A 72,089-nucleotide genomic window follows, 5' to 3' on the forward strand; every position below is an offset into this window, starting at 1 on the left:
CATTATTGGACTTCATAGCATTAGAAAAATCTATTCCAGCTTCATTTTTAGCTGCTTCAACATTATTTGACTTCTTAGCATTAGAAAAATCTGTCCCAGCTTCATTTTTAGCTGCTTCAACATTATTGGACTTCTTAGCATTAGAAAAATCTGTTCCAGCTTCATTTTTAGCTGCTTCAACATTATTCGACTTCTTAGCATTAGAAAAATCTGTCCCAGCTTCATTTTTGGCTGCTTCAACATTATTGGACTTCTTAGCATTAGAAAAATCTGTCCCAGCTTCATTTTTGGCTGCTTCAACATTATTCGACTTTTTAACATTAGAAAAATCTGTCCCTTTCTCTTCATCAGCATCAGGGGCTTCTCCACCATCACCAGCACTTTTGTGTGCATACCCATGAAGAAGTAAGAGAGAGAGAACAAAGAGAAGAATGGGGACCCTGTATAAGACCGCCATTAAAGATTAATCTTTTATTGAAGGCTTGATTAATCTTTTATTGGAGGCTATTGTCAAAACCACTCTTTTTTTTTTTGTCTCCTACCTCTTTCTCTAGCTATTTATACTTGCAATAAGGTGCTTACTGGGCCTGCCAACAATGCCTAAATAAAGAAAATGCTCCTAAATTAATGTATGTTCTCCACAAGACAGGCCAAAAGAATAGTATGTTAATGACGAGTATGGATGGTTGAGTTCTTACCGGGTGACAGCAATGCCTAAATAAAGAAAATATGCCTAAATATATGTACTCTTGAATACATTCCAAATTAACTATGTTACTACTAGTATGGTCGAAATTGCTACGTATTGCAAAGTCATTTGTCTCATGCATACTATGCTAATACAAATATGGTTGGATAATTATCTAATCATATTATGTAATTGGATTTGAATTCTTTCTCAGCTTTCCCTATTGAATTTCTACTAGGTGATGGATTATCTGGCATTGGAAAATGATTTGTAAATAGAAAAAAGCGAGAAAAAAAAAAAAAAAAAAAAAAAAAAAAAAAAAAAAAGAAGAAGAAGAAGAAATACATAACCAAATGTTAGTTGTTTGATGCATAAATGTGGGATGTGTGGTGAATTGTTGAAACTATCTAGACAAAGATCAGGTCAACTTACTGTTCGATTGCCAACCATCTCCATAGAAATTTTTTCAATTCTAATTTTAAAACAAGTTGGGCATAATTCCTTAATCGAATGTTTTTAATTGATCAATGTATACATCAAAAGAAAAAGAAGAAATTTTTTTTTGATCAATGTATAATAAGTTCAAGAAAATGGGACATTCCACTTCTTTATCTCTTGCATTAATGGCCAATTAGGTCAAAGAATTTTACCTAATTCTTTCGTCCGAATATCAATATTCAATTTTATTAACAATGCAGAATAACTCAAGTCATTGACTTCACTAACTTAAGTCTCAACCCTGGTTAACTTTAACCCCAAGTCTCATCCCTCTCTCGATAGACTCTCTTGTAGGAGTATTAATATTGTATTGTCTAACCTTTACTGACATTAACTAGGGTTTCTAGCTAATTGGTTGGTTAGCTACATTGATTTAGTGGTGAACTCAACTTCACCTACCTAATTGGTTGGTTAGCTACATTGATTTAGTGGTGAACTCAACTTCACCTACCCCTTCCCGAGCTCCCCCCCCCCCCCCCCCCCCCCGCAGTCTCTGTCTGAAACACTCTCTCTTTCGGGCCAATTCCACTGAACCCTCTCGTCTCATATGTTTGTGTTGAAACTAGGGTTGACAATTTGTGTTCGCATGCTATAATCATGTCGTGTCAACTTAAGACTATTCTACTGAAGATGTCAACACTAACCCGACCCATTCAATAATCGTGTCAGGAACCCTTAATACTAACCCAATCTTTTTATTAAACGTGTTAGACGTATTAACATGTTTAATGACCTATTTACCAAAACCGAACAATATATTATTTAGATTATTTATAATATTCAATCAAATAATAAATACTATAAAAAAATATACATTAATTAAAGAGCTAATGTATATTTTTGTTTGGGCTTATGTTAAAATGACCTAATTATTTGTAGTAATTGGGTCTAAACAGGTAATGAGTTACATGAGTGATATTAATACCATTATGAAACTCTTAGTTAAACGGGTCTAAACAGGTTACACATGTTGAACCCCTCAACCATAACACGACACTATTAATTAAACGGGTTAATCGTGTCGACTCGTTTATGATCCAAACCCATTTAAGGTAAACCCAAACTCGTTTATTTCGTGTCATGTTCGAGTTATGTTGACAAATCGTGTCAAATTTTGTCACTCTTATTTGAAACTCACATTTTTTAGTAGATGGCAATACTATCACAACAAGGACATGAACCATTGAACATGACTTTAACATGACACAAATAGAATTAAATTTGATTTAATAGTGTTAGGACTAGTCGTGCTTTATTTGCTAATTCGATTAGGGTATATTTAACTAAATGTGTTAGAACAAATAACATATTACTACAGAGTGTATGTATATCTATATATATATATATATATATATATATATGTATATTATATTTTATTAATTTGATCTGGCTCATCATCGATCATCCAAATTGATAATTTATAGTAGTTATAGTGAGATACCGAATTAGATCGAGAAGAAGTGTAAAGTTCTTACAAAATTCCTCACATGAAGTATTTGATCTCCAAAGGCTTCAGAGTAGGCGGGAATCAGAGGGAGTCCCAACTCCTAAGAGTTCAGCTACGTTTACATGCACAAATTAAGATGTTAAATTTTTTAGTATATATTACCACTCTTTTAGTTCACTTCAATTTTGTAAACGCGAGGGACATACTTTAATTAAAGTATTGGTCTCTCCAAATATTTGGATGAGTAGAGAATGAAACTAAAAGAATCTTACTTGGAAAAAAATAATAGTGAAGTGTAAAAAAAAATATTTCTCTATTTTGTAAGTGTTAATGATTAAAATATTACCAAATAAATTAATTTTGGTAGTGTTAAATGTTACAGCAAAAGAATAGGGAATAAATTGAGTAATCATCAACTTCTCTTTATTATTTAAAAATAAAATTCAATCTATTGCTTTATAGATGTTTGGTGATATATGATAACAATGAAAAACTATCCGATTAAGAACTTTGTGCAATTAATGAAATAGAGATAAGTAATTAGTAATGCACAAATGACACGGTACTCTTAAAATATTAGTGCAACAATAAAATTGTGAAAATATAATCAATGCACAAATAAAAAGAAAGGGATAGAAAAAATTAAATGTGAGATATAAAATTGTAATTTGACAAATCTCGTGATCAAAATGAGTCCGATCGAGTTATAAATTTTTAGTTTAATTTTCAAGATTCAAGATTAGAAGCAGAATTGAAGATTGATTGTGTTCATACTTTGATATACTCTGTGATGATAAGAACAATGCATTAGTAAGGTAAGTGAGTGTGTGAGGACACTCGCATGTTTTCGAGAGTAGGCATTTAGGAATTTTTTTCTAAGTATAGATTAATGTTTTCCAAATAGCCTCAGTGGAACCGGTTCTACCCCATGGAATCGGTTCCACTCTACATACCAAAAAGGAAATTTTCAATTTTAGTCTATTTTGACTTTCTCTTTTTAGATAGACTTTAGCCATAATGATCATGCACGAAATTGAATTGTTTTTCAAGCACAATTAAGTTTTCAAAAATCTATAAATATATGTTTTCCCATGGACCAAATGGTTTCAATGCATGCTTTTTTCAAACAACTTGGCCAATCATTGGTAGAACTGTTACCAAGGCAATCAAGAAATTCTTCATGAATGGAAAACTACTTAAACAAGTGAATGCATCAGACCTAGCTCTTGTACCTAAATGTCCTGACCCCCCTTCCATGAATGATTATAGACCCATCTCTTGCTGCAATCTTATATACAAGTGCATCTCTAAGCTACTCTCTAGCAAACTACAGTAAGTACTAAAACAACCTTTGTGAAGGGTAGGAAAATTGCATATAGTGTTATTCTAGCCCAAGAATTGCTTACAGGATATCACTCCCAGGTTACATCTCCAAAATGCACTATAATGGTTGACATCAAGAAAGCATTTGACACGGTGGGATGGGACTTCATCTTGGACTCACTTGTCTGCTATTTGGGTTTCCTAGTATCTATATACTATGGATTAAAACATGAATAACTTCACCATCTTTTTTTGTTTTTATCAGTATAGTGAGTTGCAGGGATTCTTTAGAGGAGCCAAAGGGTTAAAGCAGGGTGACCCTCTATCTCCATTCCTATTTGTGATTGCTATTGAAGTGTTCACCTTTATACTCAACTCTTCCATCTCCATACCCTAAAGCTTCAAATTTCTTGTCCTTGTAATTCCTTGATTTAGACTTAGAGCTATTTGAATTTGAGCAACAATTTTCTGTCCTCCCCCTTGCAGCTAAGACCATGGTCTCTCCGTCTCCGTTAATCTTTGACACTCTCCTCCAATTCTCATGAGAGATAAGTGTTGATTTGACCTCATCCAGGACTACAGTCTTCTTCCCATATAACTCACCAAGTGATCATATCTCGTGGGAAGAGACGCCAAGATAACCGAGACTTTGTCTTCGTCATCTATTTTTACCTCCATGTTTAATAGTTCCAAGAGAAGCCTATTAAACTCGTTAAGGTGGTCTTGCATTGAAGAACCCTCCTTCATACTAAAACGCAAAATAACTCTTTCTTGAGATTGATCCGATTTGTAAGCGACTTTTCCAAATATAGTTTTCAAGCTTATCTCAAATCTCCTTTGTTGATGTCTCTGTCATCACGTTATGCTTAATCTCCTTTAACAAACACAATCGGATCATAGATCAAGTTTCCATAGAAAGCTTTTCCCATTCGTCTTTCTTCATTGGATCAGGATTATCATCCAAGGTTTTTATCAAACCTTCCTTAAAAAGAATATCCTTCACCTCAACTTGCCACATCCAAAGTTATTCTTTCCATCAAATTTCTCAACTTCATATCTCATAGATTTGGAAGCCATCCCAAAAGACCCTAGTTTGCAACCTAGGCTCTGATACCACTTGTTGGGTACAACGGATTTGGAAGCCATCCCAAAAGACCCTAGTTTGCAACCTAGGCTCTGATACCACTTATTGGGTACAACGGAAGTTCTGATATCAATTTGTTGGGCAACAACGAAAACCTCTAACACCAATCTGTTGTGCAGAAGTGACCCAAACAATTATATACACAATGATGAAAAATCATAATAATAGCAAGATATGAATAAAGATGAAAAGAAACACACTATAAGACAAGATTTATATGTAGTTCACCCTCACAAATAGGGTTACGTCCACAAGAGATGATGATCATTTGTATCACTGTATAGAAGAAGATTATAAATTGCAGAATCCAGGCAATAATCACTCTTCTAACAACAAAACGTCATCCAATAAAAGAAAAAAAGCTCACCGAACGCTCTAAAGAAAAATCACCAATAATAATATAGTTTAAATAAAGGAGAAAACCCACCAAAAGACAAACTTCAAATATCTCTCTTGAAGGTTGTACACACAAAAGGACTTCTTCACACAAAAAAACTAATATAACTCATTCCGACTCTACCCTCTCTTGATCAGAATATCTCACTAGGATCTCTGAAGGATCTTACCGGGATCTCTATCTTTTGCTGCGTGTTATGCCTAATTTATAGGCCAAAGTTGCCACCTTTGGATACCTTACTTGTCGCTTTCACAAAGCAATTCATTCCTTTTCAATTAATTTCCTTAAAGTTTGTTTATTGCTTTATCAAACCCTTAGCTTGTGCATTAAGCCATCCACATGGCCAAACAATTGACCACCACAATTGTATCATTCAACCAATAAAATTTTACCAAAATCCCAACACATGTATACCGGATGAAAATAGGTAGTAGAAGTCCATTGGTTAAAAGAATTATTCTGGAACTTTAGTAGGGGGTAGGCGGTCCAACGGAGAATGACCATGAATCCGCTAGTGGGTATGGTATACATGTCAGGAATTTTTTTTTTTTTATTGACTTTGGATGTTAAGATTCTATGTTATCATTTGATAATTGTTAATTATTGCTACATAGTTCAAATTTAATTTATTATTAGTCCCTTGTACGTGGATATAATAAATATACTTGAAATGCCCTCAAAATTCTAATAATGTACTTAAATATTCTATCTTATTGCATGTATATTGAATTTAGAGCATTTTTCTTATTAGGCGCGCTCACCCCAATATTTTTTAGGTCCGATAAAATTGGGTAATGAAGAATTCATGAAAGTCACATGATGGTGTTCTTGTTGCATGATCGACGGTCGAAATCAATTATAAATCAACCCTCTTTGCAATAGCACGAATCATTATAAAATAGGGCTATTGGTCGGGTAAGTCGAACCACTGGGACTGCGCTAGTCTTACGGCAACCTTAGTGTCTAGAATCTTTCTAGAATGATGAAGGGTTTATAAAGGTTTTGTTGTTTGTCACTTAAGCTAAGAATATTGAAATTGCATAAGTTAAAAACTTGCAAGAATTAAAAAGAGATGAAATACAAGTAGAGAAAAACTAGGGAAATGAATCCGCTCCAACCCTATACACATTCTAGATTGAGATTAAATTGGGAAAATCAACATAAATGATGGTCATGACACATAACAACCCTTGGTTGCTATACTATCCTCAAGAGGTTCATTAAATCAAAAACAAGAATAATCCATCAAAGATTCACATGCTTGAACTACCTAAACTAGGGTGTAGTCTTCAACATGCTCCCTAAGCCAAAGATTATCAAGCCCTTAATTAAATGATGAGAGCACACAAAGTTAAGAATCAAGTATAAACCATCAAAGGGCATCCTAAGCAATGATTTATCAAAGTTCTCAAACTCCATGCCATTAAAACCATTCCATGATCTAACTTCCATTGTCACTATGGAAATGCAAGCAATATGATTAGGAAGAGAAACCATCTAAGACAAGATGAATAGCTCAAAATAATCATGTATAGACATTAGAATTCATTACAACACATATGATGCTCTAGATCATAAAATCACCAACAATAATACATTGAAATCCCAAAAGTAAAATCTACACTAGGACATGCTTACAAGGGAGGGGCTTCATCATTTCCCTAGAGAAGATTTAGTTACCCATAGGAGCAATGGAAGAAGGAAGAAGCTTGAAGACCTCCTCTATTTTCGTGATCCCTTCTTCAAGCTTGAAGAACTCTATCTCCTTGCTCTCTTCTCTCCTCAAAATCTGATATAAACTAGCTTAGGAGATGTGTGGCTCTTATCCCTCTTATCTACCACCAAACTAGGCTCTCTCTCCTCCCCCTAGGAACATCTCCAACCACCTCATAAAGAAGGAAATCTGAAAAATGAAGGAACCAAGAAACAAGTGGCTGAAATAGTGATTTTTCGGAGACAAACTGCCCTAAATTCGAGTGCTTGAATTTGGGCCTCGAGCACTCAAAAATTGGGCAGAATGCCTATTCTCCATTTGCTCCGCCCAGACCTACTTTGATGAAATGGCCATAACTTTGTGCTCCGAACTCCGAATGATGAACTGTTTGAAGATTTGGAGAGCTAATTCAGAGCTTTAAATACTTCATGTCTTGGTGGAGATCCAATTCTCAAGGATGGTTGGTATAAAATGAAGATCAAGGCAGAATTTCATTGCTGCCAGGCAGTTCTGCGCACCTCTGGTAACAAGACCATAACTCTCTGCTACGAGCTCCGAATGACAAACCGTTTGAAGATTTAGAAAGCTAATTCAGAGCTCTAAATATTTCATGTTATGATGGAAGTCCAGTTCTTGAGTTTACTAGGTCGAAAATGCTGACAAAAGTCAGGTTCCACTGCTGCCAAGCTTCAGTATTGTGCCTTTGCATTCAAAATTTCAACAAAACATCATTCTTGCTTCTTTTAAGCCAATGAACGTGAAAATAAACAAAAATGCACAAATGAAGATAATCTACATAATAAAATCAAATAATGGACTTAACTAATGCAATTTAGGGCGCTTGAATATGAAATATTCGGCGCTTATCACACCCCCAAACTTACATTTTGCTAGTCCCTTAGCAAAACTACAATGAAAAACTTAATGAAAAGACAACCATGGGCATGCTACTACAAAAATATCATCCATGGTAAAATGAGATAGATACATAGCTCAAAAATAACTTGAAACAGAAAAAGAGCTGGAGATGGGGTCATTGGGAATACTACCTTGCATATATAAAGCATTGATACTAAACACATTTCAACATGCATGTATCAACATCATAGTCCATATAAATAACTCAATTGTCATCTCTTAAATGGAAATCAACTCTAACTTCAGTGAAAGTGGATTGGATTCTCAACATGCGGCTTTTACTTTATTTTCCAATTTCCAAGCACAAGTTTTCAAATCATTGAATTCCCCTTTAAATGAGGTCCCTAAGGCATGATTTTACTTACAAGACAACTTTTGTTGCTTGTTGACAATTTATTGTAACTCATAAGCGAAACATAGAATGGTTGTGCAATGCTGAAGTCCCTTAAGCTTTCTAACCAACCTATGTAGCAAGCGTTAGGCCCCAACAGCTCCCAAACTAGATGGCTTTAGGTTGTTAAGTGTAGAGACACTCCAAAGGGCTTAATAGCTCAAGTTGGAAAGGCTACGAACTCCAGCAAACCATGCTTATTACAAGTTTTTTTTGAATGACCGTGCAATGTTTAAGTCCTTTAAGCTTTCTAGCCAACCCTTGTAGTAAGCGTTAGGCCAACAACTCCCAAACCAGACAGCTTTAGGGTGCTAAGTGTAGAGACACTCCTAGGGCTTAATAGCTCGAGTTGGAAAGGCTACGAACGTCAACTGGTCATTTTTTTCTTTCTTTCTCAGTTTTTTTTTTTTAGACAACTTAAATCATGCCAAAGATATTCATCTATTAGGTTCATCAAATCAGATTAACTAGGCCAAGGTCAAGGTTGATTAAGTTGCATGCATCACAGTTAAGTTCCCATTGTGCATCTGTGCATTGTGAAGCTTAAAAGAGTGTCAAATCCAGCGAGAATTTAATTAAGACATTTATACAGACTAATTTGAATCTACATGATCATTTCAACTCAAATTTTTCTTTATTTTCAAAAATTTCAATTGCTTCTATACACAAGGTATTAAACATATGTTTCATCTCCGACAAATGTCAAGTTATACTATCATTGCTTAGCAAAAATTATGAAACCAAAAATGCATAAATGCACCCCCAAACTTGAATGACACATTGTCCTCAAGGTGTAAAGACAAGCATACCAAAATAAGAGCAAAAAAGGAAAAAAAGGGGGGAAAAGAACAATAATACCAAGTGGAGTGACGACAACGTAGATGTTCAGCTATGTAAGTGTGCAAAAGCGTCCCCCAAACTTGGACAGGAAGACTTGTCAAAACACAACTACTATACACAAGTAAAAACATAGGGTTTTCTTTTTTTTTTTTTTTTTTTTTTTTTTGGTTGGCATGGAAGCATGGCTCGGGTGGAGAGAGAGAAGGTTTGTGGGTGATGGGGGTGTGGGTTTGGGGGTGGTTTGATGATGGTGGTGAGGTGGGGGAGGTAGGAGGAGTTTGGGTTATTACATGGCTGGGGTGTGGTGTGCATGGGGTGGGTTGGGTTAGTTGGGAGCCGAGGTGGTGGGTGAGTGAGGAGTTGGCTCCGAGAGTGGGGATGAAGTGAAGGAAGAGATGAAATGAAGTGGGTTTAAAAGAGAGGAGGTAGAGCTTGGTTCGAGCACTCGAAGTGGGTCTTCGAGTGCTCGAAAATCCGGTACTGGGCTCGGCTGTTGTGGTTGGGGTTTGCATGGTTGTGCATGGGCTGCGTGGTGGGTTGAGAGAGAGAGGAAGGTTGGTTTGGTGGAGGGGTTGTGAGGTTGATGAGTTATGGAGAGGTTGAGCCGAGTGAGAAAAGGTGAGGTCTGGGTTGATGGTGGTGGTGAGGTTAGCATGCATGCTTGATGGGAACCGAGAGGTTGGAAGGGTGCTTGGTCGAGCATTGGGCATGCAGGTCGTGGAGTTGGTTGTGGGTTTTTGGTTAATTATTGGAAGTGCCAAGAGGGTGGAGATTGCATGGTGCTGTGCAGGAGTGGTGCCCGAGCATGGTGGTGTTGGGTTGTGGGTTTGGAATGTTGGGGTGGTGTGGTTTAAGAGAGAGAGGAAGATGAAGCTGGAAGTGGGTTGATGAGATAGACAAGGTGAGTTTGAGCACTCTAAATTTAGCTTCAAGTGCTCCAAAAACAAGCAGAGCCTCGGAATTGTTTTTGTAGAAGTTTCGAGCACTCTGGATTGGCCTTCAAGTGCTCGAATGTGAGGCAGTGTGCTTGGGATGTTTGGGATGGAGGTTCGAGCACTCGAAATTGGAATTCAAGTGCTCGAAATGGAGACAGTAGCTGCACATGAAGGGCTGAATTTGAAAGGCATCAACGAGCACTCCAAAGGGAGCTGAGATTGCTCGAAATTGAGGCAGAAGGTGCTTGGGGCTGAAAGGTTGGATGAAATTTTCATGGCTGAATGCATGGATGAATACATGAAGGAATGCATGGATTGTTGATAATTGCAACATGGGAACATGCAATATTAGAAGCAAAGCAGCTAGCACTCGAACTAAAAGGCATGGATGAATGAATGCAAATTGAATGCATGGCTACATGAAACATGAAGGCAAAGGCTGCAAAATTTGAAACTTAAAAGCTTGCATGAGGTTTTCTAGCAGATTGAATGGATGAAAGAATGCATGAACTCAAATTGCATGAAGGAAGTTGACTACATAGTTGATGATGCATGAATGCAATGCATGCATGCATTCATGGATGAATGAGCTCATGGTTTTTATTTTTTATTTTTTATTTTTTATTTATTTATATATTCTTTTTATTTTTTATTTTTTATTTTTTTAAGGATGGAAGAAAAATTGCAAGCCAATGCATGGGAAAATATTTAAACTTTGCACTTCATCTCAAATGCATGGATGGAATTTAGTCTCTTCAAATGCATGGATGAATGTAGGAAAAAATTTTGAACCTTTGCAACATCATATAATGCATGAATTAAATTTCTGAAATTTTTTCTAAAACTTTGCAAATTCATTCCAATGTAATGCACGGATGGAAAATTTTGAAAACTTTTCAACTTCGTTCTAATGCATGGACAATTTTCAAACTTTTGAACTTCAATCCATTCTAATGCAAAAAGGGAAAATTGTCAAACTCTACACTTCATTGCAATGCATAGAAAATTTAGAAAAATTTTCAAACTGTGCAATTTTCCGCCAAAGAATGGATGAATGAAATTTGGGAAAACTTTGAGACCTTGCAACTACTCTCTTCTGCAAGAATGCATTTAAGAAACTTTTCAACTTTTTGCAACTTCAATGCAATGTATGGATGATTTTGAGGAATCATGATCCAACAATGTAGGAAGAGAAGAGGCTATGCATGTGAGTGCCATGTCGAAAGTCCGAGAAAATTGCCTGATAGAGCCTGAAACTTCCGGGAATGAAAACAAGAGTTGAGAAGGTCTAAGAAGCCGGTCTAAAATTGCAGAACACAACTGAAGACCATTTCAGAAAAATCAAATTTTTGGTTTTTCAAAACCATTTCCCAGAAAATTTCAAGGCACAAGCAATTTGAGAAGGTAGGGAAGCTTGGAAATTGAAAGAATTGCTTCCTATGAGTGCTAAATTTAGCGTCGATGGCTAGACGCACCGAGATCAAGTTGGTCCTCCTTACCCTATACCATGTCTCTCTAGAGAGTCATATTTCCCTAGATAGGATAATTCTTTTAAAAGCAGAGGAAGACTTTGAAGACAAAAGTGGAAAAGAGGTAACGGAAAGACCTCAACCCACTCTTCATCCTCAATGAAGAACTTTGGATTATGGTGCTTATTTGGATTATAGGAAGATGGAATAGGTGAGGGTGCACCTAGCAAAGGCTTTTGAAGGGTCATATTGAGCACGGGAATGCTCGATAACTTATCCTTCAAAATTTCAACATCCTCCTCACACTTATTCGGCGGTTTGGGCTCAACAACTTGAGACAACTCAAGTAAGGGAATGGGATGAGATGCAAGCTCCCAAGAGAGTGATACATTTGATGTTGCCCAAGGAAGAGAGTGAATAGGTGGAGGAATATCAAGCAAAGAATTCACCTCCCAAATGGAATTGGCAACATCAAAATCCGCATAATTAAAATGAGCTAAGCATGTTTTTAGAGGATCCTCCATTAAAGGAGGTGCATCAAGCAAGGGATTATGTAGGGGTTGTGCTGGATTTTTACAAGATACAATCTCATCATCATTATTTTCCTTATTTTGAACCATAATTACTTCATTTTGATGCGTGGCAATAACTTGATCTTCAACCACCATTTCATCATTTTCATATGTGATGACCACTTGATCATTCTCATGATGAAAGTTACTAGGAGTAATCTCATCATTCATAGAATTTTCTTTTGGATTGGCCACGAGTTCAATGGAAAATTCTTCTTCATTTTCATGATTTAGAGTATCAACCATTTCTTGAATTTGAGCTATTTGGTCATCTAACTCTACTCTAGATTGGGAATGAGAATGAGTAGTGGATTGCATGCCAACAATGTCATCCAACATTTGCTTATTGGACTCCATCATTTGCGTGAGGAAAGACTCCATCATTTGTTCATTGACAGCAATAAATTCATCCAATGAAGACGGTGGACAAGGAGAAGAGGGCGGGAAAGAATGATCATTGGGTTGAAAAGGTTGCATATGAGATTGTGGGGTTGAATTTCCTATGTCATGCCACAAGAAGTTTTGTTGGTCTCCCCAACCCGAGTTATAACCATTGAAGTATGGAACACTACCCGGTTCAAAGAAATTTGCATTTGGTTGCTCTAGATAAAAATCCGAGAATTGTCTCGTTGGAAGACAATCTCTTGTATGATGTGTATGACTAGAGCAAAAAGCACAAAACGCATGTGGTGTGTAGAATTGAGTTGGGAGATAATTATTCTCCATCTAGGAGTAATTCAACAACACACACAGCAATCAACACAACAATGCATCACCATAACCTCCACATATGATATTCCCTTTCTCCTCAATTATCAAGACAAAAATGTAAATGGCCACGACAAGGACCGATGCTTGAACACGAAATTTAAACAAGATAAGAGCCTCGACAAGGGCTTCACAACTAAATTAAACACATACACAATATTCACAATGCGAAACTAGAAGTCAAGAGACTTACCTGGGGTCCTCTAGACTTACAATTTGCTAGCAATCCCACGGCGAGCTTCGAGTCCCTAGAATCTTACAACACGAAGATGATCAAAACACACAAGGAATATTCACAAGACACAATATTAACAATCAAACTAAAATTAACCCTAGAACCTTGGTCGCTAAACCGTATGCAAGTCCCCGGCAACGGCGCCAAAAATTGATTGACGGTCGAAATCAACTATAAATCAACCCTCTTCGCAATAGCATGAATCATTGTAAAATAGGGCTATTGGTCGGGTAAGTCGAACCACTGGGACTGCACTAGTCTTACGGCAACCTTAGTGTCTAGAATCTTTCTAGAATGATGAAGGGTTTATAAAGGTTTTGTTGTTTGTCACTTAAGCTAAGAATATTGAAATTGCATAAATTATAAACTTGCAAGAATTAAAAAGAGATGAAATACAAGTAGAGAAAAACTAGGGAAATGAATCCGCTCCAACCCTATACACATTCTAGATTGAGATTAAATTGGGAAAATCAACATAAATGATGGTCATGACACATAACAACCCTTGGTTGCTATACTATCCTCAAGAGGTTCATTAAATCAAAAACAAGAATAATCCATCAAAGATTCACATGCTTGAACTACCTAAACTAGGGTGTAGTCTTCAACATGCTCCCTAAGCCAAAGATTATCAAGCCCTTAATTAAATGATGAGAGCACACAAAGTTAAGAATCAAGTATAAACCATCAAAGGGCATCCTAAGCAATGATTTATCAAAGTTCTCAAACTCCATGCCATTAAAACCATTCCATGATCTAACTTCCATTGTCACTATGGAAATGCAAGCAATATGATTAGGAAGAGAAACCATCTAAGACAAGATGAATAGCTCAAAATAATCATGTATAGACATTAGAATTCATTACAACACATATAATGCTCTAGATCATAAAATCACCGACAATAATACATTGAAATCCCAAAAGTAAAATCTACACTAGAACATGCTTACAAGGGAGGGGCTTCATCATTTCCCTAGAGAAGATTTAGTTACCCATAGGAGCAATGGAAGAAGGAAGAAGCTTGAAGACCTCCTCCATTTTCGTGCTCCCTTCTTCAAGCTTGAAGAACTCTATCTCCTTGCTCTCTTCTCTCCCCAAAATCTGATCCAAACTAGCTTAGGAGATGTGTGGCTCTTATCCCTCTTATCTACCACCAAACTAGGCTCTCTCTCCTCCCCCTAGGAACATCTCCAACCACCTCATAAAGAAGGAAATCAGAAAAATGAAGGAACCAATAAACAAGTGGCTGAAATAGTGATTTTTCGGAGACAAACTGCCCTAAATTCGAGTGCTCAAATTTGGGCCTCGAGCACTCGAAAATTGGGCAGAATGCCTATTCTCCATTTGCTCTGCCTGGACCTACTTTGATGAAATGGCAATAACTTTGCGCTCTGAACTCCGAATGACAAACCGTTTGAAGATTTGGAGAGCTAATTTAGAGTTTTAAATACTTCATATTTTGGTGGAGATCCAATTCTCAAGGATGGTTGGTCGAAAATGAAGATCAAGGCAGAATTTCATTGCTGCCATGCAGTTCTGCGTACCTCTGGTAACAAGGCCATAACTCTCTGCTCCGAGCTCCGAATGACAAACCGTTTGAAGATTTAGAAAGCTAATTCAGAGATATAAATCTTTCATGTTATGATGGAAGTCCATTTCTTGAGTTTGCTAGGTCGAAAATGGCGACAAAAGTCAGGTTCCACTGCTGCCAAGCTTCAGCATTGTGCCTTTGCATTCAAAATTTCAACAAAACATCATTCTTGCTTCTTTTAAGCCAATGAACGTGAAAATAAACAAAAATGCACAAATGAAGATAATCTACATAATAAAATCAAATAATGGACTTAACTAATGTAATTTAGGGTGCTTGAATATGCAATATTCGGCGCTTATTATTGCACAAGGAGTCTTACCATTAAGATGTGTCTTTAATTTTAAATTTATGATTTAAGAGAGAGTTTATTGTTAGAGGATAAAAATAATGTCTGTTGTTCGTTTGTTTTAATTTTAAAATCTTGTAACATTGCCAAGATGGTTTACCTTTAATATTGTTGATGATGGATTCTACGCAACCCGGATCTAATCTGACTTCCTGAATAAAGAGAAGAAAAAAATGATCCTACAAACACTATTGTGTTACTGGTGGAGTAGGCTCTAACGAACAAGTCAGTGTGAGTTATGTTATTCTATTGACATCTTTAGTCGGCTCATCCCTTTAATAAGGAAAGTAGATTAAGACGAGTTTTACTCAGCTCGTCTATATAATAAAGTAAGTAGATGAATACGAGCTTCACTCAGCTCACCCTTTCTCATCGCCAGGACATCCCCAGGCGAATGGACAGGCCGAAGTCACTAATAGAATAATCCTTCAGATGATCAAGACTCGACTTGACACTGCAAAGGGACTGTGGGCTGAGCAGCTACTGAGTGTACTGTGGGCTTACCGTACTACTACAAGGACTCCCACAGGGGAAACCCCTTTTCTTTTAGCGTTTGGAAGTGAAACAGTAGTACTTATAGAGATTGGCATAACAAGCTTTAGGACGGAGCACTACGAGCCCAAGCAGAACGAAAGGGAGTTGGAAGCAAGCTTGGACTTAATTGAAGAAAGGAGAGACCAAGCCAAGATTAGGATGGTTGCCTATTAACAGAAGGTTTCCAAGTATTACAACGCTTAGGTTAAGCCTAGGAGGTTCTCAGTAAGAGATTTAGTACTCTACAAAGTTACTCAAGCGACTAAGGATTTAACCATAGGGAAACTAGGTCCCACATGGGAAGGGCCTTACAAAGTTACGCGATGTCAGCGACCAGGAACATACTGGTTTGAGGACTTAAAGGGAAAGCCACTGCCTCACCCATGGAATGTTGAGCATCTAAAGAAATATTATTAGTGACCAATTTTAGTTTACTCTCAATTTAGTATTTGTTTTTGCTAATACTTCTAGTTTCAATAATTGTCTCATTCTCTACGAATGAATGTCTTAAATAGCCTTGTTATCAGCTTTAACTTTAATAAAGTATTCCCTACTTGGATCAGTTGTTTCAAATAATTCATTATCATTTTGATATGTTAAGATATTCATGTTAAATGAGTGAGTTGAGTGAAGCTCATAGTAATCTACTTCCCTTGTTAAAGGGTGAGCTGGGTGAAGCTCATAGTAATCTACTTCCCTTATTACAGGGTGAGCTAGATGAAGCTCATAATAATCTACTTCCCTTCTTAAAGGGTGAGCTGGGTGAAGCTCATAGTGATCTTGATGAGCGCTGAAAAGTGCATATTTAAACCCCTTAAGCTTATGCATTCTAGTACCTTTATCTATCTTACTTTACCGTTTTAGATTGATTTCGTATTATTTTCATTTTCAGGCACTTATCCCGAAAATAAGCTGACTCAACCAAATAAGAGCAGAAATGAAGCAATTCTAGGATAAATCAAAGAAAGGAGCCAAGTGGAAGCAAAAGGAAGAAAAAGGTGGAAATCAACATCTTCGATCGATCTCAGATCAAAGTTCAATCGATCCAACATGATCGATCTCAGCACTTCAAGATGGATCAGAGCCATGATGACATTTTCAGAGATCTCAAAAGTTTGATCGATCCAACATCATTCTTCGATCGATTGAACTGCTTTGTCCTTTTCCAAATGATTGATCTTATCTAGTTCTACCACCCTACCAACCACTTTTGTCATTTTCCCAAAAATATCTTCAAAATATCTTAGATTTATCTTTATCCAAAAAGTGCCACAATTGAAGGTCGATCCAGCATAAGTTCGATAGATCTCAGCCATGTTCGATTGATCCAAGTCCAAGGTTCAATCAATCGAACTTCCTCCGGTGCGAAAAAGTTAAATTTCCAGCTCATTGAAAGTTGTCCTTTATCCAATCATTGGGGAATATTTTGTCCACGACTCCAGCTCATTTTGGGTGTCATTTGACCTACCTATATAAGGATAAGGATTGCTCTTTACATGGGAGGACCTTATACCATATCATATCATCTCATACCTTGTAGAACTCTTGGAGAGCAAGTTTAGAGGAGGAGGAGGCTAGAGACACCATAGGAGACTCTTCATCAACCAAGGAGCAAATCTCTACCATGGAGTTAGCCCTTAAAGGTTGGAGAAACACTACCATGAGTGGCTAGACATCCTTTTAGGGCTAGAGTTAGCCCCAAGCATGCTTTCTACATCTTAATTTTGTGTATTATTGAGGGATTAATGTTGTAATACATGTTTTGGAACTTTTATATACATAGATCTTGTTTATTCAATTATTTATGTGGTTTAATGCTTCCAATTGATCATTTCATTCTATCCATATGTCTATATATGCTAGAATAGATGTTCATGTGTTTGTCTCTATTTCTTGTGTTATTGATGCATGTCTATGTGTATTAATGCTATAGATCTAGAGATTGTCAAAACATAGTGCTTAAATGAATGCTCTTGTAATTTTCTAGATGGTTCATGCTCATTTCTTGATGGATTGTGCCTTTCCCTTAGCTTAATTACCTTAATTTCTTGTCATTAGCTTAATTGTAGTGTAGTGGTAGCATAGTTATTAGATGGGAGGACAATCCATGCTTGTTGTTTGATGTTCCATACTTTTGAATGCAAGTAACATATGTCTCTAACCTTGTGGTGTATTTGGCTTGTGAGCTTAATGAAAGGATTAATGACTTGCTAGATATATTGTGTTTTTCACATGCTATTTAGACAATATATACTTAATTGATAGATATATTGTGCTTTTCACATGTTGATTAGACAATGTATGCTTAATTGGTCACCCTTGCTAATTGAATCAACCAAACACACACACACATCAATATTGCAACACACATTTCCCTCATTAGTCACTTGTTAAGGGTGTAGAAAAGTATTGCTTGGTGGTGACCTCTGAACGCCAAGATCTCTCTCTTTTACTTACTCCTTATTGTATTCAATTATTTAGTTTAATTGGCTCTCTAGTTTAATCAACCAACCAATCATTTGTTTGATCACTCAACCTACTAACCCTAATAGTTATTCCACAACTAAATTCGACTCCAATCCCTTGGGACGATCCCTACTCGCCCTAACTATATTTTTAGTGAAGGTAGTAGTGGCTTCTATAAATGTTAAACTTGGCCATCGCCTTAATGCACACTCTTTCTTAAGCTTCATGGTGTAGGACGGTGAACACAACAACCGTCAGTTTTTGGCGCCGTTGCCGGGGATTAGGCAACATCGTATTTGTGGAATCAATTAGGAATTAGTACTCTTTTAATCATGTCTTTACTTTGTTTTTATTTTTGTTTTTGTTACTTATTGTGTTTGTTCATCTTTGACAAGGAGCACTGAGCTAGGAGGCAAGCAAGGACCATTCAAGCAAAGAAGCTAAGCAAGCATGGAAAAATGCTAAAAAAAATTAAAAAATTTGCTAAGCTAAGCTATAAATTTGGAGTTGAAGTGCTAAAGGACCTTTGTGAGCTTTTTCTTACTCAATCCCTTAGTAAATCGTGAGCCCGCGTGGAGGCATTTTTAATTGTTCTTTGCATCATTGTTGTTAAAGCATAGGAGTATGGGTTAAGTGTTTGTGGAGGAAGTTTCATTGAAATTGTTGTGAAGTTGAAGTGTTCATTCATTCATTATGTTTATGTGTTTTCACATTGTGCATGCATGGTCGTAGATCACTAAGACCAGTTCTTATCCCTCTTGATTTGCATCTTAAATCCGTACTTAGAAATCCTAGGGGAAGAGGAAGTTCTAGTTCTACCCGATCCATTACATCAATGGAAGGCCATAATGAAGAGAATGTAGAGGATCTTGGTCACATAGACCAACAAGGTATTCTTCATCCAAATGTGTACCATGAGAACATTCAAGCACCATTAGGAATGCTTAGGCCATTCATTCACCAACCACAACAACAATAAGGCCAAGTTCCATTTGGAATGCCAAGGCCAATGTATGTTCCACAACCTCCCATCATTCAAGGAAATCAAAATCAAGTTGCCCATGTTGCACCTCAAATTGCTAATCCTCCACTTGCTTTAAGAGATCACTATGTGCCTAATGAATATAATACACCCACATGCATTCAATTGCCACCATTTAGAGCACATCACTATGAAATTAAGCCACAAACCATTCAAATGCTTCCTAACTATCATGGACTTCCAAGTGAAGAACCTTATAAGCATTTGGATGAGTTTCTTGAAGTATGTTCCACCGTAAAATATACGAACATGCCGGAAGAAGTTTTAAGACTCAAACTTTTTCCATTAATCTTAAAAGATAAGGCAAAGTATTAGTTTAACAATCTTAGGCCTTTTTTAATCACTTCTTGAGCAGAAATGCAACAAGAGTTCTTGAAGAAATATTATTCGGTTTCTAAGACCAATGCCATGAGAACCTCAATTCGAGAATTTTCACATGGGGATAGAGAAACGTTTTATGAGGCATGGGAACACTTCAATGAATTGCTTAGGAAGTGTCCACATCATGACATACCCATATGGCAATTAGTTCAATATTTCTTTGAGAGCTTATTGGACAATTACAAAGGCATGGTTGATGTTTCCATGGGTGGCTCATACATTGATAGGCATGAGGATGGCGTGTGGCGTCTTTATGAGAGCATGAGTGAAAATTCTTTGCATAGAACATTATCATCTAAGAATGGTAGAAATTCACAAGGTAGGAAGAGTGTTGGCTTACATCAAGTTGACCACTCAAATGAAATAGCTGCCGAAATGAAGTCCTTATCTCAAAGGTTTGATCAATTCTTGATTAACCAAAACTCGGTGAACCAAGTATCTTCCTTCCCAAACCATTCTCATCGTGTGTCAAATGAAACATATATGACTTGTTCTAGTGTTCTTCATTCTACTTCTCATTGTCCTCACGGACAAGTGCAAAATGAACCTAATGAACAAGTCAATGCAGCTTTTGTGAACCAAGGGAACAATCCTTATGGTACTCATTATAATCCAAGTTGGAGGAATCATCTGAGTTTCTCTTGGAAAAACCAAGGAGATGGCTCAAACCTTTCCCAAGGCGGTTTTCAAGGGAAGTACATTCCACCTCCACTTCAAAACCTAGGATCCCAAGGTTATAGACCTTATCAATCACAAGGGAATCAATTTGCTAATTCTCATTTTCCAAACTAATCTTATTCCCAACGAAATACTAGAAGTCCCGCTTTTGAAGAAAAAGTTTTGAATGCTTTGGGCACTTTAAAGGCTAACACTCAATTGCTTCATTCCCACTCTCAATCCATTGCGAAGCTAGAAACCCAAGTAGGGCAAATAGCAAGCACTCTCAAAGCAAGAGAGAAGGGAAAGATGCCTATTAATACCCCACCTAAGCAACAATGTGTTGTGGAAACCCATTCCTCAACGGAAGGCCACACCATTGAACATGTTAAGGCGGTGACTACCTTGCGGAGTGGTAGGATTGTGGACAATCTAGTTGAAATGTCCAATGAAGAGAGTGAACCGGTGCAACCTCAAGTTGTCACTTGTCCCATTTCACATCCCATTCCTCCTTCATTGCATATACATGATCTTGTGAATGAGAAAACTTCAAAATGTGATTTGAAGAATGATTTTGAAAATGATTTAAAGAAAGATTTGCTGAAAAATGAATTTGAAAAGGTTTTGCTGAAAAATGATTTAAAACAAAGTGATTTTAAAACTTCTTGTGTTGAAGAGACTTTAAAGAAAAATTTTGAAAAAGTGTTTGAACCAAAAGTTCCATTTCCGGATGCCTTAAAAGGATCCATTTCAAAAGACAAACAAAAGGCAAAAACCAATGAAATCATAGAAATGTTTAGGCAAGTAAAAGTCAATCTTCCACTTCTGGATGCAATCAAGAAAATTTCAGCTTATGCCAAATTCTTGAAAGACTTGTGCACCCAAAAGAGGAAGAACAAGAGCCAAGCACCAAGAAAAGTGATTTTGACTGAGCAAGTAAGCTCAATTTTGCAACATAACACCTTGCCAAAGTTTAAGGACCCCGGTTCACCTACTACTTTATGCATCATTGGTGATCATATCATTAATCGGGCGCTTCTTCACTTAGGAGCAAGTGTTAACCTTCTTCCATACTTGGTTTATGTCAAATTGGGCCTAGGTGAATTGAAACCGACGTCAGTATTTTTACAACTTGCCGACCCATCCATTAAGAAGCCTAGGGGTATAATTGCAGATTTATTGATTAAGATTGACAAATTCTTCTTCCCCGTTGAATTCGTTGTCATTGACACGGAACCGGTCCCTAATCCTAAGAGCCAAATTTTCGTTATCCTTGACCGTCCTTTCTTCGCAACCGCTAATGCCAACATCAACTGTAGGACGGGAATAATGAAGATCTCATTTGGCCACATGAAGGTGAAGTTGAATATCTTTAATCCCACACCCAATTCATTTGACAAATATGAAGAAGAGGTTAATATTGTAGACAAATGTCATGATTTTCAATGTCAAGGAAGTGAGCTTTTGTGTAAGACCAAAACTTCAAAGGAATATCTTCAACCTTGCATTCTCAAAGTGTTGTTTCAAATTCTTGCTTTGAAAGGGCATGGAAGCCCAAAGATTGTTCTTGCATTGACAAGGGAACAAAAGTTTCTTTTGAGCTTAATCCAATAAGTTCTTCAAAGAACTATTTATTGGGTGGGGTTCAAAGCATCCATCACCCCAACAAGGAAGGGATGCGTTACAAGATCTTTGATCCTGGCTAAAAGAGCCCAATGTCTTGCTAGAGACGTTAAAAACTAGCACGACATTTTGTAGGGTGTCAAAACCCTATTCCTCCCTCATTTCTATCTTAAATTTCATTTCTTGTGAAGTTTAGATACTTGTTTTTGGTTTATATGCATTGATAGGAACTGTGATTAGGATTATATGAATTTTATGTTGTGATTGAGTATTATGCATAAGTTCGATCGATCTCAGTTAAGAGTTCGATCAATCGAACTTCCACCTGCATCCAACACTTAGAAAAAATTTCCAGCGGTATCCACCTGCATCCAAATCACCTCTCTGTCCCATCATTCGAACTTATTCTTAGATTGATCAAGAGACCTTAGATCGATCCAACTTCAAAGTTCGATCGATCTCATGATCCAACACTTAAAAAAATTTTGAGCCTGCATTAACCTGCATATTTCAACTCTTTGTCTCATCGATCGAAAACATTTCAAGATCGATCTGAAGTTCTTCGATCGATCCAACTTCAAAGTTTGATCGATCTTCAAGTTCCAACACTTAACCAAATTTTTGAACCAAAAACCTGTATATTTTTGTTTTTTGTCTGATTGATCGAACATTTTGTTCAGATCGATCTTAGTTCTTCAATTCTCTATTTTGACCTTTGTTTGACTCTATTTGACTTTTAATTTTAACAAAAATTCAAAAATATTTTTATTTTATTTTATTTTATCTTATTTTCCAAAAATCACAAAAATATTTTATTTTAAATCTAAAAAAAAAAAAAAAAAGATTTTACTTTATTTATTTCGAAAATCCAAAAAGATTTTATTTTTATTTTATTTTATTTTTCAAAACTCGAAAAATATTTTCTATTTTTAAATTTTACTTTTTAATTTTAAATTTTAAATTTTAGTTTTTAATTTTTCAAAAATTTCAAAAAATCCCAAAAATACTTTAAGGAGAGATCATCAAAGTTCGATCGATCTGAAGTCTCAATTCGATCGATCGAACTGATCGGGAAATGTTTTTAAAAATAGACCTGGAGGGTCTCAAGATCGATCCATTAGATCGATCCAACCCTCTAAACCCTTGTCCCTCATCCTTCTCGTCACCACTGTGCCCCATCATCATCATCTTCTCTGACGAATCTCCAACGAGATCCACACTTTGATTTTCTCTCTCTCCTCTTGGATTTACATCACCATCTGCCTCTCATCTCCTCTCGCGACTAGAGGTAAGATCCGAGCCACACTTTGTCATTTCAAGCTTCAATTTGACAATATATGTTGCCTACATGCTAGATCTAGGATGAATGATGATAATATCCTCCATTGATGAGCTTGAAGCATGTTTGTATCTATGTGCATATATATGGTTTTATATTTTAAATTTTGAATTGATTTTGGGAGTATGGGCTTTGTAATGTGGCTAGAATTGATTGATTTGTTGTGTTGATGGGCCCACGACCTTGTTCGTGTGGCCCCCGTGCTTCCAAAGTCACAGATCTATGACCTTTGAGTTTTCACTTTCGCACAGCTCGATCGATCGAACTCATATCTCAAATCGATCTTGAGAGATCGATCGAACTTATTTCTCAAATCGATCAAAGTTTTGAGATCGATCTCAAACCTTTTTATGATCGATCGAACTTCACAAATCTCACACACACATTTCATTCATCATATATTATGTTCATGCTATCTCATATATGCCCAATGCTTGTGATATTCCCTATTGGATTCATTTTATACTTACATTGTTTAGCATGTTTCATATCTTGTCACTTGCATAGATACATGTCATATATGTTTTGTTTATCTTATTTGACATGCATGTTTCTATTTTGTGCTTACAATTCTTAATTCTGGCACTAACTCCCCTTGCAAGTTTTTAAATTATTTTTCAGGTTATGATTGAGTGCAAGACTATTGCTAAGAGGCAACACGGGCCTCAGAGACATATCCGACCAAGGATAGAAGAGCCAGCAGAGCCCTCTTATGCACAGGAGGAGCCAGTACAGCCTACTCCACCTCAGTCACCTGCTCATGAGGCTGAGGATGATCATATTCCATCCACTTCTGCAGCTCAGCCTACGTTTACACCATCACCATCTCCATCACATGCTGGAGCTGAGCATTCACCAGTACCATCTCCACCATGCCAGCCAGCTCAGCCAACTCGAGAGCGTGATAGGCCTACGCCTAGATATGCGCATATGGTAGTGGATCATGAGTCGGTGTTCGACACAGACTTCTTCTCCAGATTGGTGCTGACTCGATTAGCTTACCATGACATTATCTAGAGGGGCCTTATAGTTATTCTTGCCCCAGTTACAGAGCTAGTCTACCCGCGGCTGGTACGGATGTTCTTCTAAAACCTCCGCCGTCCCCGCGTACCACAGCAGAGCTGGTCACTACCATAGATGGCCATCAGATTACTATCACTGTGGTCTCGCTAGCCCGCTCATGCCATTGTCCACACAGATGCCCTCCGGAGCTACAGGAGCTATATCCGAGGCTATACAAGCCTTCTTATACCGACATGGCAGTATTTCTTACAGGTCACCATACCGATGGCAAGACTTTCGCCACCCGCACATTCTTTCCAGATGACCTATGGTTCTTCGATTCTGTTCTTTTTCGACATATATATATGGCCGGGCACAAGATCTAGCGGCGAGAAGACTATTTGACAGCCCTCTACGCATTTTACACAGGCCACTGGGTATCTATCCCCGCGCTCATCTAGAGTGTGATGAGGAAGCTATTCGACAAGTATATCAGTAAGGAGAAGCCCGGAAGGGCTAAGTCTCTCCCATTCGACCACCTCATCACCCGGATACTTATTGACCAGCGCTACCCTTTCCATCCTCGGGAGTACCCTGAGAGAGGTTCCTGTCACTTCTTGAAGAAAGACCGGGACAAGAGCTACAATGCTATCATCACTAGACTGCAGGACCATATAGTAGTGGCTGCAGAGGAGCTAGAGGCTAAGGAGGCAGAGGCAGTAGCTCAGGCAACAGTAGCAGATCCCACAGTGGATGATGTACCAGTCGGTCCAGCTGCCGAGCACATAGACATCAATTTGGAGTGACCTGCAGATGACGCAAAGCAGCACTCTATAGCCCAGTCGCCAGTACATAAGAAGAAGTAGACTCAGGATCTTTCTTCTGATTCATCCATACCTAAGGCTCCTAGTCAGACCCCCAACTTTGGAGAGCGTCTTCAGGCTCTTGAGAATGCAGTGGTTGCTCTCCGAGCTGATACTGCTACCATTCGAGCCGATGTTGTAGCCCACCGAGCTAATTTTGCTATTTTCCACATGGATATCATGACTGCACTCTGAGACTTATCTCGTGATATCTGCGGAGCTCGCCCTGCCCAACCTGCCTCCTTCACCTGAGATTTTCAATTCTTCTATCTTTTTATGCTCCACCTATGTGCTCTATACTTCATTTTTATCACTATATATTATTTGCAGCCGGTCTGTCGGCTTTGATCTTTTGATGTACTCTATACTTTATTTTCTTTATATATGCTTTTGTTATGGATATCATATGTTATATTCTTATCTCTCTATGTTTGACTCCATCAGGTGCATCACAGTGACTTCAGTGAGAGAGTGTTACCCGATTATCAAGACCACCCTTATACCTCTCTCACTGTTTTATTTCATTTACACTTGCATGTCCACTGTGCACTGATTATCCCTTTTTGTTATCTAATGAGTTTATCCGAGTGCCAAATTTCAGGACTATAGTTAATCCCAAGTTTGGGGGGGCCATGCCACCCAATTTGGATACTTCAGTCCCGACCATTCTTTGCCTTAATTGCACCGGTATACTCTTTCCTTTTGTTCTCTTTGCACAATGAGGACATTGTGCCATTTAAGTTTGGGGGTAACGGTGTATGTTACAGTGTTTGTTTTTAAATTCAAAATTTTGAGCATGACTTGTGTACTTGAGAGATTTTCTATGATTGGTCCGTATCTAGTTATGATTTTGATCTTTTAAGGACTATGTTGCTTAAAATTTAAAAATTGCTTGACTTGAGAGTCCAATACTCCTTGTATGCCTTGTGGAAGCCATTTAGGAGTAAATTTTTTGAAACATTGATATCTTGCTTGCACTTGTGGTCTACATCATCTTAATTTTGTGATTGTTTTGAGATTTATTCTAGAATTCTATACTAGCACAGGCACATACTAGCATTCATTTGTGGGTACATGCTTTGTTGATTATTGAATTGGTTATATCCCAATTAAACTAGTAGTGCATTGAAAGCTTTCATTCTTGATAAAGGTGGATAACAACCCCTTTTCACTAAGTAGTCGGGATTCTAGCCTCATCAAGCACTAAACTTCTCGCGCCGAAAGGTGGAGGGCCCAAACTCTAGGTTAATAAATGAATATATATATATATATATATATATATATATATATATATATATATATATATATAAAGCAATACAAAAGTGAGGACTTCTCCCAAATGGTGAGAAGTGGGAAATGATTAGATGGAGGTTGTTTTGATTTGTAACCTAGTTGATTTAAGCTTGTTAGTTCGTAGGGGTGTTTGAACACCTAGTGCCCTAAAGCCGTCTGGTTTGGGAGTCATTGACCTAATGCTCGATCTCATAAATCGCTAAAAAGCTTAATAGATCAACACATTGCACCATGGTTCCATCTTTGATCCTAAAAAAAAAAAAAAAAAAAAAAATCAAGTGAAAAGAATAAGCGCACCTAGAACAATAAAGCTTTAATAAAAGGTCCACTTTTTGTCTTAATGATCGGTACTAGATTTGTGTGTTAGTTTGAGGGTAAGGATGTGATTAATTCTTTAGTTGGCTAAGATAGCAACATATTTGATGCTGGTCCACTCAAAAGGATTCTAAAGTTGTTTTGATTTGCATGATCATTTTCTTGATGTGTGGAGGACCATACTTGGAAATGGTTGAAAAATTGCATACTTGAGGTAGTTTTCTCCCAATACTTGTTTGCAATATTGGTGCCTCTTTTGAAAGATTGAGCTTAATGTCTGTGGGTACCATTTCTGGAAACCCTTATGAGACTTCACTCTTCCACTAGGGGTAACCTAGGGGTTTAAAAGGCTTGTTGCATATGCTAAGTGCAATCGTGTTCCCTACGAAAGTGGCGTTATCCATTCATTGTTTTCTAGTTCATAGTTGTATAGTTGTTCATTTCATTCATTTACTTTCTAGTTCATTACTAGGGACTAGCAATATTTAAGTTTGGGGGTATGATGAGCGCTGAAAAGTGCGTATTTAAACCCCTTAAGCTTAGACATTCTAGTACCTTTATCTATCTTACTTTACTATTTTAGATTGATTTCGTATTATTTCCATTTTCAAGCACTTATCCCGAAAATAAGCTAACTCAGCCAAATAAGAGCAGAAATGAAGCAATTCTGGGATAAATTAAAGAAAGGAGCCAAGTGGAAGCAAAAGGAAGAAAAAGGTGGAAATCAACATTTTCAATCGATCTCAGATCATAGTTCAATCGATCTAACATGATCGATCTCAACACTTCAAGATGGATCAAAGCCATGATGACATTTTTAGAGATCTCAAAAGTTCGATCGATCTAACATCATTCTTCGATCGATCAAACTGCTTTGTCCTTATCCAAATGATTAATCTTATCTATTTGTATCACCCTATCAACCACTTTTGTCCTTTTCCCAAAAATATCTTCAAAATATCTCAGATTTGTCTTTATCCAAAAAGCACCACCATTGAAGATCGATCCAGCCTAAGTTCGATAGATCTCAACCATGTTCGATCAATCCAAGTCCAAGGTTCGATCGATCAAACTTCCTCCAGTGCGAAAAAGTTAAATTTCTAACTCATTGAAAGTTGTCGTTTATCCAATCATTGGGGAATATTTTGTGCACGACTCCATCTCATTTTGGGTGTCATTTGACCTACTTATATAAGGATAAGGATTTCTTTTTACATGGGAGGACCACATACCATATCATATCATCTCATACCTTGTAGAACTCTTAGAGAGCAAGCTTAAAGGAGGAGGAGGCTAGAGACACCATTGGAGACTCTTCATTAACCAAGGAGCAAATCTCTACCATGGAGTTAGCCCTTGAGGGTTGGAGAAGCACTACCATGAGTGGCTAGACATCCTCTTGCGGATAGAGTTAGCTCCAAGCATGCTTTCTACATCTTGATTTTGTGTATTAATAAGGGATTAGTGTTGTAATACATGTTTTGGCACTTTTATATACATAGATCTTGTTTATTCAATGATTTATGTCATTTAATGCTTCCAATTGATCATTTCATTCTATCCATATGTCATGTATGCAAGAACAGATGTTTATGTGTTTGTTTCTATTTCTTGTGTTGTTGATGCATGTCTATGTATATTAATGTTATAGATCTAGAGATTGTCAAAACATAGTGCTTAAATGAATGCTCTTGTAATTTTCTAGATGGTACATGCTCATTTCTTGATGGATTGTGCCTGTCCTTTAGCTTAATTTCATGTAATTAGCTTAATTGTAGTGTAGTGGTAGCATAGTTGTTAGATGGGAGGACAATCCATGCTTGTTGTTTGATGTTCCATACTTTTGAATGCAATTAGCATATGTCTCTAACCTTGTGGTGTATTTGGCTTGTGAGCTTAATGAAAGGATTAATGACTTGCTAGATATATTGTGCTTTTCACATGCTAGTTAGACAATATATACTTAATTGCTAGATATATTGTGTTTTTCACATGCTAATTAGATAGTGTATGCTTAATTGGTCACCCTTGCTAATTGAATCAACCAAACACACACACACATCAATATTGCAACACACATTTCCCTCATTAATCACTTGTTAAGGGTGTAGAAAAGTATTGCTTGGTGGTGACCTCTAAACCCTAAGATCTCTCTCTCTTACTTACTCCTTATTGCATTCAATTATTTAGTTTAATTTACTCTCTAGTTTAATCAACCAACCAATCATTTGTTTGATCACTCGACCTACTAACCCTAATAGTGATTCCATAACCAAATTTAACTCCAATCCCTTGGGACGATCCCTACTCGCCCTAACTATATTTTTAGTGAAGGTAGTAGTGGCTTCTATAAATGTAAAACTTGGCCCTCGCCTTAATGCACACTCCTTCTTAAACATGATGGTGTAGGATGGCGAACATAACAACAATCAGATCTACTTCCCTTGTTAAAGGGTGAGCTAGGTGAAGCTCGTATTCATCTACTTCCCCTATTAACAGTGTGAGAAGTAATCTCTCTGGAGAAATCAAGAAATTAAATTAGGATTTATTGCATACCTCTAAACGTCGATTAGCCCCTTTTATTTATAGGGTTTAGGTCAGGATGTTACGTAGAGTTCCCGTCACCTTAATCCTTATCGTAATCTGTAGGCCTCATCTTTATCGTATTTTGTAATCATTATTCGTAATCTGTAATCCTAATCTTAGCTTGTAATCCATATCTTAGTCTGTAATCCTTATCTTAGTCTATAGAGCCTATCTCAATCTTATGAGATAACGGGTTACTTTAACAATCTTCCCCTATCCACGGGTATTTAAATTATACATCCATCAGTTGTCCCTCATTTCGGAGGATTGCTTATCAAACCACCGGAACGTTAATTCCCAAATATTACATAATAAGAGATAGTAAGAATTATTTAACCATTCACCCTGTATTTCTACAATAAGTTGGTTTGATTATGAGATAGTAGAGCCTTGTCCATTAACTTGACTCAGATTGCCACTTTGCGAATACCAGTCGGGGGTCGAGCTGCCACATTGGCAGCTCGTATATATGGCAAGCTGCCATGCTGGCACCCTACCTTTCAGCACATAGGTAACTCATGTAAGGCTGCCAGCGTAGTTGTCCTATTCGAGGATTGACTCCTAAACCTATTCTACCTTATAAAAGTAAATTCTTATGCAAAATAGCCCGCTGGGAGCTGCTTGTCCCTCACGAAGCAGATTTCTATTAGAATTCCACCATAAATATTTTCCTTATCTGTTTACGTTCTTCTGCTATAAATTGAGATGGTTTGAGTAGAATTCATTAGAATTCATTCAAATTACTTCCATCTTCCAGAAAGCCAAGTAATACCAGTTGTAGTGATGTGGTAAGTTTCATGCCCTTGTTTTCTTCCTTCTTTTATTTAATTCGTTGTTGCTTCTTCCTCCAACTCAGTATACCAAGACCAAAGTTAGAAAATTTTATAGGTCACTGTGAAGCTAGGCTCTTGCATACAGTAGTGTGTGTTACTGCTAGCATGTTTCACCTAGAATCCAACACTATGTCGGACGAGGAACACCACCAGTCTGATTCGGCTCCGTCAGAGACACATCTGGTACAGGATATAACAAGCTCCCTTCCCTCACAGGATCTGGATTGAATTAGGCAAACTTATTCAATTCCAGACAGTGTTGCTCTCAGACTTCCTTCACTTGATAATAGAGTGTCCTCTTTTTACCCAACTGAGATTTATTTCTATGAGTTTGCTTTCATTGTTGCATTACGTTTCCCAATCCCTCTTTTTATTAGGGAACTGCTGCATCACCTTAACCTTGCTCCGACTCAACTCTCCCCGAATGCCTAGAGAACAATGATGGGTTGTTTAGTTCTGTGGCGAGCTTGTTGTAATACCTCGCTCACTATCCAGGAGTTTCTTTATTGCTACATTCCCAAAAGGGGTGACTGGCTGTACTTTTTCCCACAGGATAGAATTCTTATCTTTGGAAATTCCCTTAAGCACAAACCATGGAAAAGCCATTTCTTTTCATTTCTAGTGATGGCTGGGAGTTCTTTCCTGATAAAAGTGCTTTCCTGCGAATAGGGACTTCCATTCCTCATGCGTGGTGTAATCAAGATTCCACCGGTGAGTTATCCCTAATGATACCCTCTTATGTTTTAAAACTCAATTTTGTTTGAGTTATTAACAGAGCTGTTGTCCTTTTAGGCGTTAAAGAAATTGCCATTTCATCTGATGATCTCTAGCGAATAAAGAAAGCCTTTAACCACTCAGTGAGGGACTGGTCTTCACTCATGACACCTCAGACTTTGTTTACCCATAGGATTGGTCGTCAGCCAGTTGGCAAGTCCTCTGTAACTATTTCAGTTATTTCTCCACATGTATCCAACTCGCAATTCCCTCATCAGCTTGTGGATGAAACTAGGCCATTCCTTACTGAAGCAGGGGTACTCCCCTCAGATCCCTACTCTTCAGTAGCATCTGTTTTAGGCAATGCTCAACTTGCTTTTAAGAAGATAAACGAGTCTTTGTCGAAGGAGGATATGATGTATCTGAATTCTCACCCTCCAACTTAAATTATAGACCGGCTCATGTATGATCTCGCACGGGTTAACTCTCGCACCATCCTCTATTTTTATTTAGCTTTTCTTTTCCACGTCATTGTAACTTTTTGTTCCCACGTGCGTACAGGTGAATACACACGCGTATTACTTATCGTGTCTAGCTGTAAAAGGAGGGGAGCATTACACCAATATGTTGGCTTCTACTCGTTCCCAACACCAAGCCGATTTACAATTGGAGCGTGATAAACATGAGGCCGCGCTACAAGTAATGTGTGTTGAGCTAGAAACAGAACGAGCTTGTCATGCATCTTATATGCAAAAGCTTGATAAAGAGATGCCCCAGAAACTGATGGTGGAAAGATCCAATGCAGTGGATGAGTTTAAAGCCTCACCAACCTTCAAGGAGATTATGTCGAAGGCCAACTTTAATGGCTTTGAAGATTTTTGGAATCATGCTGCTTTTGAATTTGTAGACCAAGACTTCTCCGTTATTCAACTGGATAAAGCGAGTGACTCCGAATAGGATAAATGTGTAGCCATTCATTTATTTGCTCCCATGTTTCTCTTTATGCTTAAAACTTCTCTTTCTTTGCAATCAGTTTCCATTTATATTTGTAGGGTTGATGAGTAGGATGGACAGTTATGTTTTGCCATTGTGATTACCACGAATGAATTAGAATCTCGAGCTCGGAACAAAAATTTTTGAAGTCAGAGTTGTCGAACTGTTTTGCATTGTCTGAGACAATCACTCTAGGAATCCCAAATCTGCAAACTATTAATTTCTACACGAACTTCCTTATATTGTTCTCTGTGATCTTTGCCAGAGGCTTAGCTTCTACCCATTTAGTAAAGTAATCAACCATAACAATGGCATACTTAGTCTGCCCTTTGCCCTTGACGAGAGGGCCAATTAAGTCCTTTCCCCATTAAGCAAATGGCCATGGTCCTGACATGGGAGTCATCTCTTCTGACGGTTGTCTGGGGATGTTGGCAAATCATTGACACTTGTTGCATTTTTCATCGAAGTCAAGTGCATCTTTCTGCATAGTGGGCCAATAGTATCTTTGTCGGATGGCCTTGTTAGCAAGTGACCTACCCCCAGCATGGTTTTCACAAACTCCTAAGTGGATCTCCCTCAAAATGTAGTCAGCTTCCTTGCTAGAAATGCATCGCAAATACGGCATGGAGAATGATGAGCATTGAAAAGTGCGTATTTAAACCCCTTAAGCTTAGGCATTCTAGCACCTTTATCTATCTTACTTTACCATTTTAGATTGATTTCGTATTATTTCCATTTTCAGGCACTTATCCCGAAAATAAGTTAACTCAGCCAAATAAGAGCTTAATTGAAGCAATTCTGGGATTAAACAAAGAAATGAGCAAAGTGGAGAAAGAAGAAAGCAAATGAAGCTAAAGGTGGGAAGCAGCAAAGTTCGATCGATCCAACTTCAAGGTTCGATCGATCGAACACTAATCGATCTCAGCACTTCAAGATATATCCAAGCCTTGGCCCAAAAGCAAAAAGTCCAAAGTTAGGCCGATCCAACACCACCCTTCGATCGATCGAACACTTTTGTCCTTATTCAAATGATTGATCCTATCCACAGCTGTACCACCCACTAACCACTTTTGTCCTTTTCCCATTTATATCTCCCAAAATATCTCAGATTTGTCTTTCCCAAAAAGCTCAACCAGTTGGATCGATCTAGCCTAAGTTCGATGGATCTCAGCCAGTTCAATCAATCCAATTCCAAGGTTCGATCAATCGAACTTCCTCCAGTGCGAAAAAGTTAAATTTCCATCTCATTGAAAGTTGTCCTTTATCCAATCATTAGGGAATATTGTGTGCACGACCCCAGCTCATTTTGGGTATCATTTGACCTACCTATATAAGGATAAGGATTACTTTTTGCAAAAAAGAGCTAATATCATTTTTCATATCATCTCTTGGAGAGCAAGCTTAGAGGAGGAGGAGGCTAGAGACACCATTGGAGTTTTCATCAACAAGGAGCAGATTTCTTCCATGGAGTTAGCCCTTGAGGGTTGGAGCAACATCACTATAAGTGGCAAGATATCATCTTGGGGCTAGAGTTAGCCCCAAGTATGCTTTCTATATCTTAATCTTGTGTATTATTGAGGGATTAGTGTTGTAATTAATGTTTTGACACTTTGATATATATAGATCTTGTTTATTCAATGATTAATGTGGTTTAATGCTTCCAATTGATCATTTCATTCTATCCATATGTCTATGCATGCTAAAATAGATGTTCATGTGCTTGTCTCTAGATTTTGTGTTATTGATGCATGTCTATGTGTATTGATGCTATAGATTTAGAGATTGTCAAAACATAGTGCTTAAAGGAAGGCTCTTGTGATTCTCTTGATAGTTCATACTTATTCCTTAATGGATTGTGCCTCTCCCCTAGTTTATTTTCATGCTAGTAATGTAGATCTAGTATAGTTGTAGTGTAGTGTTAAATGGGAGGACAATCCATGCTTGTTGTTTGATGATCCAAGCTTTTGAATGCAAGTAGCATATGTCCCTAACCTTATTTATATTTGGATTATGAGCTTAATGAAAGGATTAATGACTTGTTTTGATCTATTGTTCCTTTCACATGTTGTTTAGACAATATATGCTTCATTGCTTAGATATATTGTGCCTTTCACATGATGTTTAGACAATACATGCTTAACTAGTCATCCTTGCTTGTTGAATCAACCAAACACACATACACACACCAATATTGCAACACACCATTTGCCCTCATTAGTCACTTGTCAATGGTATAGAAATGCATTGCTTGGTGGTGATCTCTAGACCCCAAGACTCTTCTCTCTCTTACTTACTCTTAGTTGCATTATTTTGTTATCACTTAGTTTAATTTAGTTGTTCTTTAATCAACCAACCAACCAATTGTTTGATCAGTCACCTACTAGCCCTAATAGTAATTCCACGACCTTGTTCGATCTTCACAATCCCTTGGGACGATCCCTACTCACCCTAGCTATATTTATAGTGAAAGGTAGTAGTGGCTTTTATAAATGTAAAACTCTTGGCCTTCACCTTATAAAATTCACACTCTTAAAGCTTGATGTGGTGCGGCGACACGTCGACCAGTTTTTGGCGCCGTTGCCGGGCATTGATTGATTTGATTAGGCAACGTCGGATTTGTGGAATTGGTTAGGATTAGTACTCTTTTGATCGTGTCTTTACTTTATTTTTAATTTTCTTTTTGGTTACTTATTGTGTTATTCTTACTTCACTAGGTGCATTGTTGGAGAAGAAGCAAGCAAATGAGCATTCAAGCTAAGCAAGCAAGGAAAAAAGCTAAAATTTAAAAAATTTGCTAAGCTAAGCTTTAAATTTGGAGTTGAAGTGCTAAAGGACCTTTGTGAGACTTTTTTTACTCAATCCCTTAGTTAAATCGTCGGCCCGCATGGAGGCTTGTTCTTAATTGTTCTTTGCATCATTGTTGTTAAAGCATGGGAGTATGAATTAAGTGTTTGTGGAAGAAGTCTAATTGCATTGCTATGAAGGCATAGTGTTTGTCATTCTTTGTGCTTGTTGTGTTTTGCATTATGCATGCATGGACATCGTTCATTGAGATCCACTCTTGTCCCTTTAGATTTGCATCTTGAATCCGTAATTAGAAATCCTAGGGGAAGAGGAAGTTCAAGTAGAACCAATCTATCAATGGATGACCATAATAATGATCATGTTGAGGACCTTGGTCACATAGACCAACAAGGTATTCTTCATCCTAATGCACAATGAGAACATATAAGTACCATAAGGCATGCCGAGGCCATTCATTCACCAACCACCACAACAACAAGGCCAAGTTCAATATGGATTGCCAAGGCCAATGTATACCCCACAACCTCCCATCATTAATCAAAGAATTCAAAACCAAGGCGTTCATGTTGCATCTCAAGTAGCTAATCCACCTCTTATTTTAAGAGACCATTATATACCTAACGAGTATAATGCACCTACATGCATCCAATTGCCTCAATTTAGAGCACATCATTATAAAATTAAGCTACAAACCATTCAAATGCTTCCTAACTATCATAAACTTCCAAGTGAAGAACCTTACAAGCATTTGGATGAGTTTCTTGAAGTATGTTCCACCGTAAAATATACGGACATGCCAGAAGAGATTTTAAGACTCAAACTTTTTCCATTCACCTTAAAAGATAAGGCAAAGTATTGGTTTAACAATCTTAGACCTTTTTCAATCACTTCTTGGGTATAAATGCAACAAGAGTTCTTGAAAAAGTACTATCTGGTTTCAAAGACCAATGCCATGAGAACCTCAATTTGAGAATTTTCACATAGGGATGGAGAAATGTTTCATAAGGCATGGGAACGCTTCAATGAATTGCTTAGGAAGTGTCCACATCATGACATGCCCAAATGGCAATTAGTTCAATATTTCTTTGAGAGCTTATCGGATAATTATAAGGGTATGGTTGATGCTTCCATAGGTGGCTCATACATTAATAGGCATGAGGATGACGTGTGGCGTCTTTACGAGAGTATGAGTGAAAATTCTTTGCATAGAACATTATCATCTAAGAATGGTAGAAATTCACAAGGTAGGAAGAGTGTTGGCTTACATCAAGTCGACCATTCAAATGAAATAGCCACCGAAATGAAGTCTTTATCTCAAAGGTTTGATCAATTTTTTATTAACCAAAACTCGGCGAACCAAGTATTTTCCTTCCCTAACCATTCTTATCGTACATCAAATGAAACATGTATAACTTGTTCTAATGTTCTTCATTCTACTTCTCATTGTCCTCACGGACAAGTGCAAAATGAACCTAATGAACAAGTCAATGCAGCTTTTGTGAACCAAGAGAATAATCCTTATGGTACTCATTATAATCCAAGTTGGAGGAATTATTCGAATTTCTCTTGGAAAAACCAAGGAGAGGGCTCAAACCCTTCCCAAGGCAGTTTTCAAGGGAATTACATTCCACCTCCACTTCAAAACTAAGGATCCCAAGGTTATAGACCTTATCAATCACAAGGGAATCAATTTGCTAATTCTTATTTTCCTAACCAATTTTATTCCCAAGGAAATACTAGAAGTCCCGCCTTTGAAGAAAAAGTTTTGAATACTTTGGGTACTTTAGAGGCTAACACTCAATTGCTTCATTATCATTTTCAATCTATTGCGAAGCTAGAAACCCAAGTAGGGAAAATAGTAAGCACTCTCAGTGCAAGAGAGAAGGGAAAGATGCCTATTAATGCCCCACTTAAGCAACAATGTGTTGTGGAAACCCATTCCTCATCGGAAGGCCACACCATTGAACATGTTAATGCAGTGACTACCTTGCGGAGTGGTAGGGTTATAGACAATCAAGTAGAAATGTCCAATGAAGAGAATGAGCTGGTGCAACCTCAAGTTGTCACCTGTCCCGTTTCACATTCCATTCCTCCTTCATTGCATATTTATGATCTTGTGAATGAGAAAGTTTGGAAAAATGTGTTTGGAAAAGAAGTTTTGAAAAATGATGTTGAAAAGGTTTTGTTGAAAAATAATTTGAAACACAATGATTTAAAAACTTCTTGTGTTGAAGAGAGTTCAAAAGAAAATTCTAAAAAAGTGTTTGAACCAAAAGTTCCATTTTCGGATGCCTTAAAAGGATCCATTTCAAAAGACAAGCAAAAGGCAAAAACCAATGAAATTATGGAAATATTTAGGCAAGTGAAAGTTAATCTTCCACTATTGGATGCAATCAAGCAAATTTCGGTTTATGCCAAATTCTTGAAAAACTTGTGCACCCTAAAGCGAAAGAACAAGAGCCAAGCACCAAGAAAAGTGGTTTTGACCGAGCAAGTAAGCTCAATTTTGTAACATAACACTCTTCCAAAGTTTAAGGACCCCAGTTCACCCACTACATCATGTATAATTGGTGATCATATCATTAATCGGGCGCTTCTTGACTTAGGAGCAAGTGTTAATCTTCTTCCATACTCGGTTTATGTCAAATTGGGCCTAGGTGAATTGAAACCGACGTCGGTAGTTTTGCAACTTTCCGACCGATCTATCAAGAAGCCTAGGGGTATAATTGAGGATGTTTTGATTAAAATTGACAAATTCTTCTTCTCGGTTGATTTTGTTGTCATTGACACGAAACCGGTCCCCAATCCTAAGAGCCAAATTCCCATTATCCTTGGCCATCCTTTTTTGTTAACTGCTAATGCCAACATCAATTGTAGGGCGAGGATAATGAAGATCTCATTTGGCCACATGAAGGTGAAGTTGAATATCTTTAATCCCACACCCAATTCATTTGACAAATATAAAGGAGAGGTTAATGTTGTAGATAAATGTCATGATCTTCAATGTCAAAGAAATGAGCTTTTGTGTAAGACCAAAACTTCAAAGGGATCATCTTCAACCTTGCATTCTCAAAGTCTTGTTTCAAATTCTTGCTTTGAAAGGGCATGGAAGCCCAAAGGTTTTGATTGCATAGACAAAGAATAAAAAGTTTCTTTTGAGCTTAATCCAATAAGTTCTTCAAAGAACCATTTGTTGGGTGGAGTTCAAAGCATCTATCACCGAACAAGGAGGGGATGCATTATAAGATCTTTGATCGGGGCTAAAAGAGCCCAATGTCTTGCTAGAGACGTTAAAGACTAGCAAAAGCATTCGTAGGGTGTCAAAACCCTATTCCTGCCTCATTTCAATATTTCATTTCATTTCTTACAATGTCTAGATACTTGTTTTTGGTTCATATGTATTGAAAGGAACTTTGGTGAGGATTGCATGAGTTTTTATGTCATTATTGAGCATTCTGCGTAGTTCGATCGATCTCAACTCAAACCTGAGTTCGATTGATCGAACTCCATCTTGTATCCAACACTTAGAAAAATTTTCGATCTGCAAAAACCTGCATCTAAATCACCTCTCTGTCCCATCGTTCAAACTAACTCTTAGATCGATCAAGAGACCTTTGATCGATCCAACTCCAAAGTTCGATCGATCTTATGATTCAACACTTAGAGAAATTTTGAGCCTGCATAAACCTGCATATTTCACCTCTCTGTCTCATCGATCGAAACATTCCAAGATTGATCTGAAGTTCTTCGATCGATCCAACTTCCAAGTTTGATCGATCTTCAAGTTCCAACACTTAGCCAATTTTCTGAGCCAAAAACCTGCATATTTTTGCTCTCTGTCTGATCGATCAAACTCTTGTTTCGATCGATCTCAGTTCTCTATTTCATTATTTTGACTTTGTTTTGACTTTTCAAATTTCAAAAATCCAAAAATATTTTCATTTTTATTATATTTTCTTTTCATTTCATTTTATTTTATTTTTCAAAAAGTTTTCAAAAATACAAAAATATTTTAGTTTATTTAGTTTTAATTATTATCAATTATTGAATTAAAAAAAAAAAACCCAAAAATATTTTATTCTAGTTTATTTTATTTTTAATTCTAATTTCTAATTTTAGTTTTGCATTTTTTAAAAATTTTAAAAATCCAAAAATACTTTGAAGAGAGTTCATCAAAGTTCGATTGATCTCAGTTGAAGTTCGATCGATCGAACTCTGTCGGGAATGTTTTAAAAATAGATCTGGAGGGTCTCAAGATCGATCATTTAGATCAATCCAACCCTTCAAACCCCAACCCCTCTTCGTCGCCACTGTGCAATCTCATCTCCCTCATCTCCGGCGAGGTATCCGGCGAGATCTAAGCGCTGATTTCTCTTTCCCTTCTCGGATTCATCTTCACTCGTTCATATCTCCACTTCTCTCATCGATTTGGGTTAGATTCGAATCAATCCTCTATGATTCAAGCTTCAACCTCGTGTATACATGACTTAGATGTTGCATCCATGCTTTACTTGTTGTATCCATGATATTGAGATGATGAAACCACCATTTTTGAAGCTTCAAAACACTGTGTACATATATATAAATATATATATATTTTTATGTATTTGTGTATTCTGATTTAAATTGGGAGTTTGGGCTTTGAAAATTGATGGAATTGATTGATGTGTTGTGTTGATGGGCCCATGAACATGTTCGTGTGGGCCCCATGCTTCCAAAGTCACAGATCTATGACTGTTTACATTCATCGCACAGTTCGATTGATCGAACTTGTATCTCAAATCAATGTTGAGAGATCGATCAAACTCATGTCTCAGATCGATCGAAGTTGTGAGATCAATCTCACTTATCTTCAATCGATCCAACTTTTGTGATCGATCTCACTTCTTTTTTCTGATCGATCAAACTTCACAGATCTCACACACACACTTCATTCATCATGCCTTATGTTCATGCTATCTCATATATGCCCAATGCCTGTGATATTCCACATTGGATGCATTTCATACTTACATTGTTCAGCATGTTTCATATCCTACCACTTGCATAGATTCATGTCACATTTGTTTTATCTATTTTAGTTGACATACATGTTTCTATACTGTGCTTAAAATTTCTTATTCTGGCACTAACTCCTATTGCAAGTTTTTATTTTTCTTTCTGCAGGCCATGGTTAAGAGGAAGACCATTGCCAACAGGCAACACGGGCCCCACCGACATATTAGATCACAGACAAAGGAGCCATCAAAGCCCTCTCATGCATAGGAGGAGCCAGCACAGGCTACCCCACCTTAGTCACCATTTCATGAGGCTAAGGATGACCATATGCCATCCACCTCTGCGGCTCATCCTGCATTTACTTCATCACCATCTCCATCACATGCTGGAGCTGAGCATTCACTCGTACCAGCTCAGCCAGCCCAGGAGCGTGATAGGCCCGTGCCTAGATATGCGCATATGGCGATCGACCATGAGTCAGTGTTCGACGCGGCCTTTTTTCTCCAGATCGGTGCTGACCCGATCAGCTTACTATGACATCATTCAGAGGGGCCTGACAGCTATTCTTACCCTAGTCACAGAGCCAGTCTACCCGCGGCTGGTACGGTTGTTCTACCAGAACCTCCAACCATCCCCGCGTACCACAGCAGAGCTGGTCACTTCTGTAGATGGCCATCAGATCACCATCATAGTGGACTCACTAGCCCGCTCTTGCTATTGCCCACACCACTGTCCTCTAGAGCTTTAGGAGACATATCCGAGGCTATACAAGCCTTCATATGCCGACATGGCAGTTTTTCTTACAGGTCACCATGCCAGTGGCGAGGCCTTCGCCACCCGGACATTCCTTCCAGAAAACCTGTGGTTTATTGATTCCGTGCTTTTCCGGAACATTTACATGGCCGGGCACAAGATTCAGCGGAGGGGAGATTATTTGACAATCCTCTACGCCTTCTACACCGGGCACTGGGTGTCCATTCCCGCGCTCATCTGGAGCGTGATGAGGAAGCTATATGACGAGTACATCAGCAAAGAGACGCTTGGATGGGCTAAGTCTCTTCCATTCAGCCACTTCATCACCCAGATTTTGATCGACCAGCGCTACCCTATTCACCCTCGGGAGCACCCCAAGAGAGGTTCCTACCACTTTCTGAAGAATGACTGGACCAAGAGCTACAACGCCAATATTACTAGACTACAGGACCACGCAGTAGTGGCTGTAGAGGAGTTAGAGGAAGGAGGCAGAGGCAGCAGCTCAGGCAGCCGCAGCAGATCCCGTAGCGGACGACACACCAGTCGATCCAGCTACTGAGCATATAGATATTAACTTAGAGCGCCCTGCAGATGACACAGAGTAGTACTCTCCAGTTGAGTCGCCCATTCACGAGCAGGAGCAGACTCAGGAGTTTTCTTCTGACTCTTCTATGCCTGAGGCTCCAGATCTGACCCCCGGCTTTGGAGTACACCTGCAGACTCTTAAGGATGCTCTTGTTTCCATACGAGCTGATCTTACAGCCCACAGAGCTGATTTTGCTGCCTTCCGCACAGATGTCGTGACCATGTTCCGAGATCTATCCAGAGATATCCGCGGAGCCCGACCTGCCCGTCCTACCTCATCCTCCTGAGTTCCCAATTCCTTCTATCTCATGATCCCTCTCTCCTATTGATACTTTACTTTTGTCACTATACATTATTATTTTTGTAGCCGGTCTGTCGGCTTAGATCTTTTGATGTACCATTACTTTATTTTTTTTTATAAATCTGTTTTTGCTATAGATGTCATATGATTATATTCTCATATCTGTATGTTTGACTCCATCAGGTGCATCATAGTGACTTCAGTGAGAGAGTGCTACCCCATTTTCAGGACCACCCTTATACCTCTCTCATCTATTTATCTGTTTATCCCATTTACACGTGCATGTCCACTGTGCACTAATTATCCCATTTTGTTATCTGATGAGTTTATCAAAGTGTCAATTTTCAGGACCACAGTTCATCCCAAGTTTGGGGGGGCCATGCCACCTACTTTAGATACTTTAGTCCCGATCATTCTTGCTTAGTTGCACTGGTATACTTTTTCCCTTGTTCTCTTGTACATTGAGGACATTGTGCCATTTAAGTTGGGGGGGGGGGGGGGGGAGGGAATGGTGCTTTACAATATTAGTTTTAAAATTCAAAATTTTGAACATGACTTGTGTATTTGAGGGATATTTCTATGATTGGTCCATAGCTAGCTATGATTTTGATCTTTCGAGGACTATATTGCTTAAAATTTAAAAATTGCTTAACTTGAGAGTCCAATACTCCTTGTATGCCTTATGAATGCTATTTAGGAGTAAATTTTTCGAAAGATTGATATCTTGCTTGCACTTGTAGTCCACATCATCTTGATTTTGTGATTGTTTTGAGATTCACTCTAGGATTCTACACTAGCACAGGTGCACACTAGTATTCATTTGTGGGGTACATGCTTTGTTGATTATTGAATTGGTTAAATCCCAATTGAGTTAGTAATGCATTGAAAGTTTTCATTCTTGATAAAGGTGGATAACAACCCTTTTTCACTAAGTAGCTGGGATTCTAGCCTCATCAACCACTGAACTTCTCGCGCAGAAGGTGGAGGGCCCAAACTCTAGGTTAATAATTGTTTATTCCGAAAAAAAAAAAGAAAGAAAGTTGCAAAAGTAATAAAAAGTGAGGACTTCTCCCAAAAGGTGAGAAATGGGAAATGATTAGATGGTTGTTGTCTTGATTTATAGCCTAGTTGATTTGAGGTTGTAAGTCCATAGGGATATTTGAATGCCTAATGCCCTAAAGCCGTATGGTTTGGGAGTCATTGACCTAACGCTCGACCTCATGAATCACTAGAAAACTTAAGAGATCAACACATTGCACCATGCTTCCATCTTTGATCCTATTTAAAAAAAAAATAAAAAAAAATAAAATAAAAATTGAGTGAAAAGAATAAGCGCACCTAGAACAATAAAGCTTTAATAAAAGGTCCACTTTTTGTCTTGATGATCGGTATTAGATTTGTGTACTAGTTTGAGGGTAAGGATGTGATCATTTCTTTAATTGGCTTAGATAGCAACACATCTGATGCTGATCCACTCAAAAGAATTCTAGAGTTATTTTGATTTGCATGATCATTTTCTTGACGTGTGGAGAACTATATTTGCTTGCTTGATGTTGAGATTTTGGGAGATTGCTCGAAAATGTTTGAAAAATTGCATACTTGAGGTAGTTTTCTCCTAATGCTTGTTTGCAATATTGGTGCCTCTTTTGAAATAATCAGCTTAATGTTTGTGGGTATCATTCCTGGAAACCCTCATGAGACTTCACTCATCCATTAGGGGTAACCTAAGGGATTAAAAGGCTTGTTGCATGTGCTAAGTGCAATCGTGTTCCCTACGAAAGTGGCGTTATCCATTTATTATTTTCTAGATTCATACTTGTATAGTTTTTTATTTCATTCCTTTACTTTCTAGTTCATTGCTAGGGACTAGCAAAATTTAAGTTTGGGGGTGTGATGAGCGCTGAAAAGTGTGTATTTAAACCCCTTAAGCTTAAGCATTCTAGCACCTTTATTTATCTTACTTTACCGCTTTAGATTGATTTCATATTATTTCCATTTTCAGGCACTTATCCCGAAAATAAGCTAACTCAGCCAAATAAGAGCTTAATTGAAGCAATTCTGGGATTAAACAAAGAAAGGAGCAAAGTGGAGAAAGAAGAAAGCAAATGAAACCAAAAGTGGGAAGCAGCAAAGTTCGATTGATCCAACTTCAAGGTTCGATCGATCGAACACTGATCAACCTCAGCACTTTAAGATAGATCCAAGCCTTGGCCCAAAACCAAAAATTCCAAAGTTCGATCGATCCAACACCACCCTTCGATCGATCGAACACTTTTGTCCTTCTTCAAATGATTGATCCTATCCACAGCTATACCACCCACTAACCACTTTTGTCCTTTTCCCATTTATATCTCCCAAAATATCTCGGATTTGTCTTTTCCCAAAAAGCTCAACCAGTTGGATTGACCCAGCCTAAGTTTGATGGATCTCAGCGAGTTTGATCGATCCAAGTCCAAGGTTTGATCGATCAAACTTCCTCCAATGCGAAAAAGTTAAATTTTCATCTCATTGAAAGTTGTCCTTTATCCAATCATTAGGGAATATTGTGTGCACGACCCCAGCTCATTTTGGGTGTCATTTGACCTACCTATATAAGGATAAGGATTGCCTTTTACAAAAAGGAGCTAATATCATTTTTCATATCATCTCTTAGAGAGCAAGCTTAGAGGAGGAGGAGGCTAGAGACACCATTGAAGTTCTACATTAACAAGGAGCAGATTTCTTTCATGGAGTTAGCCCTTGAGGGTTGGAGTAACATCACCATGAGTGGCTAGACATCCTCTTGGGGCTAGAGTTAGCCCCAAGTATGCTTTCTATATCTTAATCTTGTGTATTATTGAGGGATTAGTATTGTAATTAATGTTTTGACACTTTGATATATATAGATCTTGTTTATTCAATGATTAATGTGGTTTAATGCTTCCAATTGATCATTTCATTCTATCCATATGTCTATGCATGCTAGAATAGATGTTTATATGCTTGTCTCTAGATTTTGTGTTATTGATGCATGTCTATGTGTATTGATGCTATAGATTTGGAGATTGTCAAAATATAATGCTTAAAGGAAGGCTCTCGTGATTCTCTTGATAGTTCATACTTATTCCTTGATGGATTGTGCCTCTCCCCTAGTTTATTTTCATGCTAGTAATGTAGATGTAGTATAGTTGTAGTGCAGTGTTAAATGGGAGGACAATCCATGCTTGTTGTTTGATGATCCAAGCTTTTGAATGCAAGTAGCATATGTCCCTAACCTAGTTTATATTTGGATTATGAGCTTAATGAAAGGATTAATGACTTGTTTTGATCTATTGTGCCTTTCACATGTTGTTTAAACAATATATGCTTCATTGCTTAGATATATTGTGCCTTTCACATGATGTTTAGACAATACATGCTTAACTAGTCATCTTTGCTTGTTGAATCAACCAAACACACACACACACACACACCAATATTGCAACACACCATTTGCCCTCATTAGTCACTTGTTAATGGTATAGAAATGCATTGCTTGGTAGTGATCTCTAAACCCCAAGACTCTTCTCTCTCTTACTTACTCTTAGTTACATTATTTTGTTATCACTTAGTTTAATTTAGTTGCTCGCTAATCAACCAACCAACCAATTGTTTGATCAGTCGCCTACTTGCCCTAATAGCAATTCCACGACCTTGTTCGATCTTCACAATCCCTTGGGACGATCCCTACTCACCCTAGCTATATTTATAGTGAAAGGTAGTAGTGGCTTTTATAAATGTAAAACTCTTGGCCCTCGCCTTATAAAATTCACACTCTTAAAGCTTGATATGGTGCGGCGACACGTCGACCAGAGAAGCTTCTCTTGTAGAGCACCCCTTTGATAAGCGTATACCTAGCTGCCAGCATCTTGACCTTTCGAGCTTCTATTCGATCTGTTGGTAGTACCCTATCCTCGATATATCTGATGATAAGATCTGCCCATTCCACACTCAATATCGCTTGTTGCACTTCAATTTATCTCTCCTGAGATATTGATGGTTCGTCAAAATATTCCAGTGGTATAGTCTTTTTGAGCTCAGGTTCCAATGCAGTAGCTAGCCGGGCTAAGGCGTCTGCTTTCTCGTTCTCTTCTCGTGGTATTTGATGAATTGAGAATCTTTGGAAGTGATTCTTTAATTCCTCCACCTTTCGTAGGTAACTCTTCATCTTCTTGTCCCATACCTCATATTCTGCTCGAACTTGTCCAGCGACCAACTGGGAGTCGGTGTACACCTTTAATTGCTCAACCCCTAGGGCATTTGCCACTTTTAATCCTGCTATTAAGGCTTCGTATTCTGCCTCGTTGCTGGTTACTTTGAAACCAAACCGAAGTGCGTACCGTATACTTTCTCCCTCTGGGAAAACAAGAACTAGCCCGACTCTGCTAGCCTGAACATTAGATGACCTATCCACAAACAAGTTCCAGACTACCTCTGGGCCCATCAGCTCACTTGAACCTGGTTCTATCAAAAATTGGGGTTGTTCCCCTCTTCTGGAGGGGTAAGCTCAGCTAAAAAATCAGCCAACACCTGAGCCTTTACTGCTGTTCTTGGCTTGTACTGAATGTCGAACTCTCCTAACTCTACTGACCACTTCATCAGTCGACCAGAGCTTTCTGGCTTGTGTAGGACCTGTCGAAGGGGTTAATCTGTTAGGACCACTATCGTATGCGCTTAAAAGTATGGTCTCAGTTTCCCGGTGGACACAATTAAAGCAAAAGCCAACTATTCCATCTTTGGATATCTTTCCTACGCACCCCTAAGTGCTCTACTCACGAAGTATACTGGCCTTTGAACCCCTTCTTCTTCTCGTATCAGAGCTGAACTGACAGCTGTCATGGAGACTGCAAGGTATATGTATAGTTCCTCTCCCGGTATGGTTCGAGACAGTAGTGGGGGAGAACTAAGGTATTGCTTTAGTTATATGAATGCCTTTTCACACTCTGGGGTCCATTCAAAAGCCTTTCTTAGCACACGGAAGAAAGGTAGACACCTATCAGTTGACCGAGAGATTAGCCTACTCAAGGCAGCAATCTTCCATGTTAGTCATTGTAGATCCTTGGTTGATCTTAGTGATCTCATGTCAATGACTGCTTGGATCTTCTCTGGATTGGCCTCAATTCCTCTTCTGCTTACCATATATCCCAAGAACTTTCCTGAGGAAACCCCAAAGGCACACTTGTTGGGGTTGAGTTTCATCTTATTCCTCCAAAGTACCTCGAAGGTCTCTTGTAGGTCAGTCAAATGGTCTTCAGCTTTTAAGCTTTTCACCAACATGTCATCAACATATACCTCAATGTTTCTACCAATTTAGTGCTTAAACATTGCATTCACTAGCCTCTGGTATGTTACACCAGCGTTCTTAAGCCCAAAAGGCATTACTTTGTAACAGTACAAACCTCTATCAGTGATGAAGGCCATTTTTTCTCTATCTGAGGTGTACATAGATATCTGGTTGTATCCAGAATATGCATCCATGAAACTTAGTAGTTCGTGTCCAGCTGTTCCCTCAACGAGTATATCAATTCTTGGGAGAGGAAAGCTGTCCTTCGGGCAAGCTTTGTTAAGGTCGGTGAAATCCACACATAGCCTCCACTTTCCATTTGCCTTCTTCACTAGGACCACATTTGCCAGCCAGTCGGGGTAGTACACCTCTTGAATAAAGTCGGCTTTTAAGATCTTTTCCACCTCTTCTGATATAGCCTGATTCCTCTCTGGAGCAAAAGTCCTCCTCTTTTGTTTGACAGGTTTAAAGTTAGGATTTATATTTAGGCGGTGCTCCATGATAGTGGGGTCTATACCCAGCATGTCTTCATGCACCCATGCAAATACGTCTCAATTTTTCCTAAGGAATTGAGTAAGTTCATCTTTGATACCCGGGGGGAGTAAAGACCCTATACTCACTTTCTTCTCGGGCTCACCATCACCAAGGATGACCTCTTCTAGCTCTTCTGTAGGTTCCGCTCTATGAAAGTCTGGCCTACCTTTCCCTTCCAGCCCTTCAATCATAAGTGCCTTTTACGATTTTGTTTTTCTGAGAGAGGCAACATAACATTCTCGAGCCATTGTTTGGTCCCCTTTTAGCTCTCCCATACCATACTCAGTTGGGAAACATATTAGGAAATGGTAAGTGGAAGTGATTGCTTTCATGGAATTCAATCTTGTCCTCCCCAGGATAATGTTGTATGATGATGGGTAGTCCACCACTACAAAGTCCACCATTATAGTGACCTGCTTTGGATTGGCTCCTGCAGTGACTAGAAGGGTAACTGCCCCAAGTGGATATACTTTGTCGCCTGAAAATCCCACCAGTGGTGACTTCATGGGTCGGAGCTTCTCTCGGCCGATTTTTAATTTGTCGTACACCCTAATAAATAGTATATCAGCTGAGCTACCATTGTCTATCAGTATTCATCGAACAGTGAAATTAGCGACGACCATGGAAACTACCAGAGGGTCATCATGGGGCTGGTGAATCCCCTTGTCATCTTCTTCAGAAAAAGTTATGACTGGCTCCTCAACTCGCGGTAATTTTGTTGGAGGACTTGTCACTCTAACTTCATTCATCTCTGAAAAACTCCAAATTCTCCAGGCATGAGCCTTCCGAGCCAAACTCGTCTCCCCACCACCAGCGAAGCCACCTGATATAACTCTGATCTCACCCATTGGTTGGTGTTAAGGAAGGCGATCATCTCAGCCCTCTCGGGCTGGGTTGGAGCCTCCTTTTTCATTCCCAGTCATAAATTTACGTAAAAGACCCTTACGAACAAGGTTCTCGATCTAGTTTTTCAAGTCGAAACGTTCTTCTGTGTTCTGTCCATGGTCCCGGTGGAACCTACAATATTTATCTTGAGACCTCTTTATTGGATCAGCTTTTAGCTTTAACGGCCATTTCAATGATGCGTCATCTTGAATCTGCAGAAAGACCTGCTCTATAGATGTATTTAGGGGGGTGTAGCTATTATACCTGCCTGGGCTCACTGGACGGCGAGACGATCTGTCAGCCTGGCTATTTGAGAATTTCTTGTACTTCGATTCCCTTTCTTCCCTAGTGCTAGGTGCTGGTCTCTGTTTATCCAACTTCTTATCTTCACCATCTTTGTTTTTTCGTGCATTCATAGCATCCTCAGCGTTCATGTGCTTCTGTGCTTTAACCATTAACTCTGTCATGCTCGTAGGGGCTTCCTTTGACAAGGAAAATAGGAACTTAGAGGTCTATTGTCCTCCTATAAAGGCTGTGAGGGCAACCTTGTCGTCTACTTCTTCTACCTACAGCATTTCAGTGTTAAAACGACTTATGTACTCATGGAGAGGCTTTCCCTTCTGCTGCTTTATATTCAGTAAATGTGTTGTTGGTCTCCTATGCCTCTACCCAGCGATGAAGTGTCCTATGAATTGTTTGCTCAACTCTTCAAAGTTTTCAATAGAGCCTGATTTTAATTTATTGAACCAGAGACGAGCCCAACCCTTTAATGTGGTAGGGAAAGCCCTGCATATAATCTCGTCTGGTACGGCTTGTAAATACATAAGAGCTTTGTAGGTCTCCAAATGGTCGAGAGGGTCCCGCGTCCCATCGAAACTCTCAAGGGTTGGTATCTTAAATTTGCTAGGTAGAGGACAACTCATAACAGCTGGGCTAAAAGCTAGGTTGGTTTTGTGTACCATATCGTTCACTACAGCATGGCCCTTCCCTTTCATCGCTTGCATGACGTCGTCAACTCTAGCTTTCAGATCCTGAATCTCTAGATCAAAATGAGTGGCGTCCTCCGTCTTATCACCAACATAACTAGAAGTATCTCCACGGAGCCTAGTGGTATTCCGTTCAGGGGACCGATGGTGATGGCTCCTCTGTTGAGCCCCTATTTGACTAAGCTCAACATCGTTGTTAACCCTATGGGAGTCATTGTTGGGTACTTCACTGTTTCTCTCCTCGTTGGGGGCAGCTAAGCATTGTAGAATCATCGCACTTTGTTGGATTAAGGTTTGAACATGTTGTTCCAACGCTGCGACCCGTTCCTGATCGTTTGGGATGACGGGGGGTTGCCCCGTCGAGTCCCCTTCATTAGAAACCTGCAACGCTTCGTCCTCACCAGCAGCCAGACCAGATCGCAATCGAACCATGCTTTGTTTAGAGAACAAAAATATGTTCCCACAGACGGCGCCAACTATTGATGATGGATTTTGCGCAACCCGGATCTGATCTGACTTGCTGAACAAAGAGAAGAAAAAATGATCCTACAAACACCGGTGTGTAATTACCGGTGGAGTAGGCTCCGACAAACAAGTCAGTGTGAGAAGTAATCTCTCTGGAGAAATCAAGAAATTGAATTAGGATTTATTGTATACCTCTAAACGTCGATTAGCCCCCTCTATTTATAGGGCTTAGGTCAGGATGTTACGTAGAGTTCCCGTCATCTTAATCCTTATCGTATTTTGTAATCCTTATTTGTAATCTGTAATCCTTATCTTAGCTTGTAATCCTTATCTTAGTCTGTAGAGCCTATCTCAATCTTATGAGATAGCGCGTTACTTTAACAATCTTCCCCTATCAACGGGTATTTAAATTATACATCCATCAAATATTCTAAGAGTTTCATCATGGTAAGGTCGTATGTAATTTTTTGCTATTATTTTATTTTTTTTATCATGTCCCAAAATTCAGGGCGTGACAATTCCACTTTTCAATATATATTTTTTTTCGGCACATCTTTTCAATTCATTATATCCAAAACAATTAATTCTTGAAATATAATTCAGCAGACAGCTTAATTATGTAATTAAATACACTTATCTTCAAAACTCAAAACATAAGAGGAAGCACACTTTATTCAATACATTTTATTAGAGAATTTAGCACATACAGTTGCATAATTGATTGGAGTTAAGAGGAAGCACACTTTATTCAATACATTTTATTAGAGAGTTTAGCACATACAGTTCCATAATTGATTGGAGTTTACTGCAGCAGGAGGATCTCCGTTTGGGTTTAATTCTTCTGTTTTTTACCTCCAACTTTTTGATTTGGTTTTTTAACTGCAGCAGGAGCACCTGCTTTTTTAGCTGCAACAGGAATTGGAAAACTTCCACGGGGGTTTAATGGATCTTGTTTTTTAGCTCCAACACGAGGAACTGCTTTTTTACCCCCAACACGAGGAATTGCTTTTTTAACTTTACCCACAGGACCTTGTTTTACCACATTGCCTGAATTAGGAGCAGTTTTGTGTGCATACCCATGAAGAAATAAGAGAGAGAGAACAAAGAGAAGAATGGTAACTCTGAACAAGACCGCCATAAAGATTAATCTTTTATTTGAATCTCGACTAATCTTTTATTGAAGGCTCTTGTCAAAACCACACTGGTTTTTCTACTCCCTATTTTATCTCTCTATTTATACTTGCAATAAGGTGCTTGCTGGTCTGGCAACTATGCCTAAATAAAGAAAATGCTCCTATATTAATGTATATTCTCCGCATTTCCACAATACATGCCAAAATAATAATATGTTAATGACAGGACTATGGTTGAAGTTGCAACATATGTCAAAGTCAGTTGTCTAATAACATTTACTATTTTAATACGAGTATGGTTGGATAATTATCTAACCATATTATGTAATTTGATTTGAATTCTTTATGAGCTTCTTCAATTTAATTTCTAATAGGAGACAAATTATTATGGCATTGGAAAATGATTTGTAAATAGAAAAAATTAAAAACAAAACCGAATGTTAAATTTTTTTTTTTTTTTTTTTTTTTTTTTTTTTTTTTTTTTTCAGTAATTAAGTGAGAATGCAATAAAAGAAAAAAACAATATGCACATTTAGAAGGGGCATACCCCAGGAAGTATTATTGCCGAGGCGCCCATATACCAAACAAACAGAAAGGACAAGAAAATAAAAAGACCCAAGAATGGCCCAACAATCCAAATTGTCCACACCAATGTGGATACCAGAAGGCCCAGAAATGTGGAGACATGGAAGGAGCTCCATTCCATTACAAACTCCGCATAAGGACATGAGCATTTTTTCATGGAGAACAATTTAAACCTCACCGAATTGATGATCACGTTGAAGGTCTGAGATGGAGGAAAACATATATTGCATAAAGTTTTGTTATTTCTCACTCCCTATGCGGTATACAAAACTTGCCGGTATGAGCTTCATATTAGTAGGTTTATATTTAGTAGGTTTATATTATTTTTATTTTTATTATTATTTTTAATTTTAGAAATTTAATTTTAGGTTTTTAATTTCCTTGTACAATTAGTTTCTTTATAATTTTACTTTACTTAAACAATTAGTTTTTTTTTTTAATTTTATTAGTTTCCTATATAGTTTTAGGGTTTTATTTATTATAAAAACATGTACTGCGATAGGTGAAAATAATCAATCAATTTTATCAATAATATTTTAAAATTCTTTATGAATTTTCTTATAGTTTATGGATTCAAACTACCTATCTTGTGGATTCAAGATAATCCCCATTCATCGTACCCTGGTTTGATGGTGAGTGATTGTTTTTGTAGCACCCACTTTGTCGATGATGATCGCAGAGTGAAGGCCCCTTGGGCAGCCATTCGTACTAAAAAACGATTCGTTGCAACTGGTTTTGGAATTGGTGGTAACAAGGTTTCTAGTTCAGTTCGTGTTCGCGCTGATGATGTGTCTAACAGACAACCGAGCTATTGTAGTTTTGTGGAGTCTGATTAGGTGGAAGATTTTTAGGAAGATTTAATTATATAGAAACTTTAAGAGTACTGAATTTTAGGGAAAATTCAGTTTCCTAATCTGTTAGGGAAAATTCGGTTTCCAAATCTGATTTGATTCCTTATTGGTTTTGGATTCTACAAAAGGCAAGTTCTTGTAGGACAAGTTTGGGACTCTATAAATAGGGGTAAAAGTTAGAGATAAAGTTGTTCCAATATAAGAGAGAGCAATTGAGAGAGATTGAGAGAAAATTCTCCTTGTAATTCTTCATCTTTTTCGTAGTGAATTTGTTCGGTGTGCTCCATGGACGTAGCCCTAAGATTTGGGTGAACCATGTATATCTTGTGTTCTTGTGTGTGATTTTTTTTTCTTTGTGATTGCTTGATTATTCCTCGAACAACGTGCATTGTTATTTTGCATTTCCGCCACAACAACTGGAATCAAATTCGGTTGATTATGTACTGCAACTCTAACAACTAGTATCAGAGCCTTTGGTTGAGAACCTAGGGCACAGAAGGTGTTTGACGAAATTTCGAAAGTCTTTCGATCAGATCTGTCCGTTCGAGTGGGAGTAATGGCATCAGAAGATAAGACATCCACATCCATGATCGAGAAGTTCGATGGCACAAACTTCAGTTTCTGGAAGATGCAAATTGAATACCTCTTATTTCAGAAAAATTTGTATCAACCTTTGGGAGAGAAGCCAGAGGATACAAATGATGCAGAATGGGAATTACTTGATAGGAAGGCTCTTCGCACTATCAGATTGACATTGTCAAAATTAGTCGCCTTCAACATCAAGAACGAGAAAACGACGATGTCTCTCATGGCACCCCTTTCTAGTATGTATGAACAGCCTTCTGCAGCGAACAAGGTGCACTTGATCAAGAAGTTGTTCAACATGAAGATGGTCGAAGGTGGTAAGTTCAATGAATATCTAAATGCGTTCAACCAGATATTTGGGCAATTAGAGTCTGTTGATATCGACTTCAAAGACGAGGTCCGAGCACTGCTAATTCTAGGGCAGTTACCCGAGAGTTGGAGTAGCATCGTTACAGTGATCAGTAGCTCTGCAGGGAAGACCAAGTTGAAGGTTGATGAAGTTGTGAGCATGATTCTGACTGAAGAAATTAGAAAGCAAACAATAAGGGTTTCCACAAGTGGTTCGGCGTTGAATGTTGAAAGCAGAGGCAAGGGTTCAAACAAGAAGAAGGGCAACAATAATAGAAATAGAGGCAGATCCAACTCAAGGAATGGAAGGACACAGTCTCAAAATTCAAGAATTCCACAGATCTTAGTGACGTTGAGTGTTGGAATTGTGGAAAGAAGGGACATTACCGTGTTGATTGCAGACTTCTAAAGAAGGGAACCGAAAGAAAAATTGAAGCAAACATTGTGTGATACCCCCGGATTTCCAGATGCAGGTTGGCTAGGCCCATGCCCGACTACCCGAGGATATCAAAACAATTAGCAATAAACGAACACATATTACAATTAAGGAAACATGAATAAATAAAAATTTGGTGAAAAGAAACTAGAATGATAATCCAAATACTGAAACCTTAGAATAAAATTAAATTAATAAAGAATTATTCTGATACATCCAAATTCTCCATTTCCAATACAACTCAGGAATCCATCTGGTGGACCCCTAAAAACTCCAACACTGAAACCATCAACTGAAGAGCTCCACTGCTAAATCATGAAGAACCTCCTACGTCGTCGGAAGAATGAGAAGCCGTCTCTGCTTAGCACGAACAAGATCTAAGACCTGGAACCATCCGTTACCTGAAAAATAATAGTGGGTCAGGCCCACGGACAAGTTCTATCCTAACTACAATCCAAACAGAGACCCGATACGCAGATACATCTTAGATGTCTCAACCATATCTATATAGTCCGTAATAGATAAATATATATCCACACTACAGGACTCTCACTAAACTATGCTGAGGGTCTCAACCTGAATAGAAGGCAACATGCAATACTCATCTGAGTGGGCATGACTACCTAAGCCTAACAGGGTATACCTCAACCAACATAGCTAGCTACGCATCCTACTGCATATACGCACCCTAACCGTCGACTATGAGACTCAAGCTCAGATCACGGTACTATAATTTAAATATACAAATTTTCATCCAAACCAATGTAGTGCTGCTCAACTGTTCGTTGCCATGACACGACATAAAATTAGGATTTACATGCTTTAATTAAATCCCTATCCCAATTATATATATAAGTTCCCTCCAAGTACAATGTTGTGCCGGTCAACAGTTCATTGCTCAAGACACAACATGTAATCAGGATTTAAACGTTTTAGTTAAAACCCTATCCTTCCTAATACAGAAATATAAACAATCATCTAATATGTCGTTCAACTATTTTAGTTGACAGGACATGAAACCATGTAGGATTTAACTATTTTAGTTAATCCATTTCGTATGTATGAATGGGTAGGAATTAGCGTTGTGACCTAATCCATCCCTCCATATGACACCGTCCCATACCGGTGCATATATGCAAATGATCCGTAAATGATGCAACATTATAAGCAGTACATCAAATAAAGTCCACATTATCCATATAGTTGATAAACACATAATTTAAACAAGTCATCAACTAAAAATCCAGAATCCATCCATGTAATTTTACGAGACAAAGTTTACTAATTCGTCAAGTTATATTCCAGCATCCATCCAGGTGATTGACAGAAAATATATATTTAATTCTTCAATTAATTCCAAGCCAACGTCCAATTAGATTGACAGAGCCTAAGTACTAGTTCAGCAATTTAAGTCCAAACTCTAAGCCAAATAATTGCAGTGTAATGCTTAAAATTACCACAACTAAAGTTCCAAGCTTAAATCCATGCATAGCAGAAAAGTATTATATATTTAAACAATTAACATCTTGGATATGCATAGATCACACTTGTTAATTAAATGATACTAGCACGCACCTACAACCAGATTTATAAATATATACATACTCCATTAAATTGCTAAAACTAAATTAAGCAAGTAAACATCTTCCATCCGTTAACAACCTGTACTACTGTATACATTCCTACGGTTAAATCCATGAGTTCAGAGACATTAATTTATCAAGTGTGGCTCTAATGTAGCATGGTACAATGATTAGAATCCATATTCTATCCCTTTTTAATTTCTAGACACCGTTTGGACCATTAAATCCTTCCGATCCGTCAAGTACGTAAACTGTTGCGACTTGCCCTAGATTTTTCCTACAGTTTAAAACCTTAGCATATAAATAATTTTATACATCCTAGGGCATTAATATTCCATGGTTTAGTGTTTAAAACCATCACAGTAGCCTAAACACAGTTCTGAAACCCACAATTGAACCAAACAAGCCCCAGACTACTTTAGAACACATAAAGGATCACAGAGCCTGCTCTTAGAATCAAAGAGCAGGCTCTAACCTGCCTAGAGCCAGCTCCTACAACCCTTGGAACCGGCTTTAATAGAGTGGGAGCCGGCTCTTTGCTCCCAGAGCCGGCTCTCCCTCTCTGAGAGCCTTCTCCGCCCACTTTTCTTGCTCTATTGCTCCGTTTTGACTATTATCTTCGTCTCCGGCTATTCCCAACCTTTGGTTCATCTTTAATACTGAGTTTAAGAATCCTATTTACACCCAATATCATCCCAATGACTTGTTCATAATATTTCAATTCAATTACAGTGTTTAAAACCTTAACCGATTAAACATGCTTCCACTCCAAACTACAAACCAGAGGTACAAGAACTTTAACAGAATAATTCCACACATATAGACATCTGATTTAGCATATAACAAACATGTATAATTTAATTATTGATCAATTAAAACCCTAGAGGTAGTCTAAGGATGTACAGAACACAGGCAACGAGAGAGAGAAAGGAAAGAACTTGCCTGTGATTTCAATTATGAAATCTCGGTGTCGTGTCCACTGTTTCGGAAACACGAACCACTGTAAAGCCTCCTAGTGCTCTGGAATAATCCACCAAAATCCCACTTTGGTCCCCTCTGTTCTTCTCTTTGCCACCCATACAGTGTTCTGTTCCTTCTACCCTCTGTTTTTACAGAATTATCTTCACGTTCTTGTGGTATGAGTTATGAGCGTAAACCCTAGGTTATAGCATAATGGTTGTATTTATAGACTTAATCCTAAAACCCTAATCCTTGTAATATTGGAGACAGAGCCCTAATGTTACCCCAAGTCGGCCCATAAAGCAACCAAGATTTATCCATATCGGTTAAACAAACTGTCTTCCTAGAGACCCTAGTTAACTAACGTAATAACTAAAAACTCATTTAACTTATTTATATCAAAATTAATAATTACTAAAATAAACCATTTAAACATACAAGCCAATAAAAAAAATAGTTTATCAATTAAATCAATTAAAAATACAAATAAAGAAAACAATCTATTTAAATCAACAAAATAAAACGAACAATTAATTAAAATAAAATCAAACACATAACCAATTTGACACATAAGCACCTAGCCACACAATCAAATTAAAATTTCACACAAAAATAAATTTTAAATTCCCATTTTTATCCTTTTAAAAACTAGGGGTATTACATTCTTCCCCCCTACAAAAGGAATTCTGTCATCGGAATTCACGAAACTTTGAATTATTTTTGTTAAAATTCATTTCCCATTCTATTGTGGATGCTGTCGCTATGCAGGACCACCACTGAATTCCAAATCCTCCAAGGAAACTTATGAGTTTCCATATCAAGAAAACATAAAAGGTATGCAACACATAAGTTGTAGTGAGCAACGTCCTATCCTTACCTAAATTGTTTAAACAGGGTACAGATCCACATTCCTCCAAGGTACATAGCATAAATGTGTAAAACTTCTATGCGTCTTATCCTAACGTTGTAAATCACGAATTTATAAGCTACCGCCTAAATGGAGAAACACCCTCCATGAAAGTCATTGTAGTATATAAAAAACTAACCTTCCCCAGTAATTCCACTCCCATTTTGATTTTGGCAGTGGCAAAAATCTCCAATGATCTCTGGTTATCCATCGTCCACCTTTCTAATAAGTGTTACTCATATAGACAGTTATATACATGTCTCTGCCCAAACCTGATCACTAAAACTAACATTTGATGTCTTGATGTTCCTTATAACCATCCAAGTGCATCAAGAAAAAAAAAATATCGATTTAAACCACATTTATTCTAACCACATGAAACAGAAACTAATCCTGGAATACCATACCCTCTAGCTAAGTAAGGTAACACCTCCATGAAGGTCAACCTAATATTTGTAGTTGACTTCCGTATTTCCTGTGATAATAGCCCGTGTCATTGTTATACATGCAAAACTGCAAATACGAACTCAATAATAAAGCGTAACATATGCAATATCTTAACGGTTGCTGAGAACGTCCCTTTCCCTATTCCCTTCCACCGGACAAAACTTAATGCAAAGTGTGAATCACCACTTTGATGCATTGAAGTCGTCCTGTAATCCCCTCTTATACATATGAACTGACATCCTACCAGTCCAAAATAAACCAGAATTTAGCTGATTTAAGAAAGAAACTAACCAACATCCCTACCAAATCCTGATCCTTTGTAAAAAAAAATCAGTAACCCCTCAACCAAATTCGTGAAAAGGTTCTATCATTTCCTCCTGAACATAGAAAATGTCTACAAGGATCTGATAAGCGCCGAATATTGCATATTCAAGCGCCCTTAATTGCATTATTTAAGTCCATTGTTTGTTTAATTATGTAGATTACCTTCATATGCATGTTTTTGCATATTTTCAGGTTCATTGGCCAAAAAGAAGCAAGAAGGATGCTTTGTGGAGTTTTGAACATCAAAGGTCACAATGCTGAATTTCTGGCAGCAGTAGAACCTGGACTTTGCTCGCCATTTTGACCTTGAAAACTCGAGAACTAGACCTCCCTCATAACATGACATATTTAGAGCTCTGAATCAGCTTTCCAAATCTTCAAGCGGTTCATCATTCGAAGTTTGGAGCAGAGAGTTATGATCTTCTTATCATAGGTGCTCAGAACTGCCTGGCAGCAATGAATTTCTGCCTTGCTCTTCAATTTTCACCAACCATCCTTGAGAATTGGATCTCCACTAAAACATGAAGTTTTTAGAGCTCTGAATTAGCTTTCCAAATCTTCAAACGGTTCATCATTTGGCATTCAGAGCACAAAGTTATGGCCATTTTACCAAAGTAGGTCCGAGCGGAGCAAACCAAGCATAAGGCATTCTGGCCAATTTTCGAGTGCTCAAGGCCTTATTTCGAGTGCTCGAAATTAGGGCAGATTGCTTCACGAGATCAGCAGTGGAGTCAGGACTTTGCTCGCCATTTTGACCCAGAAATATCGAGAACTGGACTTCCATCATAACATGAAAGATTTAGAACTCTAAATTAGCTTTCTAAATCTTCAAACGGTTCATCATTCGGAGCTCGGAGCAGAGAGTTATGGCCTTGTTACCAGAGGTGCGTAGAACTGCCTGGCAGCACTGAAGTACTGCCTTTCTCCCCATTTTCGACCAACCAGACTTGAGATTTGGGTCTTCATCAAAACATGAAGTTTTTAAAGCTTTGAATCAGCTCTCCAAATCTTTAAACGGTTTGTCATTCAGAGTTCGGAGCGCAAAGTTATGACCATTTCATCAAAGTAGGTCTGGGCGGAGCAAATGAAGCATGGAGCTTTTTACACTAAATTCGAGTGCTCGAGGCCCTATTTCGAGCACTCGAAATTTGGGCAGTTTGCTCCACGAGACAGCCCACTTGTGCTATGAAATTTCCAACTTTGGATTTCCCTATTAATGAGGTGGTTAGGGATGTTTTTGGAGGAGAGAGAGAGCCTAGTTTGGCGGTAGATAAGAGGGATAAGAGCCACACATTTCAGAAGTTTCATTTTCTACAAGATTAGAGGAGAGAGAAGAGAGCAAGAAAGGTGTTCTTAAAGCTCCAAGGAGGTTGCACGAAAATGGCCATGAAGATGGAGCTTCTTCCTTCTTCTAGCTTGGCAATGGGTAACTAACTCCCTTCTAGGGAGGTGATGAAACTCCTTCTTGTAAGCATGTCTTGTTTTTGATTTACATTTGGGGATGTAATGTATATATATGACCTTTCTATGAACTAGAGCTTTATTTGATGTGAAGAGCTTCAATGTCTATTAATGATCATTTTGAGTTTAAGATCTTGTCTTAAGATTGTTTCCTCTTATGATTATTTTGCTTCCATTTTCATAGTGACAGTGAAGATGAGTTTATGGAAATGTTTTTATTGGCATGATGCTTGGGAAATTTGATAGTCTATAGCTTAGGGTTCTCTTTTGATAGATTATTCTTGATTCCTAATGTCATGTGCTTCTACTATGTGATTAAGGGCTTGATAACTCTATGCTTAGTGAGTATGTCTAAGGTTGCAACCTAGTTTAGGTAACCAAAACATGCAATACTTTGATAAGTTATTCTTGCCTATTGATTTCATAAAAATTCTTGAAGGTAATGTAGCAATTTTATGTTGTTGCATTTCATGGTTATGTGTATATATTATTCCCCAAGTAAATCATGTATTAACATGCTTATGGATAGGTAGTGGATTCACTTCCTTAGCCCTCTCTACCTAGATCTCCTTCCTTTACATTTACTAGCTTTCTTGTTTTATGCACACTTTAATTACTAGCTTAGTGACAAACCAATCAACAACTCCTTATTACACCTTATCATTCTTAAATAACTCTAGATACTTAGGTTGCCTTAAGACTAGCGCAGTCCTAGTGGTTCGACTTACCCGACCAATAGCCCTATTTTACAATGATTCGTGCTATTGCGAAGGTTGATGTATGATTGACCAACCGATCAATTTTTGGCGCCGTTGCCGGGGACTTGCATACGGTTTAGAGACCAAAGTTCTAGGGTTAATTTTAGTTTGATTGTTAATATCGTGTTTTGTGAATATTCCTTGTGTGTTTTAATCATCTTTAAGTTGTAAGTGAGATCCTAGGCACTCGAAACTCGCCGTGGGAATGCTAGCAAATTATACGTCTAGAGGACCCTAGGTAAGTCTCGTGACTTCTAGTTTCGAGTCGTGAATATTGTGCATGTGTTAAATCTAGTTTTAGTTTAGTTGTGAAGCCCTTGTTGAGGCTCTTATCCTGTTTTAATTTCGTGTTCAAGCATCGGTCATTGTCATGGCCAATTTAATTTTTGTTTTGATAATTGAGGAGAAAGGGAATATCATATGTGGAGGTTATGGTGATGAAGTGTTGTGTTGATTGCTTTGTGTGTTGTTGAATTACTCCTAGATGGAGAATAATTATCTCCCAACTCAATTCTACACACCACATGCGTTTTGTGCTTTTTGCTCTAGTAATACACATCATACAAAAGATTGTCTTCCAACGAGACAATTCTCGGATTTTTATCTAGAGCAACCAAATGAAAATTTCTTTGAACCGGGTAGTGATCCATACTTCAATGGTTATAACTCGGGTTAGGAAGACCAACAAAACTTCTTGTGGCATGACATAGGAAATTCAACCCCACAATCTCATATGCAACCTTTTCAACCCAATGATCATCCTTTCCCACCCTCTTCTCCTTTTCCACCGTCTCCATTGGATGAGCTAATTGTTGCTAACAAACAAATGATGGAGTCTATGCACATGTAAATGATGGACTCCAACAATCAACTATTGGCTTCCCTTGCTAGCATGCAATCCACAGTAGAGTCTATCAATCAAGTGGTACCATATCACCAGTCCCAAGTTAGTGCAATGATAGATGACCAAATATCTCAAATTCAACAAAGGATTAATGCTAAAAATCATGAAGAAGAGGAAACATTTTCATTTGAATTTATGGCCAATCCAAAAGAAAATTATATGAATGATGAGATTACTCCTTGTAACTTTCATCATGAGAATGATCAAGTGGTTATTACATGTGAAAATGATGAAATGGTGGTGGAGGAAGATCAAATTGTTGCCCCACATCAAAATGAAGCAATTGTGGCTCAAAATGGGAAAAATAATGATGTAGAGATTGTCTACCCTACTCCAAAACTGCCCCTACATAATCCTTTGCTTGATGCACCTCCTTCAATGGAGGATCCTCTAAAAGCTTGTTTGGCTCATTTCAATTGTGAGGATTTTAATGTTGACAATTCCATTTCGGAGGTGAATTCTTTGCTTAATATTCATCCACCTATTCATTCTCTTCCTTGGTCAACATCAAATGTATCTCTTTCTTGGGAACTTGCATCTCATCCCATTCCTTCACTTGAGTTGTCTCAAGTTGTTGAGCCCGAACCGCCGGATAAGTGTGAGAAGGATGTTGAAATTTTGAAGGATAAGTTGTCAAGCATTCCCGTGCTCAATATGACCCTTCAAAAGCCTTTGCTAGGTGCACTCTCACCTACTCCATCTTCCTATAATCCAAATCAGCCCCATAGTCCAAAGTACTTCATTGAGGATGAAGAGTGGATTGAGGTCTTTCCATTACCTCTTTCCAACTTTTGTCTTCAAGCTCTTTTTCTTCCGCTTCCAAACGAACTTTCTTACTTAGGGAAGCTTGAATCTCTAGAGAGACATGGTATAGGGTAAGGAGGACTAACCTGATCTCGGTGCGTCTAGCTATCGACGCTAAATTTAGCATTCATGGGAAACAATTCTTTCAATTTCCAAGCTTCCCTCCTTTCAATTGCCTGAGCCTTGAAATTTTCTGGGAAATGGTTTCGAAAAGCCAAAAAATTGATTTTCCTGGAATGCTCTTCAGTTGTGTTCTACAATTTTAGACCGGTTTCTTAGACCTTCTCAACTCTTGTTTTCATTCCCGGAAGTTTCCGGCTCTATCAGGCAATTTTCTCGGACTTTCGACATGGCACTCACATGCATAACCTCTCATCTTCAATGCATTGTTGAAATGTTCTTAATCTCATCCATGCATTGAAGAGATGTTCCAAAGTTTGAAAATTTTCTCAAAATCATCCATGCATTGTGTGAGGTTGCAAAAGTTGGGAAATCTTCTTGAAATCATCCATGCACTCATTGAAAATTTTTTTTTTTTGCACAATTTGAAAAATGTTCTAAATCTTCCATGCATTGTAATGAAGTGTAGAGTTTGACAATTTTCCCTCCTTGCATTAGAATGGATTGAAGTTCAAAAGTTTGAAAATTGTCCATGCATTAGAACGAAGTTGAAAAGTTTTCAAAAATTTTCATCCATGCTTTGGAATGGAATGAATTTGCAAGGTTTAAAAAATTTTCCTACATTCATCCATGCATTTGAAGAGACCAAATTCCACCCATGCATTGGAATGGACTGAATTTGAAATTTTTAAAAATTTTCCATGCTGTAAAAAAATTTGCACAGTTTGAAGCATTTTCCAAATTTTCCATGCATTGCATGAAGTTGCCAAGTTCTTGATTTCCATCCTTGCATTGGTTTGGAATAATGCATGCAAGGTCTGAAAATCCATCTATGTATTGCTTGGCATCAGGTGCAGCAGTTGCAAAAAAATGTCTTCACCATCAATTCGAATGCTACTGTCAAAATTTGGAGCAATCTAACTCTCATTTGGATTGCTCCAAACTTCCTCACCATCATTCCGAGGCTACTACTTGTATTTGGAGCGCTCTAGCTTCCATTTGGATTGCTCCAATTGTGAACCAAATTTCCATGAGCCTACTGCCTTCATTTAGAGCACTCTAGCTCCCATTTGGAGTGCTCTAAATGTGAACCATCAATCCCAAGCTCATTGCCTTCATTTAGAGCACTCTAGCTTCCCATTTGGATTGCTCCAAATTTTCAGCCCAACTTCCGGAGCCTTCTGAGCCATTTTAGAGCACTCTAAATTCTGGTTTGAGTGCTCAAACTCCATGCACCAACCAACCCTCACTCTGCCAAAATCTCGAGCACTCGCAATACCATTTCGATTGCTCGAAATTGCTTGCACCAAACACCCGAGACACTGCCTTCATTTCGAGTGATCGCAGGCTCATTTTCGAGCACTCGAAGTTAGCCTCTCACTCTCTTTTAAACTCACCACTCCACCTCTCTCTCTCACCACTCAACAAACCCAAGACCTCCATGCTTGCAGCAAGCTCCTACAACCATGCAACCTTCTCTCGGCATTTCTCCACTTCACCATGCAAGCAAGCAACCATGCTTGCAATCCATGCACACCAACCCATCTTTCCACCTTCTCGGCATCCACACTTCCATGCAACTTGCCTGCAGCCCTACAACCACAACGCATGAATCACCTCGCTGCTGCATTCCAAGCCCTCGCAACCAACCTTCCAACCTCATGCAACTCCTCTCTCTCGGCTTACCACCAAACCCAAGCAAACCACCCAACCATGCCAACCCCTCGGCATCTCTCTCCACACATCAACCAACAACACAAACCGAGCCTCACAACAACCAATCTTCCCTCTCCTCCACAAACTAACCCATCACCAATCTACACCCCTTCAACCTTTCCCTCACTCACTGCCAAGACTTCGAGCACTCGAAGTCCCATTTCGAGTGCTCGAAGTGTGAAGCACAATACACCATCCTCACATTCCGAGCCCTCGCAACCAACCTCCCAACCTCATGCATCTCCTTCCTCTCGGCTTCTCTCCATTCCCTTCACTCCCTCGGCATCAAACACCAAACCAACATTCCTCATCTCATTTCTCTCTCTCCACAGCATAACCACCCCCTCAACACCATGCACACACCACCCTCATCAACCAACCAAACCCACAACCCAACACCACCATGCTCGGGCACCCCTCCTGCATGCACACATCTCTCGGCATCTTCCACCATTTGTCTTCCTACAGAAATTAATAGTACTAATAATAATAATAATAATACTAAATAAATAAATAAATTTTTTGGCATTATTTTGTTTTGCATTTTACGCTTGTGGCTAATGTCAGCATTTGTCTTTTGTTTGGATTTTTTATCTTGCACTAAAATTTAGGTTAGTGTTTTAATTCTGTTTTGGTTTTTCTTACGAGACCTATGCTTTTACCTGTGTACATTAGTTGTGTTTTGATAGGTCTTCATATCCAAGTTTGGGGGACGCAGTTGCGCACTCACATGGCTGAACATCTACGTCGTCGTCACTCCACTTGGTATTATTGTTCTTTTCCCCCCTTTTTGCTCTTATTTTGATTTACTTGTCTTCTCACATTGAGGACAATGTGACATTCAAGTTTGGGGGTGCATTTATGCATTTTTGGTTTCATAATTTTTGCTAAGCAATGATAGTATAACTTGACACTTGTTGGAGATGAAGCATATGTTTAATACCTTGTGTATAGAAGCAATTGACATTTTTGAAAATAAAGAAAAATTTGAGTTGAAATGATCATGTAGATTCAAATTAGTCTGTATAAATGTCTCAATTAAATTCTCGCTGGATTTGACACTCTTTTAAGCTTCACAATGCACAGATGCACATTGGAAACTTAACTGTGAGGCATGCAACTTAATCGACCTTGACCTTGGCCTAGTTAATCTGATTTGATGAACCTAATAGATGAATATCTTTGGGATGATTTAAGTTGTCTAAAAAAAAAAAAAAAAACTGAGAAAGAAAGAAAAAATGACCAGTTGACGTTCGTAGCCTTTCCAACTCGAGCTATTAAGCCCTTTGGAGTGTCTCTTCACTTAACACCCTGAAGCCATCTGGTTTGGGAGTTGTTGGCCTAACGCTTGCTACAAGGGTTGGTTAGAAAGCTTAAAGGACTTTAACATTGCACGGTCAGTCAAAAAAATTGTAATAAACATGGTTCGCTAGAGTTTGTAGCCTTTCCAACTTGAGCTATTAAGCCCTTTGGAGTGTCTCTACACTTAACACCCTAAAGCCATCTGGTTTGGGAGTTGTTGGCCTAACGCTTGCTACATAGGTTGGTTAGAAAGTTTAAGGGACTTCAGCATTGCACAACCATCTTATGTTTCACTTCTGAGTTATAATAAATTGTCAACAAGCAACAAAAGTTGTCTTGTAAATAAAATCATGCCTTAGGGACCTCATTTAAAGGGGAATTCAATGATTTGAAAACTTGTGCTTTGGAATTGGAAAAGAAAGTAAAAGCCGCATGTTGAGAATCCAATTCACTTTCACTGAAGTTAGAATTGATTTCCATTCAAGAGATGATAATTGAGTTATTTATATAGTCTATGATGTTGATACATACATGTTGAAATGTGTTTAGTATCAATGCTTCATATATGCAAGGTAGTCTTCCCAATGACCCCATCTCCAGTTCTTTGTTGTTTCAAATTGTATTTGAGCTATGTTTGCACTTCATTTCACCATGGATGATATTTTTGTGGTAGCATGCCCATGGTTGTATTTTCATTGAAGTATTCATTTTGGTTTTGCTAAGGGACTAGCAAAATGTAAGTTTGGGGGTGTGATAAGCGCCGAATATTGCATATTCAAGCGCCCTTAATTGCATTATTTAAGTCCATTGTTTGTTTAATTATGTAGATTACCTTCATATGCACGTTTTTGCATATTTTCAGGTTCATTGGCCAAAAAGAAGCAAGAAGGATGCTTTGTGGAGTTTTGAACATCAAAGGTCACAATGCTGAATTTCTGGCAGCAGTGGAACCTGGACTTTGCTCGCTATTTTGACCTTGAAACCTCAAGAACTGGACTTCTCTCGTAACATGACATATTTAGAACTCTGAATCAGCTTCCCAAATCTTCAAGTGGTTCGTCATTCAAAGTTTGGATCAGAGAGTTATGATCTTCTTATCATAGGTGCTCAGAACTACCTGGCAGCAATGAATTTCTGCCTTGCTCTTCAATTTTGACCAACCATCCTTGAGAATTGGATCTCCACCAAAACATGAAGTTTTTAGAGCTCTAAATTAGCTTTCCAAATCTTTGAACGGTTCATCATTTAGAGATCAGAACGCAAAGTTATGGCCGTTTTACCAAAGTAGGTCCGGGCGGAGCAAACCAAGCATAAGGCATTCTGGCCAATTTTCGAGTGCTCGAGGCCTTATTTTGAGTGCTCAAAATTAGGGCTGATTGCTTCACGAGATCAGCAGTGGAGTCAGGACTTTGCTCGCCATTTTGCCCCAGAAAACTCGAGAACTGGACTTCCATCATAACATGAAAGATTTAGAGCTCTGAATTAGCTTTCTAAATCTTCAAACGGTTCATCATTCGGAGCTCGGAGCAGAGAGTTATGGCCTTGTTACCAGAGGTGCGCAGAACTGCCTGGCAGCACTAAAGTACTGCCTTTCTCCCCATTTTCGACCAACCAGACTTGAGATTTGGGTCTTCATCAAAACATGAAGTTTTTAAAGCTCTGAATCAGATCTCCAAATCTTTAAACAGTTTGTCATTCGGAGTTCGGAGCGCAAATTTATGGCCATTTCATCAAAGTAGGTCTGGGCGGAGCAAATGAAGCATGGAGCTTTTTACACTAAATTCGAGTGCTCGAGGCCCTATTTCGAGCACTCGAAATTTGGGCAGTTTGCTCCACGAGACAGCCCACTTGTGCTCTAAAATTTCCAACTTTGGATTTCCCTATTAATGAGGTGGTTGGGGATGTTTTTGGAGGAGAGAGAGAGCCTAGTTTGGTGGTAGATAAGAGGGATAAGAGCCACACATTTAAGAAGTTTCATTTTCTACAAGATTAGAGGAGAGAGAAGAGAGCAAGAAAGGTGTTCTTGAAGTTCCAAGGAGGTTGCACGAAAATGGCCATGAAGATGGAGCTTCTTCCTTCTTCTAGCTTGGCAATGGGTAACTAACTCCCTTCTAGGGAGGTGATGAAACTCCTTCTTGTAAGCATGTCTTGTTTTTGATTTACATTTGGGGATGTAATGTATATATATGACCTTTCCATGAACTAGAGCTTTATTTGATGTGAAGAGCTTCAATGTCTAGTAATGATCATTTTGAGTTTAAGATCTTGTCTTTAGATTGTTTCCTCTTATGATTATTTTGCTTCCATTTTCATAGTGACAATGAAGATGAGTTTATGGAAATGTTTTTATTGGCATGATGCTTGGGAAATTTGATAGTCTATAGCTTAGGGTTCTCTTTTGATAGATTATTCTTGATTCCTAATGTCATGTGCTTCTACTATGTGATTAAGGGCTTGATAACTCTATGCTTAGTGAGTATGTCTAAGGTTGCAACCTAGTTTAGGTAACCAAAACATGCAATACTTTGATAAGTTATTCTTGCCTATTGATTTCATAAAAATTCTTGAAGGTAATGTAGCAATTTTATGTTGTTGCATTTCATGGTTATGTGTATATATTATTCCCCAAGTAAATCATGTATTAACATGCTTATGGATAGGTAGTGGATTCACTTCCCTAGCCCTCTCTACCTAGATCTCCTTCCTTTACATTTACTAGCATTCTTGTTTTATGCACACTTCAATTACTAGCTTAGTGACAAACCAATCAACAATTCCTTATTACACCTTATCATTCTTAAATAACTCTAGATACTTAGGTTGCCTTAAGACTAGTGCAGTCCTAGTGGTTCAACTTACCCGACCAATAGCCCTATTTTACAATGATTCGTGCTATTCCGAAAGTTGATGTATGATTGACCAACCGATCAGGATCTAGGAAACTCAAATGATCCATCTCGATCATATGAAAAATGGTAACCAAATCACCACGTTCCTCTGCTTGCTGATCCTCCAAACCACTGCTTCATACCATGAGGCATTTTGTTTTCACCAGGATGAATAAAGAGCTAAGAGTTATGAATCTCAGTCCTTATATCCTTCTTCCCATTTGTCACAGGAAGTACCAATTGGTTTGGTACCACTAGCTTTTGTTTACACCCATTGCTTACATCGAAGCATCCTCAAAAGTTAACCCTGCAACTATAGCGATGCATCACCAGTTAGTGATAAGCATACCGATAATAAAAATCAATCGGAAAGTCCATTCAGCGAAAGCCAATTTACTATGACTTTCCACACACACCGTGCACCGCTTCCTTATATAGACGTTCGGTCTCTCCTTCCTGTCCTTAACACACCCTATTTCTCTATTATAGGTAAGTGTCAAGTTAACTCCTTGTCTCATTTCAATTGATATAAAACTATTCCCACCTTCCATAGAGTCATCAGTGTGGTAGTAGCAGCTACTTGTTGTGACTTATGACTCTAAAAAAAAATTTCCACATTTTATACAGTGTAGAAACTTTGGTTCCTCCTCCAAGTGCAACCCCAGTAACTCTTTCAAATGACACCCTCGAAAAATCATGTAATGATTACGAATAGATTGATGAAGATTTAATCAGCCCACTATCCTCACTTGGCGTCATTCCAATAAGTACCTACCTGCCCAAAATCCTCCATCCGAACCATAGTGGCATTACAGTGATCTTTACCTACCACAACCTCACGAATCCCCAAAACATTAACAATCACCATTCTTATAGCATTGTACAAACGAATTGATCGATTGATCAACTAACATCAACCTTCGCAATAACACGAATCATTGTAAAATAGGGCTATTGGTCGGGTAAGTCGAACCACTGGGACTGCACTAGTCTTAAGGTAACCTAAGTGTCTAGAGTCATTTTAGAGTGATAAGGAGTAATAAGGGTTTAGAATATTTGTTTGGTTTGTCACTAAAGCTAGGAATGTAAAGATGCATAAAACAATAGATTGAAATGAAATTGAAGAAGTGAGATACAAGTAGAAAAGACTAGGGAGATGAATTCACTCCAACCCTATACACATGCTAGATTAAGATTAAATTGGGGAAAAACAACACAAATGATGGTCATGATACATGGCAACACTTGGTTGCTATAGTATTTTCAAGAAGTTCATTATATCAACAACAAGAATAATCCATCAAAGGTTCACATACTCAAGCCACCTAAACTAGGGTGTAGCCTTCACATGCTCCCTAAGCCCAAGATTATCAAGTCCTTAATGGAATGATGAAAGCACATAAAATTAAGAATTAAGCATAGACCATCAAAGGGGGATCCTAAGCAATGGACTATCTAAGTTCTCCAACTTCATGTCAATAAAACCATTTCATGATCTAACTTCCATTGTCACTATGAAAGTGTAATCATTATGATTAAGAGAAGCAATCATCTAAGACAAGAGGAATAACTCAAAATAATCATGTATAGACATTAAAGTTCATTACAACAAATATGATGCTCTAGATCATAAAATAACCAAAAACTATACATTGTTCTCCCCAAAATAAAATCTACACTAGCACATGCTTACAAGGGAAGAGCTTCATCACCTCCCTAGATGGAGGTTTAGCTCTCCATTGATACAAAAATGGAAGAAGAAGAAGAAGAGTGATCCCTCTCCATTTTCGAGCTCCTACTGTAGCACTCAAGAACACCCTCTTCCTTGCTCTCTTCTCTCTCCTCTAATCTTGTAAGAATGAATGATATGATGCATGTGGCCTTTAGTTGCCTTATATCTTTCAACCAAGCTCTCTCTCCCCTCCAAAGACATTCCCAACCACTCCATAAAGAAGGAGGGTGGAAATGTGGAAACCAATGCACAAGTGGGCTGAAGAGGGGTTCATTTCTGAGCTACAATCTGGCCAAATTTCGAGCACTCGAAGGGTGGCCTCGAGCACTCGAAATTAGTGTAATATGTAACATGCAATTCTTGCCCATCACTGACCCACTGTGGAAGAATGACCATAACTTTGTTCTCCAAACTCCGAATGATGATCTGTTTGAAGATTTGGAGAGCTGATTCAGAGATTTAAAAACTTCATGTTTGGATGACGACCCAATTCTCAAGTCTGGTTGGTCGAAAATTGGGAGAAAGGCAGCACTTCAGTGCTGCCAGGCAGTTCTGCATACCTCTGGTAAGAAGATCATAACTCTCTGCTCCGAACTCCGAATGACGAACCGCTTGAAGATTTGGAAAGCTGATTCACAGATCTAAATCTTTCATGTTATGATGGAAGTCTAGTTCTTGAGTTTGTTAGGTCAAAAATGGCGACAAAAGTCAGGTTCTACTGCTGCCAGAATTTCAGAATTGGCACCCTTTTTATTCAAAATTCCACAAGGCATCATTTTTGCTTCCTTTTTGCAATTTAACCTGAAAATGTACAAAAACATGCAAATGGAGATAATCTACATAAAATAATCAATTAATGGACTTTGTTAATGTAATTTAGGGCGCTTGAATATACAGTATTCGGCGCTTATCACACCCCCAAACTTACATTTTGCTAGTCCCTTAGCAAAACCAAAATGCAAAGCTCAATGGAATGATAAACATGGGAATGCTATTACAAAAATATCCATCATGGCAAAAATAAACATAAACATAGCTCAAATACAACTTGAAACAGATAAAGAGCTGGAGACGGGATCATTGGGAAGACTACCTTGCATATATGAAGCATTGATACAAAAATTGGCAAAAACCATTTCAACATGCATGCATCAACATCATAGTCCATATAAATAATTCAATTGTCATCTCTTAAATGGAAATAACTCAAACTCCAGTGAAAGTGAATTGAATTCTCAACATGCGGCTTTTACTTTCTTTTCCAATTCCAAGTCACAAGTTTTCAAATCAATGAATTCCCCTTTACATGAAGTCCCTAAGGCATGATTTTATTTTCAAGACAACTTTTGTTGCCTGTTAAGAATTTATTATAACTCAAAAGTGAAACATAAAATGGTTGTGCAGTGTTGTAATCCTTTAAGCTTTCTAACCAACCCATGTAGCAAGCGTTAAGCCAACAACTCCCAAACCAGACGGCTTTAGGGTGCTAAGTGTAAAGACATTCCTAGGGCTTAATAGCTCAAGTTGGAAAGGCTACGAATTCCAACAAACCATGTTTATTACACACATTTTTTTGAATGACCGTACAATGTTTAAGTCCTTTAAACTTTCTAACCAACTCATATAGCAAGCGTTCGGCCAACAACTCCCAAACCAAACGGCTTTAGGATGTTAAGTGTAGAGACACTCCATAGGGCTTAATAGCTCGAGTTGGAAAGGTTACGAACTTCAACTGGTCATTATTTTCTTTCTTTCTCATCTTCAATTTTTTTTTTTTTTTTTTTTTTTTTTTTTTTTTTTTTTTTTTTTTTTAACTTATATCATGCCAAAGATATTCATCTATCAGGTTCATCAAATCAGATTAACTAGGCCAAGGTCAAGGTCAATCAAGTTGCATGCCTCACAGTTAAGTTTCCAATGTGCATCTGTGCATTGTGAAGCTTATAAGAGTGTAAATCCAGCAAGAATCTAATTGAGGCATTTATACAGACTACATTATATTTTGCATGATTACTTCAAATTCAAATTCCTCTATTTTCAAAAATTCTCAATTGCTTCTATACACAAGGTATTAAACATATGTTTTGTCTCCGACAAGTTTCAAGCTATACTATTATTGCTTTTCAAAATAGTGATACCAAAATTATGCCAAAAATGCAATATTGCACCCCCAAACTTAAACTACACAGTGTCCTCAATGTGGACATGGGTTGAAGTTAAAGACAAAAAATGACAGAAAAATAAAAAGGAACAAAAATACCCAGGGGGAGGAACATGGGGAGAAGAACCCCCAAACTTGAATTGGACTGCGTAACCTAGATAGCATCATGAAAAACAAAAAGAGACAACTACAAAAAGCATTAATAGCACAAGCATAAATACAGAAAAATAATGTACATAAAGTTAACAGAAAAGAGAGAATTTGCATTTCAAAAAGAGTTTACATGATTACAAAAAAAGCTGTACAGGGATCATGTCTACTAGAGCAACCTATACATAGCAAATTCTTACAGTGCAAAAGTAAAACAACAGATACAAGAGAAATATGTACATATGAAACAAAAAGATAAGGTCCAACACTCGCAGCAACTATAGTCCAGAGGGAAGACGGGCGAGGATGGAATGGAGGAGAGACTGAGTCTTACGCCGGTCGGCCTGAGCCAAACGACGTTCCTCAGCTACGACACGGCGGTCTTCAGCAGTAAGAC

General features: G+C 38.2%; 1 protein-coding gene and 2 pseudogenes across 1 annotated transcript in view; all 3 read right to left on the bottom strand.

The window, feature by feature from the left end:
• The window catches only part of LOC132277861 (uncharacterized), an 864-nt gene extending 407 nt beyond the window's left edge, over positions 1-457 (bottom strand). Inside the window, exon 1 of the mRNA XM_059779702.1 lies at positions 1-457. This exon is cut by the window's left edge and continues 407 nt beyond it. Coding sequence (XP_059635685.1) covers positions 1-457 — 457 coding nt within the window.
• Positions 458-19,737: 19,280 nt separating this feature from the next.
• Positions 19,738-19,836, bottom strand: LOC132280543 (small nucleolar RNA R71; annotated as a pseudogene).
• Positions 19,837-35,685: 15,849 nt separating this feature from the next.
• On the bottom strand, positions 35,686-35,784 carry LOC132280324 (small nucleolar RNA R71; annotated as a pseudogene).
• Positions 35,785-72,089: the final 36,305 nt, after the last annotated feature.

Source organism: Cornus florida, unplaced genomic scaffold, assembly GCF_030987335.1.
Source record: "Cornus florida cultivar Cherokee Brave unplaced genomic scaffold, ASM3098733v1 CherokeeBrave_3.0.0_Hap2_Chr10, whole genome shotgun sequence".
In the NCBI taxonomy this organism is placed as follows: Eukaryota; Viridiplantae; Streptophyta; class Magnoliopsida; order Cornales; family Cornaceae; genus Cornus; species Cornus florida.